The sequence below is a fragment of the Papaver somniferum genome, chromosome 2 (genome assembly GCF_003573695.1).
Source record: "Papaver somniferum cultivar HN1 chromosome 2, ASM357369v1, whole genome shotgun sequence".
Lineage (NCBI taxonomy): Eukaryota > Viridiplantae > Streptophyta > Magnoliopsida > Ranunculales > Papaveraceae > Papaver > Papaver somniferum.
In genome coordinates, this window is record NC_039359.1 from 20,800,326 (window position 1) to 20,872,414 (window position 72,089).

A 72,089-nucleotide genomic window follows, 5' to 3' on the forward strand; every position below is an offset into this window, starting at 1 on the left:
GAAATTTTGTTACGAAGAGAGGGTTTTGGAGTAGAGACGAGAACAGACGGAGAAAGAGAGAAAAGAAAGAAGAGAAAAGGGGAAGTGAGAAGAAATCACCTTTAGGTTTTTGTATAAAATATTTTGGACGGTTGAGATGAATTTTCATACGGATTGTGGAGATATCTAATGGTGGACAACTGGTTCTGGATACTCATACAGATTGAGAAAGTGTGTTCCTTTTCAAGACAAAGTGTGTTTCTTCTCAACCTTCGTCAAGGCAAAAATCTATAGAGTATATATAAATCAGAATAAATTTGGATATTTTTATCGACCTTCGACTATATATAAATCCGAAGAATGTATAAGAATGAATCAAAAGAAAGAAAAATGAAATCAATGACTGCAGTTGCATCAGGGGAAGTGTGTTTTCTTTGTTCTTTCTCTTTGGGCTTCCGGTTGGAATTTAGATGAGTCACATAGGTCATGAAATAATTTCGACTAGTCATACATTTCATGAAGTATCTTTAGTGTATGATACATCATTGAAATCGATAAATATGAAGCTCCGGGAGGGTTCCGACTTCAAACTATGAACCAAGAAACTCCAGGAGGGTTACGAATTCAAACTTAGCATGATACATCATCGAAATCGATAAATATAAAGCTCAATGTCGATTCCAACTTCGAATGTGGTATAACGGCAAACAAACTATGAACCACGAAGCTCCGGGAGGGTTCTGACTTCAAACTTAGTAGGATACATCATCGAAATCAATAAATATGAACCTCAGTGTCGATTCGAACTTCAAATTCGGTATAACGACAAAATTAATAGAGATGCGTATCAACCTTCGTCCTAGACAAAAATCCAAATAACTTATACGAGGATGAATCTGAATTAACGAAATGGATTTGTGAAATAATGTGGATTATCCTGGTAAATAGAAAAAATTGAGTTCCAAAAATTAATTTATACAAATGACTCCGACTTTAGGAATTGAACATCCGTCCAACTATTTTAATTATGACCTATAACTTTGATAATTATCATGGTCAAAAATAAAGATAATGAATTGTTTAAGAACAAGATTTTGAGAAAGGTCGAACACTCATCCATGAATGTATTTTGGATTGTACAAATATCGAAAGGATATTATTGAATTAAGTTATGCGTACAAATATCAAGAAGTAATTTTCGGATCACTGTGGTCAATTATAATTCTAATATGAAGTCCAAATAATGAAAACTCGATTTTGACAGACGTAAATACGTAAAATCGGTAGATTTTGGGTCACTAATCCATTTTTGAGGCGCAAATCTAATTGTGTTGCATACTATGGAATATTATTAGAATGAGATACACTTGTCTAAACCAGTAGGTTTCGGATAACAAGGACAATCTGATTTCTATTCGGGAATCCCTTTTTAAAACGAGATTGAGAAAATAGAAATAAGTGCACAAAATCGGTAATTTCTAGTCACTATATTCTAATTTCTAAACCAAATAGTAGGTGCCGGATGACAAATGTGTTTCTTCGCGTGTTTCTTTGTGTGTTTCTTTGTGTGCTACCACGAACTCGAGTATTCGGTTTTATTACCAACCTCCGCTTGCATACAATTATGAAATTCTTACGAATAATTCAAAGAAATTAGAAAATTTTGAACGAGATTGACAAAATATATATCAATTCACTATACACAATTACGAAATTATTACAGATTAGTTCAAAAACAAAATCTCTTATCCAAATAACCGATTGCCACACTATCCGACGAGAAAGTTGTTTTGAATTACTGAAACACGTCACCATTCCATATGAACCTTCACGCACAATTTCGCACATTTAAATAATCATTGTAAAGCATTACAATGAGTGAACCTGGCGTGAACCGAACACGCATTTTCTGCCTTGATATCAGACGTGCTACCATTGCACCACAGATTCAATAGTATTCAAACAGATATACTTTAAAGAATTATACGATTATCTTCCGAGTTTGTCAACTGCAGACATTTAATCACTCAAAGGATAATTTCTCTATATCTCTCTTTTAATCGATTCGAAACATTCTCAAATAATATCAATGATAAATATCCAGTACGACCTTTGGATAAACATAAAATCCGAACATAAGAATGGATCAAAAATGATAAATGAATTCAATAATTATCATTATACGACTTAGTGGAAGATGTCAATAAGGATATTATGAATAATATACATAGGTTTAGGGTCCCGTTGGCTGCACTGATTGGCACATGCTTCATAGTGACAGATCCATTGGTACATTATGAATAATACATTCAAACAGAGTTCAGTAAATAAATTTTGTGTAAAGGTAACCCCATGTTTGATTTTGGTTAAATAGATAGCCAAGGGTCCAGTTAAAAAAATCAGTGTAGCTCCATTGGCACATGCTTCATAGTGACAGAATACGATGGCGATTTTCATTTATTGTTGAACTTGGTATCAAGATGGACTAAACAAGAAACACCTAGTAGCATGACCAATTGACAATATCCGTACCAAGTACATTTGACTACTAAACATCAGTAATCTTTGGACTTATAGAACTTCAAATTCATTTGTATCCGGTATCCCCACTATATATACTAACCTCAAGAAAGGTTACCATCAAACTAGCCCCACTGTTAAGCTTAACCAAACTAACATGATGTATCATTTGTATCCAGTATCCCCACTTTTAAGTGTGAAGCGGCAGCATTTCAAAAAGAGAGAATGCTATTATAAGTGTGAAGCGGCAGCATTTTTGCAATACGTGAATAGAACTAATTATAGCACTATCTAGAACCATGAGGATCACACATTACATGGCTGACAGGGAATATAATTTAAACAAGTCAAGAGGATTATGCTTACAGTTACAGATCACACTACTCAAAATTATAAGCTGACACTAAAAATTGAGACAGGGGATACCATCTATGGTTTTGCAATAAGTGAATAGCACTAATTAGAGAATGGCAGATACATTAACGAATGTTCATCCAAATGTGAACTACATTCTCTTAAAATTTTCTAAGTTTGGTCAGTGGATGAACTATTAGATGCTCATTGAAAAGAAGCCTCACCTCTTCAGGGGTACAACCAACCTAATCAGTAATCTTTATATGCCTTTGCAGCTTCAAAATTAAACCAGTTACAGATCAATAACCATTGAGAAAATAGAAATCTCTTATACATTCTTTAACAATTCAAATGGTGTGTCTTAGAGGCCTTAGCCATTTTCGACCATTCCCAACTATATACATGTATGTGTGCAGAAAACATAGAAACCTGATAAAAAAAATTACTATAAATTTTTTTAAGAAGCTACGGCATCACAGGTTAACAAAGTGCATTAGAAATATGAATGCATGTGATGAAGAAACGGTATATATACACATTCATAATTTTTACATTACCCTCTCAAGAACTTTGCTGAACACCAATGTCTTAGCAATGGGTGAACAATCAATTCCAGTGACATCTGACAAAAGCTAGCTTTGGGTTCCAGGAGATTTTAAGGGATCAAGAAACAAGATTTGCAAATTGTTGGCATTGTGACAAGTAATACGAGAGGTAAGTTCTAAATTAAAGGATCTCAATTATACCCATTTGGTGGTGCTGTATTGAATTATATGCACATATCTTTCTCGAGAATCCTTAATACAGAACACTGATGATGGTACTCGTATGACCACCTTCTCAAGTGCCTTTAGAAACAAATAAAGATCCATCTTATGGTTCCAAAGATTGACAATACGGTAGCTGACACGCTATAGATACATAAAGATACTAGAGACAAAGCTCAAGCATACAGGTTTAAGCGTGGTTGACCACCACTTAACAACTATGATGAAAGAATAAAGTTTTTGCCCAACTTAAACAAAAATCAAAACTGGGGTCAAAAAAACAAAAAGAAACAACGGAGTGCAGTATGCTAATACTAGTACTGTAGTTGATTAAGCGATAATGAAAATTAAGCTTATATGTAAGGAAATTAAACTCCCACTGGTTCCATCATTTTGATTAAGTTCATATGGATATTTTAGTTCAGTGTCAACTAAAAATTTCCCATAATCAATCTGAACAGCGGTGTTCAATCATTTTGATGTCAAGTAGTGACAAGAGCTCTTCTGTTTTTAAAGGTAGGTCAGGTGTCAACCAGAAAATCAAACAAAAATGTACAGAAAAAGGAAGGAGAAACAACAAAATTCCAGAAAAAGCACTCACTTATGATTCAATCCTCTTTTTACAGAAAAGATTAAAACTTTATTAATTATTTGGGATTCAATGCTCAAACCCGGATCACGAAAACATAACATTATCATTCTCAAGAATGCCAAATTGCATACAAGTTAGGCTAACACTTCATAAGTACGAACAAAAACATGGTATCAAAATTCAGCAAAAATATATTTGAGGTGGAAGTTCAACTTAGGTAACACTAGAACCAGATCAAATTCACCTCGAAATTACTTTACCTCCCAACACCGGCTCGGTTAATATATGAATTTTCAATCAATCGTTTATTGAAAGCAAACACATTTTGGGAAATATCATGCATTTAGGTTAGTCAATGTAAATCTAATTTCTAAACCCAATGTTACAATAATCCAGAGATCACCAGATTCACATAGAAAGAAATCTGAGAGACTCGATATTAGAAACCTAAATTGCTATCACCATCTTAAAGAAACAAAATGAGGAAGAAAACCAACCTGTAATTGATAATTTTCTAGAAAAATTAGGCAAGGCTGCGATCCAATCCTCTAATTCCTTCACCTGATAATGGAGACCAAAATTAAACGCCTTTGAGAATTTGGGAGACCAAAATTAAACGCCTTTGAGGATTTGCAGGTGTGGAAAGGAAGGGGAGAAAGATAATGGAGTTCTGCAGGTGTGGTTTCGGAAGATTCGAGGAAATACCGAAATAGTTTAGGTTGCGGTTCCCATTTCATTTTGGTTCCAGGATGTAAGTTATTCTCAGGTTCTAGAACTTAAATTGGTTCCAAACAAAATATTTATTAAATATTAAAACTCTATTTTGCATTTTCTGAATTCAAAAATAAATTATTGTGTTACCTATGCCTAGATGTATTACTAAGAAAAATGATAAAGAGTTATAAACATGGGGTTCATTTTAGCATACATCAAATTTTTGGTAGAAATAGTTGTAACAGTGATTTAGTATAAAGTATGTTAGAAATAAAAAACTAATAATATAACACCATGAATAGTTATTTAATTTTTATGAATTAATTCCTAATTATGGTAACTATTTTTTAATTTGCTAACTCTTTATAAGGGTTACTAGAATCATAATGGATCATTTGAGTTAGCAAAATAAAACTAGTTAGGAAAGTCATTGTTAGAAAAACCTAGATTTGGTGTAGTGGAAGATGTTTGTTATTATTTTTTATCTTGCCTATCGGAGATAGAAACCTCAAGCCAATTATCACAATTGTACTCGTACGATAGAAACAGCAAGATCAGATCACACGACTACGATAAAGTAGCATCGGTATGGCTTCACTATCCCAATGAAGTCTTTAAGTCGTTAACCCGGTTTGAGAAAAGAAAACCAGAAGTTAAAGAAGAACCGTCTGTAGCTTAGCACAACTAATATCACACTGAATGTGTGGGGATTAGGTTTCCTAGTTGCTAGAGCTCTCCCTTATATAATCTTTCAAATCAGGGTTTGCAATCAATGTTAGCTTAGTAAAAAAGCATTTAATATTCACCGTTAGATGAAAACCTTATTAGATTCAAGCTAATATTTATCAACCGTTAGGTCGAAAACATATCTTGTTATACACAAATGAAATGCACGTTTCTAGGCTTGTGTAACTGTACCCAAACTTGTACATTAGTTGGTTCAACAATAGTTAACCGAATGGTTAGCCATATGATCACTTTCATATCGACCATCTTCTTCTTCACCATAACTAGTTCAAATGACTCAAATGAACTAGTTAGAGAGTTGTTCAATTACTTAGATCTTATGTTACTTCACAAGACACAATCGAAGCAAAAACGATTTATTTAACTCGAATCGGTTCATGAAATTTATAGCTAAGGTTTGCAAAAGAATTCCTTAGTCAATATAAATATGAGTTCAACAACAATCAGTTTTAGATATAACCTACTCAAGTTCGCAGACTGGGTTCGCGGACTTAAGTTCCCGGAAAGAGTTTTCAAACTCCAGCTGATATTCTCGGTTCGAGAACTATCGTCAGTTCGCGGACTGAGTTTGCTGAGTGAGTTCTCAAACTCCAGCAGATATTCTCGGGTCGAGAACTTCCTCCAGTTCGCGGACTGAGTTTGCAAATTGTGCAAACTTCCGGTTCTCTTGATCAACAAAGTTCGTAAACTTTGGTTCAAGGAATATGACTTATATATATATATGTGTGTTTCCACAACAATTCTTATATCCATCAATGGTTATATAATCTAAACTCTCATTTTAATCATTGAAACATTCTCAGAGGATGTTATATAGTTGTTATTCACAAACCGTTTTTCGTCAGAGCAATTTTCAAAGTGATTGAAACATAACATGACTTTCGTCACCAGGTAAATATGAACTTGGCTAAAGCGAAAGATTACCAACATATATTTCGAGAAATAGATAGGCGAGATAAACTCGGCTCGAAATACCAAATGTGTATAATCTAAATCTATATAGCAAAAGGACTTTTGTCTCAAGATAGGAGATAAATAGACTTTTGAGTGATAGATAAGTTCAAGTATCTACATACCTTTTAGTCGATGAAGATCCACCAGTTCCTTGAGTAGTCCTTCGTCTTGTATGATGATTGCCATGTAGTTCTTGAGCTCAATTACACTTTCTATCCTAGTCCGAGACCATAGCTATAGTAGACTAGAAATCAAGACTTATAGTTTTGATCGCTAACATTGACAAATATGCTTGAGATAACAACGCATGCGAGTTCGACCGAGCAATGCTCTAACAATCTCCCCCTTTGTCAATTTCAGTGACAAAACTATCAATACATATGGAATACAAAAAAATATATAAATAAACTTTTGTAGCTCCTATTCCACATGCCTAATCTTCAACATTACTCGAAATCTTCGTCACTTCCAAGTACTCCAATGATCCCAAAGGTTGTAAGTTTAGCACCATCGTTGTTGAAAATCTGTAGCTATAACAACGAGAAAACAAGAGTTCTCAATCATTGTCATACAGTTTCATAGTATCATTACACAACGTCAAAGTTCAATTGTATCACAACTTTAACAACAATACTATGGTGATATCCCTTAGTCAATACTCCATCTCTCATAGAAACCACTCCCCCTTACATAATGATCCGAAAAACATATGTATTTTTAGTGTAAGCTACATATTAATTCTCCCCCTTTTTTTCAATAAAATTGGCAAAGGTACAAGAACGGGATCCTAATGAAATTTCCGAAAGAGACATTGCATGACCAAAAGAAAGCATATATCAACTTGTTCTTTAGATGCAATCATAAAGCCGAAGCTAAATTCATTCATCAAGGAGTTTAAAGATACAAGATAACCCCTATAATATTCCACAGCCGCACTCCCCACAAATATTTGGCAATTAAGCACAAGTTCAATTAAGAACTCTCCCCCATAAAATGTCATTCCCGAAAGAACAACAAGAGCGACCTTAATTTCGAAAGAAAAGAAGGATTTCTTTGGACATAACAAATCACATAAGAATATGAATTTGAAACCAAAAGATACTCAATTAAATTAACCAAAAAAGAACCTATGATTAATTTAACCAGAAATGTTCAACATAAATGAACTTATGGAGACTCAGAAATACTCAATTAGATTAATCACAAGAGAACCCATAATTAATCTAATCGGAAAACACAATCAAATTAACAACAAAAAGTAATCAATTTAATTGTTCATGCTCGACATAAGAAAATCTTTGGAGCAATAACTAAGTTAATCATAAGAAATAATCAACTCAGTCAATAGTGCTCAACATAAGAAAACTTACGGAGCCTCACAGTAATACATAAAAGATTATGGATCAGGGAAGATCAATATTGTGTAAAACACAAGGATTCATTATATTTTCCATTACTATTTGCATAACGACATACAATAGACATAATCCTTGAAAACAAACGATTTTAACCTATCTTCCATCAAAGATTGACATAATAGGCTTAACTTTTGTATTTGTCAAAAGTCAATTCATTCTTTCATCAATACATGCATATCAACTCATGAACGACTTTACTTTTGACAAAGTATGGGACAATCAAGTTCACGGACGTAAACACACATATCCCATAACAATATTCCAATATATAAAACCATAAAGATTAATACTACAAAAATCATCTTCCAAACAATTTTTTAGAATTTAAACAAATAAACCTAAAAACATGAATATGAAAACGTTGGACATAGCTATGTGTAATCACAATCATGGCTATTCCAAACTCTAGTTATTCTTCTAATTAAACAAGAAAAATAGAAGATTTACTAGGCAATAAGACCTTTGAAGAATTCTTTATCGTCCCCGAACTCCTTGTCGTCAACAGCCATTGGAACATAAGGTTCATTAAGGTAGGAGTTTATATCAATAAACCTTCTTGGATGATGTTGCCGAACCAGGGCCTTCTGAATCTCATGAGTCTTATACACAAAAGCCTTTATTTGTTGAATCTTCTTTCGCATCTCCTTCATCTCTTCAAGAACGTCATAAAACTTCTTAGAATTTGAAGGAACGACTCTTGACTTCCTCACATTCCTTCTTTTTATTTTCAAGATAGGAGGCAATGGAGATTTCTCTTTTTCCTTCATGATTGATGGCTTAACAATCATATTAACATCTTTTCCATCAGGAGACATCATGCTTGGAGTATTCATAGACGTATGGTTTTGTGAGAGGAATTCAAAATTTAAACTCAACAAGTAGTCTTGGGATAAAAAAAGGTTTTAAGGAAGGAAAAAGGAATGTAGGGTTTCGAAACCTTTAAACAGGTTCGTACAACGACCAACTTTCAACTCTACAAAGAGCAGAATTGTCGACAATAACCATCCTTTATTGATAGACACAAAACTAAGAAAAGAAGAAAAACAAACTTCTCTTAAAGCCTGGAAGGTACACAATCTTGTCTCTTTTGATCAGGCACATAAGACATGATTTACCAATCAACACAATCAAGTTGTGTTAAGGTGAACAACAATTTGTCCACCATTTTCCTCTTGAGAGGGATCCACATACCTCTGTCTATCAAAACGACTCGACCATACTGTCTTCTTTAATGGTCTTGTTTTATCTTTGGAAACTAACTTCTTAGACGAAGATAAAATCTTACATACCTTAGCAGACTTCTGTGCAAGTTTAAGCTTGTTTGCTAATCGATTTGGTCTTCGCTGAAGTTTGTTGACGTGCCTTCGTTGGTGTTTGTATTTGTAACACCTTGAAAGTTCATGACCCTTTAGAGAACAATAGGAACACGTCAAGCTAGGATAAAAGTCAGGCTTTTGAGATGTGCATGCAGCTAGGCACATAGTGGAACCTGAAACATTACAAACGTAGTTTCCAAAGAAAGGGTCAACTTTATCTTCCAGATTAGTTGGATTATCTTATGAAAGAATAACAATATTGATGTACGTATTGCTATAATTATCAAAATCAATATTTTCACCAAGAAGTGCAACACTTGATTTCTCGTCTTCATTAGAATCATAGTTATCAGACATTTCATCAAGAGTTGCAGCAAGACCTTTGTTCCCGGTGTATTTCTTCTGATTTGGACACTCGTTTGCAAAATGACCAAATACTTTACACTTAAAGCATTGAGGCATATCCTCGTCATCAGTTTCATCAATATCCCTGTTTTTAGGAGGAACACGATTATGAGGTTTGACTGATGCTTTAGGCTTATCTCTGGAAAACCGTTTACTTCTCTTCAGTAGAAGATCCCTAAACTGTCTTGTGATCATCGAGACCGATTTATCAAGATCTTCATCTGATGAATCGGTCTCAGAGTGATCGTCTTCAGACATATATACTTTTTACTTTTATCAAGTAATTTAGTGTTCTTTAGTGCTTTGAACGCAACATCCTTAGATTTGATGAATGCTCATGATCAAAGATCTTAAGCTTCCCAACTAGAGTATTTCTAGAGAGATTATCTAGGTTATTTCCCTCAAGGATGACATGATTCTTTGAATCGTATCTAGATGGTAGCGATCTGAGAATTTTCATCACAATGTTCTTTTCAGGAATAGTCTTACCCAAAACAAAAGATGCATTAACAATTTCAGACACTTTGTGATTAAACTCATCAAATGTTTCTTCATAAGCCATACTAATATTTTCCCAATCGGAATTAAGGTTTTGAAGCCTAGATTCCTTTTCACTGATATTACCTTCAAATACGGTTTCTAAGATATCCCAAGCTTCTTTAGACTTAGTGCAATTTGACACATGGTGCTGAAGATTTGGGGTAATGTCATGTATAATGGCATTCAAACCGTCGGAATTTTGCTTTGCAACATTTATCTCAACAGGGGTGTATTCACCAATATCCTTGGGAACGTTTACATCTCCAACTGCCACGACGGGAGCATTATAGGCATTAACAACATATACCCATGATTGAAAATCACGTGCTTGAAGAAAATCTTGCATAGCAATTTTCCACCATAAGTAATTAGAGTCATCGAAGACTGGTGGTACGTTTATTGAGGTAGCACCTCTATCCATAGAGTCAGATCCTTACAAACACAAACTTGTAAGATCTTAAACGTGTTTGCCTGCTCTGATACCAATTGAAAAAGTGGGGGTATAACAACCACACCCAATATTTCGCTTAACAATATGTATGGACAAACTCCAATATACTTTCTAGAGAATCAACTAGACAATCAGACTCAATCTAGATAAAAAGTATATCAAAGAGTTTAATATCTCAATCTCTCGATTTGATTTACACTCAAGCAAATAGAAATCTGCGATTCTTTATCAAATACTAGAGAGATAACTTGGATGGTACCAAAGAACAATATCCAAGTATCAATCAATTTCAATCAACAAACAAAGGTCGGATTTCCAATTGATTGATTCTAACACACAACCTGTGATATTTTAATTATAAAGATAAACAATATAATGTGGAAATAGAAATAACACAGACACCAGAATTTTGTTAACGAGGAAACCGCAAATGCGGAAAAACCCCGGGACCTAGTCCATATTGAACACACACTGTATTAAGCCGCTACAGACACTAGCCTACTCCAAACTAACTTCGGTCTGGACTGTAGTTGAACCCCAATCAATCTCACACTGATCCAAGGTACAGTTATGCTCCTACGTCTCTGATCCCAGCAGGATACTACATACTTGATTCCCTTAGCTGATCTCACCCACAACTTAGAGTTGCTACGACCCAAAGTCGAAGACTTTAATAAACAAATCTGTATCACACAGAAAACTCTATGATAATAGATAAATCCGTCTCCCACGAATATACTTGCGAGTTTTGTTCTGTCTTTTGATAAATCAAGGTGAACAGGAACCAATTGATAATCCAGACTTATATTCCCGAAGAACAGCCTAGTATTATCAATCACCTCACAATAGTCTTAATCGATGCAGTGAAAAAAGATGTTGTGGAATCACAAACGATGAGACGAAGATGTTTGTGATTACTTTTTATCTTGCCTATCAGAGAGATAAATATCAAGCCAATTATTACAATTGTACTCGTACGATAGAAACATCAAAATCAGATCACACAACTACGATAAAGTAGTATCGGTCTGGCTTCACAATTCCAATGAAGTCTTTAAGTCGTTAACCCGGTTTGAGAAAAGAAAACCAGAGGTTAAAGGAGAATCGACTCTAGCTTAGCACAACTAGTATCACACAGAATGTGTGGGGATTAGGTTTCCCAGTTTCTAGAGTTCTCCCTTATATAGTCTTTCAAATCAGGGTTTGCAATCAATATTAGCTTAGTAAAAAAGCATTCAATATTCACCATTATATGAAAACCTGATTAGATTCAAGCTAATATTTATTCGTTAGATCGAAAACATAGATTGTTATACACAAATGAAATGCACGTTTCTAGGCTTGTGTAACCGTACCCAAACTTGTACATTAGTTGGTTCAACAATAGTTAACCAAATGGTTAGCCATATGATCACTTTCATATCAAACATCTTCTTCTTCACCATAACTAGTTCAAATGACTCAAATGAACTGGTTAGAGAGTTGTTCAATTGCTTAGATCATATGTAACTTCACAAGATACAATCGAAGCAAAAACGATTTGATTCACTCGAATCGGTTCATGAATTTTATAGCCATGGTCTGCAAAAGCATTCCTTAGTCAATATAAAGATGAGTTAAAGAACAATCGTTTTTAGATATAACCTACTCAAGTTCACGGACTTAAGTTCCTGTAAAGAGTTTTCAAACTCCAACAGATATTCTCGGGTCGAGAACTATCGTCAGTTCGCGGACTGAGTTTGCTGAGTGAATTCTCAAACTCCAGCAGATATTCTCGGGTCGAGAACTTCCGCCGGTTCGCGGACTGAGTTTGAAAACTGTGCAAACTTCCGGTTCTCTTGACCAACAAAGTTCGCAAATTTTGGTTTAGGGAATAGGACTTATACATATATTTGTTTCCACAACAATTCTTATATACATCAATAGTTATATAATCTAAACTCTCATTTCAATCATTGAAACATTCTCAGAGGACGTTATATAGTTGTTATTCACAAACCATTTTTCGTCAGAGCAATTTTCAAAGTGATTGAAACATAACATGACTCTCGTCACTAGGTAAGGATGAACTTGGCTAAAGCGAAAGCTTACCAACACATATTTCGAGAAATAGATAGACGAGATAAACTCGGCTCGAAATACCAAATGTGTATAATCTAAGTCTATATAGCAAAACGACTTTTGTCTCAAGATAGGAGATAAATAGACTTTTGAGTGATAGATAAGTTCAAGTCTCCACATACCTTTTAGTCGATGAAGATCCACCAGTTCCTTGAGTAGTCATTCATCTTGTATGATGATTGCCATGGAGTTCTTGAGCTTAACTACACTTTCTATCCTAGTCTGAGACCTTAGCTATAGTAGACTAGAAACCAAGACTTATAGTCTTGATCACTAACATTGACAAACATGCTTGAGATAGCAACGCATGCGAGTTCGGCCGAGAAATGCTCTAACACAAACATCACAAGAGAGAAATATTGAACTTTCTGATATTTCTCCTCGAGTAGGTTGGCGAACTAGTTCGCAAACCATAGATATTTGAGTTTCATAAATATAGGAGGGTTGGAAAATCAGTCTATAGACGACCACATTCGGTAGAGGACTCATAGATTAATAAATAAAAGATTGTGGTGTATTTGGGTACCCTCGTCTTTTCACAAGTTTTACGGAAAAATTCTTTGAATGATAATGTCTGTTTGATTCGACATGTGGACCGTTTTTTTCTTTTGGATTGTTTGGAGCATTGTTTCAATAAATGTCCTTTTTATCGCATCTAACAAGTTTTTTGAGTTCTTATGGGACCCTATTGAGTTGCGTACTAATAGATTTGGAGGATATTGAATCAATCCCTTTCTCAAGCAATTCAGAATTCAAAGAAATGACACTTTATACCAAGATCTTGGAAGAGCATGAGTTAGACCCTTTTACGATATCACAACGTGATTTAAGTAGAGGCATTTGTTTCTCCATTTCTTCAATCCTCGAGAGAGCCTGAATGAGATCTTCTCTTGAGTCGTTAAATTTCATTCTCAAGATCTTCTCAACTTCATTACTTTCTTCAAGTCGTTAAGTTGTATTAGCTAATTCTAATTTGGTTGAGTAGAAAAACTCTTTGATGTATTTTTTTTTTTTGAATTCTGATGTTTATTTGTCCAGTCAGTCATGTAAAAAGATTACGATCATGTCTCGACTGATAATTTTCTCCATAATTTCTCCCTGTTTAACCGTCTTTCCCAAATAATTGTCCAGAACTTCTCGTCTTCAATTTTCTTCATCTCCAAACCTATATTTGCTCGGATATAATTTGAGATATCAGATTTTCCGAGTAGATTTGGGTTTGTATAAATAGTTTTTAATGCTTTCAATAAAAAATCACGATTTTTGTGATTTTAGGTTTTAGGTTTTTATCTTTCTGATCGGTCTGGTGGCATATCTATGCTATCAAGATTTGTTATATGCCTTAATGGTGTTTCTGGTGGTGGTGATGCATTATAATCAAGTAGGTTTTGAAAGAAGACGATCTAATTCGGCAAATAAGACCGTTTTTGATCGCTTTGATATCAATTTGGGCATACTACTTCTGTTTTATGGACGCAACTGATACATATGATATCAATGATCAAGATTTAAAAGATAAAGAAATAAAATGATTTGAAACCATTATCAGAATGTCAGTTTCTTCAGCAGATTGTAAAATCATATTACAATTTCCGTTTTTAGGTTCTTTCAATTTCGAAATGTGTAAATCTAGTATCAATTGTTATTTATTTCGTATATTCTGATGTAATCAAGTTTTTTTAAAGAGGTATGATCTTTTCCTTCAAAAAAAAAAATTAACGAAAAATTAATAATTTAAAAAAGAAAGAAAAAAACATAACAAGCTCATAATTTAAAAGAAAAAAGAACAACAAACTCAACAAGCGAAAACCGCCAACTCACCCGTTTTTCTCCGCGAGTTATAACCCCATAGGTGTCACTATCTATGTACAAAAACTCCAACAAAACAAATTATTCACAAAAACCCCATTTAACATAAACTGTCAATATTACCCTTCTACTTTAAATCACCCAAAAAAAAATAAAAATCAACCTCACCTTTAATTTTTATTATATTCTCACAACAACACACAACAGCAGCACCACCACCGTGCCACTACCACCGCAACCACCACCACCGCCGCCACCACCGACCACCACACATCGCCGCCGCAACCGACCACCACACATCGCCGCCACCGACCAAAACCACCACCACCGCCAACACATGCCGCACCGCCACCAGCACCACGACCCCCACGTCACTACCACCGTCGCCGCCACACCCCACCGCCGCAGCCACCACCACCTCCCGCCACCATCCACCATCCACCACCGCCGCCGCTGACCACCGTCGGCGACGACTATCATCGTGCCACCACCGCCCACACCACCGCCGACCACCACCGCGTCGCCACCACCACCACCGCCACTGCGCCATTGCACCACCACTATCAGCCACCGCCGACCACCGCCCAAAACCAGCACCACCGCCACCAGCACCACGACCGCCCACCACCACCGACCAAAAATTAGATGGAACCAAATTTGGTTTCATCATAAATACGATGAAACCAGTTTTGGTTTCATCATAAACCAGTTTTGGTTTCATCATAAATAAGATGAAACCGGTTTTAGTTTCATCATAAATAAGATGAAACCATAATTGGTGCGAATCGAGTGTCAGCCTGCAAAAAAGTGAACTAATGTCAGCAACCAGTGATACAACTTAAATACTCAAGAATGAACAAAAAGTAAATTCTCAATAGACAATCCAAAATCAAGTTGATCACCAATCGAAAATCAAGTTGATCACCTGAAAAAAGTTTCCTTGTCTACTAACTTATATGTCCAAGAAAGTTTATTATTTAATTGTACAATATGAATAACAAAAGATACCCATATGAACATCTAGAAAGCTTGACGTGATTGGTGAATAGTTAAGCAAACATGACCACTATATATCAAGAGATTTGACATTGCAGGTGCAAAGTTTATTGCTAAAAACAAGTATCCTATTTTAGTCGTCAAGAACCTCAACAAACTATTATCTATTAGCAACAGCAGGCAACAGAAGATACATGCTAGGCTGTCGAATAATAATATAAATGTTGTAACTGTAGCATGCACTTACGAAGTTGCTAAATTAAACTTTTGTGGTCTATGTCTCTAATAGAATTAAAAATCTCTTCACAAGACAACCAGACAACACTAAGCATATAATTCTAGCATGATTTTATAAACCCCATCTAGGAGCTGGACAAAAGTTTCAAAATAAGGCACCAAAATGGGATACGATATACAGAGTAATATGTATGATTTCTACCTCCATTAAGGTTCCGATGGCAACCACCATAGGAATCTATTGGAATATTTGACTTTTCAAGCATCTCAAGGGCCTGCAAAAGGAAGTTTCGGGCACCACAGTCGGAAATGAAGGAAGCCGCAAGGGCCTTTTCTGTCTGTGGTTGTAAGGGTGCCATAATGTCATACCCAACCCACGAAAAATAACCAACAGGAACATCTGATGAGAGACTAGTTGTCATTACAACTTTAAACCCTTTCCTAATATAAAAGAAATTATAGAAAATGTTAGTCTTTAGCAACTCTTGATAGTTCTGGAGTGGTAACAACAATAAGACATAGCTGATGTCAAAGATGGTTACTCGCCAGTAGTTTCATTCTGATGTGCTAAGGTTAACTTTTGTAGCCTAAAATTCAGACTTGTAGGGATGCCTGTGAACGTTAAATAGATATTTTCAATTAGCAGTGTTCATTTAATGCTTACTAGAACGGTTATCAAGTCACAAAGGGGATTACTTCTAATTCAGCGCCTCACACATATCCACAATCTTGCAAATTCATCGTCTAAAGTCTGAACTATCAAACTAACAAGACTAGCTAGTGCATCAATCTTATTTCTAAAAAGACATTTTGGATTGTGCTTACCCACTCTCGTGCCGGAGCAACGTTATTCTCTGAATAATAATGCGATGACTCCATTATCCGAAGAATCCCAGGCACTCCATTACTAGGTTGACCAAACGAAGCATCCGGCGTCTTATCATCTCCACTTTTATGTCCAAAATGACATCCAACAGAGCAAGTATCCCACTCCTGAGCCTATATGCACATACAAAAACTAACCAGTTTCGGGCCTTTTCTTCAATTTCATGTAACAAATCCTAGCATACATCTAATCCATTATCAAGCACAACAACAATTCAAACTCATAAACAAAATTCAATTTAAGTAAGGATAAGATTAGATGGAACCAATTATGGTTTCATCATAAATACGATGGAACCAATTTTCGGTTTCATCATAAATAAGATGAAACCGTAATTGGTTTCGTCAGAATTCAACTGCAAGAAAAATTGCAAACCATGATTCATTCTGTTTGACCACACCAATACCAATAACCTGTGTTGGTTTATAAAAAAAATAACTTGAAACTCGCACAAATATTGTAATTCATGGACACACACAGAGGTCTCAACTATTGAAACAAACAAATCATTTCACAAGTATCTATTAATGAATCACTCAACTTGGTAAACACATAACTAACAAGCAGACACACGTTGAGGACTGCAACTAAGCATATGTTACACCAAAAACAAACACTAATCAGGAAGAAAAAAACTGCGCAAAAACCAACTTTGGATTTCCACGATGAGAATAAAAAGTTTTTACACATTTGAACCTGCTAGAAAACACTCATAGTTACTAGGCTCCAGCCCGTCCCACATCCTATTCACCATTTTACAATACCATCCACCTCAAAAATAACACGTATCCAGTGGATTAGTGCATCCATGTTCTCCCTACCTATGGTTACTAGTTGCTAGCAACATTAGGTGGAAGTCTGTTCCACATTCTATATACCGTTGTATAAGTTTGGAGCAAATATAAACAAAACAGAATTTAACTACATCATAAATCTAAACAGCAGAAGAGTTAGATACAGAAATCCCATTCAGAACAGTCAAATAGGCAAAATACATCTCCATATGACTATAAAGTCTACCCCTACATGACTAAATCTTCACTTCGCTTGTAAACCTCATCAGACCACACTAGTGATGCAGTTGTTGTTTCATATGATCTCAACACATATCCAACCACATTTACAACAAAACATTTCTTCTCGTATAAATAGATAAAATTCATTTTTATTTACCTTAATTGTTGTAAAAACCCAACTCAAAATTCATTCAATTTTTAACCTAAAAAATCAAAAGAAAACTGATTACCTTCCATACAAAAGACTGAATTCCAGCACCATCAGGTATTCATACCGATGTTAATCTTTTGAAAGCTGATATTCATAAAATTAAAACCAAATTCTTTAGAAATCAGATTCTGATTGGAAATTAGATACAAAAAAACCCTAAAATGAAATACGCACCTCTTGTAATAGTTGAGGTTGAGGTGAAATTTCTTCAAATCAAACAATAGATGATGACGATAATGATATATCATCATTGTGATTCAACTTTTTGTTTAGTGATTCTCAGAGATGGTCAGAAATTGAAGGTTGGATCGGAAGAGGAGGAGTAGGAGGTTCGGTAAAATTATATGATTTGGAGTACCACCACCGTCATCATCATTGATACAAATCGATTTAACTCAAAAAATTAATACCCAATCTTCGTTGAATCGAGATATGTATTTCGAATTTGCTTGTAGATAAGGACATGGAAATGGGTTTGATTGAGGTGTAATGGTAGGAAGAGGAGTTGTGGAGGTGATTTTGGTGGAGGATCAGGATATTGCAGTGGGTTTAGTGGTGGTGCAAGAATAGGAGGTTGAGGTGTTGGTGCTGGTGAAGGAGGCGGCGATGGTGTTAATGAAAGATATAGACGCGATACTGGTTTCAGTGGTGGTTTGAGAGTTTAAGAGAGATTGGCGAATTAATATCTCGTACAAAGAAAAGCATAAAAAAAGGTAAGCCTGATATTTCTGAAATAGGAAAAGATCTAATTTAGATTACTATTTTGGATTTGGAGTTTTTGTATCATTTTTGGGGAAAATGGAGTTCTTATAACTCTCAACCTATGGCTGGCTGGAGTTTTTGCATCACTAATTTGGTCACTTTGGTGTTTTATGACTAGTTTTGTATATAAAAATATTACTCCCTCCGTTCTTTTTTAATAGGCCAGTTTCTATAAATAAAAGTTTCAAAAAAATAGGCCAGTTTCCTAATTGGGAAAGTCAAATGTTATTTTAATTTTTTGGGACCACTTTTCTCTTAACTTCTTTTGATGACAAGTGTCATGTGGACCACTTCACTTTACTTCTTTTGCTAACAAGTGTCATGGGGACCATTTCACTTCACTTCTTTTATTGAAAAGTGTCATGAGGACCACTTTCAATGATTAGTTCTCTTAATTTCCTTAAATTTCGCTAAAAACAAAACTGGTCTATTAAAAAAGAACTGAGGGAGTAAAAGATATGGAAATTCCTTAATTATACAGCGAGAATCGGAGCCGCCAGCCAAACTCTTCCATTTTTGCTCCCTTCAATAAATTATAACTTTATGAACTAAATTATCCTTTCTTCTTCTTCTTCTTCATTCTTCCGTAACGCTGGATCTGTTCAATCCAGGTTCTAGGGTTTTTAATTTCTCTCCAGAATACGCCTCTTCTCGTAAATTTCAGTTTCATACCCACAATTTCCTTACCAATCAGTGATAGATAAAGCCTGATATCATTCTCTGTTCTATGTCTAGGGTTTTGACATCTTTCTAGTCTCCTTTGAGGGGATTTTGCAACAAGAAAGAGGGCAAATTAGGGCTTTGGAGTTTGGACCTTGAAGGTCTGTTTTTGTGTTAGGGTTTTCTTCAATGGGTAGTGGTGGTTGATCACATAATTGGAAGAACTAGATTGTTAGTAGAATTCATTCTTGGTTTAAGGGGTAATACTCTCTCTCTCTCTCTCTCTCTTTCTCCATATTTATGCGACTGATTTAGTTTGAATTTTGATTTTTCTTATTATCAGTAATTGTGTTATTTTATTGCAGGAAGAGAAAATGGCGCCATTTCTTTTCATTCTGCTAGCGTTCCCTTGTATGGTTGGAGCCATTGCTCTGGCAATGTTTCACATATATAGACATCTCTTGAATTACACCGAACCTACTTATCAGCGTTACATAGTTCGCATCATCTTTATGGTTCCTGTAAGTTTATGCCTAACTTTATCTATTTCCTTTATGTATAGTGTGTTTTACAAGGTCATACACTATTTTCTAAGACTAGAACTAGGTACAACAGCTATTGATTTTTGAGTATGTTTTGTTATCAGTTTCACTGTGCTTATCTTTTTCGTAGAGAGTATCTAGTTGATATGACACTACTCTTTGACAATTGATAGGATATGGCAATATCCCATTAAAAACCAACAGTTCCTCTAGAGCTAGCTTAGGGATTCGATGCAGCAAGCAAACTGTACTCCCTTTGCTTTAGTTAAACCTTTCTATTTCAAATACCCTAATTCAGTGGATGTCAATAAGTAACCGAGTAAAGTTATAGGTAGTTGCGTGCAAGTATGAAACACAATACCAAAATTTATTGATCAATGTTGATCTACCTAGTAAGGAACTTTTTTCTGCCATGGTACAACGTGTTTTTGGTGGAAGGTGCAAGGAATGTGATATTTGGAATTAAACCAGATGAATGATGCATGGTGGGAATTTCGGAGATGGTATTTTTGAAATGAAATGCTCAAAAGGCTTATGTGACGCCTCATTACTGGCAAAAGATTAGAGGTATGCTAAGTAACATGCCAACATGGTAAGAAAACCATCACAGAATTCCATGTGGCCATATTGAAGGTTTAGAAAAATAAACCTGAGTGCAATTAGAAGCAATCAAATTCTTGTAAATATAGCTGAATTTTTTTTATCATAATGTTGGGAGATAAGTTCAGGGTGTTATTTTTACGCACAAATACAGGACTTTAATACGGTTACTTGCTTCAACTGAGTAATATATTCTTATACTGTAACATTATGGGTAATATACTGTAACAATTGTTAACAGTATTATTTGTGTTCGAGGTTTAGTTTGCAAGTGGCACAAAGGTTTTGGCTTCTAACTCCACCGGCTTGCCTTGGGATAAGTCCTCTCAGAATGCTGTATATATTTTTCAGAGTGATACATAGTAATGACATTTATTCTGTTAGAAGCACATGTGGTTCCTGAGGATTGACAAGTCAAGCATGATTATAAAATTTGTTACTCTAGTTTTTTGGCCCCACATTCCTGGTGTTTGATTTTATGTTGATCCCTTCTCTAGCAGTAAAAGTTCAAAACTTGTTGCTACTTTGCATTGAAATTCAAAGTTTTAGTTTACTATTGATAACTTAATGTTTAAATGATAAACAGTGGAGGTATCATCTTTTTCACCGCAAAATCTGTATATGTACGTTTTAGCTTTTGAGATTAGTGAACCCTTTAGCCTTTTCAGTTTATCTGTTAATTGGAGTGGTTTAGTTCTACAGCAGTTTAAAAACAATTTTCCCCTATACAGAGATCAGAAGAAGCTTTGTTTAGAAAGAACGGGAGAGAAGAAGAAAAAACAGGTTTCGCAGGTTTTACTATCCAATCTCAGCCGTCGTATGACAATGATGGTTGAGATTAAGTAGGGAACACTCTCTTTACCAATTAGTCCCACTGTGTCTATTTTCTCTTTTTATGAAGATCCAATCAATATTCTCTCTTTCTTTCTTACTAAACTGGTTAAACTTGGTACATGAGTAGTCAAAGTACTTCTAATTAAACTGAGAACGCTCACATCGCGCGATTCTAACTATTGAGAGATTTTTCGATTCTCGATTCCGTTTATCGACCTCGCTTCCACTTCTGGCTACTAATTCCTAAATAGTTCACAATAAAGTGAAAGCCTTAAAATGACATGTGGGTCCTGCTTGAGGATATTAGTTTATGATGAGGATGATGCTCTTGTCATGTAACATCCTCATGAAAAACAATCCAAATCTCATGACTCCACCATCTAACAATGGAAACGACAGAGTGTGTTCAAATCGCTCATTTTATTATTAGTTGCAATAAATAGGTTGGATGGTTGGAGTTCTAGAAATGGCAGAGCCCCTTGCAGTGTAGCCTAACTGTCATGGGAACTACTTGTATGGATGAACTGACTGCCTCAAGTCTTAACAGTGCTGATATCAAATTGGCAATAAACTTTGTCACATTGAGATCCTTTGTTGATTAGAATTGGTTATTATAATGTCTTTGCCAGATAGGGTGTTATATCATATGAAATGGTAAAAGCAACCACAAGTATGTTTTCTTAACTTGTTTCTTATGTTTCTTTATTTTCCTCTTTGCAGGTACATGCTCTAATGTCCTTTCTTTCTCTAGTGTTAAATGGGAGCTCAATCTATTTCAATTCTATTAGAGAAGTGTACGTAAATTATTTTGTAATGTTGACATCCTTTTGCTACTTTGCACATGATAAAACTACTCATATTCAAATGATTCCTTTCCTATTGTTGTTGTTGTTCATTTCCTCTCTGTATGTCTCCCTTAGAAAATCTAAAACTATACCTTAAGTTAAACAATTTCTGCTTCACAGAGAACCTAGAAACATGTATATTTTTTTCTACCTAGTGGTTAGAGTGTCCACAAGTGTGTTTGTTCAGTATTACCTGTCTATTATCATGATAGGCCTCTTGTGATACCACTGCTTATCTGTTAATAAATGTAAGCTCACAGTTTTCGTGTTAAATGTATTTATCCCCTTCCATTGACATTTGTTATCCTTAGAAAATTATTACGTCATATGTATTGTGAGCTTCATGAGATTTGCAGTTTTTCTGGGAATACACTGTAACTGATGTCGTGTCTTTTCCAGGTATGAGGCATGGGTCATCTATAATTTCTTGTCATTGTGCTTGGCTTGGGTTGGTGGCCCTGGTGCTGTTGTGTTGAGTTTAAGTGGTCGCGTTCTGAAACCTTCATTTTGTCTGATGACATGTTGCTTTCCTCCTATACCTTTGGATGGGTGAGTATGATCCTGCTTATACAGGTAAGATTTGGTAGGTATGTTTCTTTACCATGTCATTGATTTTTTGAGTCTTTGAAACTTATGCAGTCGTTTCATTCGGAGGTGCAAGCAAGGCTGTTTGCAGTTTGTTATCCTAAAACCAATCTTAGTTGCAGTTACATTCATACTCTACGCCAAAGGAAAATATGAAGATGGAAATTTTAGTGCCAAACAAGCATATCTGTACGTCACCATCATCTACACTATATCATATTCAACGGCGCTCTTTGCTTTGCTCTTGTTCTATGTAGCATGTAGAGATCTGCTTCGACCGTTCAATCCTGTCCCCAAGTTCGTTATGATTAAATCAGTTGTTTTTCTTACATATTGGCAGGTATAAACTCTAAATCATATTCTTGTCTTAAATTGTTTGAATGAGCTTTCCTTTTAAATCTTTTAAAGATACATTATATTCCCATTTAATGTCTGTAATTGTATAGGCGAGTGCACCAATAAGAGAATTTTTAAGCCATGCTGGTGATTATTCTTGTTTTCCAAAGGAGAAGCAATGGTAGCACTCTGTCTGAAGAGTACAATGTTTTCTTTTGTGGTTTTCAGGGTGTTTTGGTGTTTCTTGCTGCAAAGTCTGGACTAATAAAGAATGCAGAGATGGCTGCTGAATTCCAAAATTTAATAATATGTGTTGAGATGCTTATTGCAGCTGTAGGCCATTTCTATGCATTTCCATATAAAGAGTATGCAGGGGCAAATGTCAGTGGTGCCAGTAAAGGTTTCACCGGAAGCCTTGCGCATGCCTTGAAATTCAACGACTTATATCACGACACAGTTCACCAGGTTTTGGTTAATCCCATCCTAAGAGACGAAATTATATTTCCATTTGCCTTTATAATTCGGTGATGATGATTATGCATATGTTGCAGTTCGCCCCTACTTATCACGACTATGTACTATACAACCACAGCGAGGGTGATGAGGGTGCAACGAAATATCGATCACGGACCTTTGTGCCCACTGGCCAGGAGATGGATGCTGTCAGAAGAAACAAACACATGTTCGGGAACAAGATTGATGACATACAGCTATCCTCCAGCATGTCCTCGTCTGAAACCAGCAGTCCCCAGAATCCCATTGGTACTACGGGTCAGGATTCATCTACAGGTCACGAGGCAATGAAATCATCCCTCTTAATGGATACCACAATTTCTTCTGCCCAGGCTTATGATATGTCACTTATCGACATGGACTTATCTGATTACCCAACCAAGGTTGCTGCAGCAAACAGCAGTGATGCTGCTAGATGATTAATAAGAGGAACAAACTGAGTACCCTTACGGGTTCAGGGCCACTTGGTTCACTATTTTTGCGTGCTGATGTTAAGTCTCGCTTTGCCTTTGCAGTCGCATGTTAATCGTTGTAAGATGGAGTTATTAAAGAAATGGAAAATAGAACAGTTCAGTCACTGAATGGAAGTGTAGTTGGCTTCAGGCTTGTACATGTAGGCATTGTGTGTCGTATTCTCTCTGGGTTCCTTTATTGGCACAGGATTCTGGGATTTACATTGTTCTACAGGACTAGAGTATATGCAATTGCACATGTTAATCATATCTAGGGTGATTCATTAATACGATTTAGCTTTTGTTCAATGGGAATTCTTATGGTTTGCTATGCCTACTTGAGAAATATGGTAATTTAGAATTCCTTGCTCTCCTTCCTCTAAGCAAATTGTTGAATTTATATGTCTAGGCAGTTACTTTTAGGTTATAAGGAGTGTGGCCTTTGCGATGCCCGCAAGGTTCAGTTTCACGCTCTTTCTTCTCTTTTTTTCTGAGCTGTTAAGTTCGTTTTCATTGAAAATCGAAATTAAAGGATTTTTGAGATTTCTTCCAGTTAGCTTCTGAAACTGAGTTCTGCACTTTCCATATCTCTTGAGATTTTATTTTATGTATTATGAACGCATTTAAACATACTAATCTTCATAGATATATATATAGCGCACAAAGTCGTGGACCAGAATATACAACAGCACCGGCGGGAAATACAAGACAATGGGTAATACATGCATAAATAGAAGTCGATTAGTACCCAAATCTGTGCCGAAGTTAAAGCATGATGCTGAGTGTGGAATATGACTAATTATATACAGATCAGATGGAAGCATCATTTGGAACGTAAGAATCATCATCATCAGCAGCATATTTCCGGATTAAAATGTTCTTGGTAGAAGGCATACCAGCAAACACACCCCTTTCAATTCCACATTCATTTGTACCTCTCCTGATTTTGAAGTAACCGTCCTGTCAAAAAATATCCAGGTTAGAGAAACACTAACTGAAACAAGAGATAGAGTTAGGTTGAGTTCAGATTTCATGTAAAAGATTATTAGAAAAGAACATACATCTCCCCAGCTTCTATTCCACTGGTTGGCCAAAAGCTGCAGAAAAGGATACATACAATACACATAAATTGATGTACTCCAAAATAGGTTCTAGAAAATAAGAAAGAATTTGCTACAAGTCAGTAGCAGACCCAATAATCCTCTCCGTCTTCAGTAGTTCCCCAGCCAATCAACTTTACAGCATGACCTCCCATTACATCCCCTGTGATGTGCTTGTAAACACCCGATTTGTAATGAGCAAAATCCTGTCAAATGGTTGAAGAAACAGTGAAGTTGGAGGAAAGATTAAACTGGTAACAGCATAATGAGATGAAAACTCAACAGCAAACTGAAGTCAATATGAGAAATAAATGAAACATGTACTTACAAATTGGCTTAAAGGGAATGTAAAAGAGCGAAAAATAAATGTTTATAATGAAGAACAGGAGGATCCTATAGAGCTCATCAGAGAGAGAGAGAGAGAGAGAGAGAGAGATTTTCTTATGTTACCTCATAAACAGTGAAAGCCACCTCGACAGGACCATTTTTGTAGACCTCTGCCATGATATCAGTGGGGTTGGATTTGACATGATATGCATTGACACCGAAGTGCTTTGACTGCTTCCAGATCTGGTTTTTATCTTTGCAATGTTTCACGCACTTAGGAGTGGGAAATCCAGGTTCACAACCAGGGTGAGAACATCCAATGGCATCGAAGTAAGGATCACACTGTCAGATGAACACATCCTAATAAAGTGAGGCATTTTATATCCACAAAATCTGACTTGATGTAACATCAATACGAATACGAACCACTAGAGATTTTAGGGAGAAGAGAAAAATTGTGTCACATGGAACTATAGAACAGAAAGCAAAGTTACAAAGCTAAGTGTTTAAATAAAAAGTGAAAAGTCTGTACCTCTTCAGTAACAATGCCATGGTGTACAAAATATCGCCATGCAAAAATAGGAACACCACCTCCACAACCATTTCCGCACATAAAGCCACAACATGCCAAGAGGTCATTAGCAGATAAGGTAATGTTCTGCCACATAAGTTGCATGACGGGGAGATATGTCAACAAAGAAAGACTCAAAGGAGAACCCAACCATACTCTCTATTGAGATGTAAACTTTACCATGCCAAGATTGACGCAGAAACGATCAGACAGTGCTTCTGCAGCAGCAACAGCCCAACAAGAACCACAATGCCCCTGCACCAAAAAAAGCTTAATTCATTGAGCTAACTCTTAAAATATGTAGTAATCAAGAGATAAACTATTTAGGAGTAAAAAAAACAGGTTACCTGATCTTTTATTTGAAAATTGAAGGCGGAATCACAGAGAGCAGAGGTTCACACAAAAGTGATAACCGGTCAGCCATTAATCTAAAATAACAAATCAGAAAATTTCACATTGGCAGTTGTAACCGACCAAGAATTTTGCCGATGGTGTTACACTGGGGCCAAGCTGTTCTGGCATCAAATTCCTTAGGCAACTTCAAGTTTTTGGGATGACTAACAATAGGAATATCCAGAAAATCATTGTGGGAGGCTGCTGTTATTGGTTTCACACCCAATAGGTACTTGAATTGTGAAACCTACATGTCAAAGGTGCATTGTGTTATACCTATCCCAGGATGAAGAAGATAGTAATAACAAGCCACACATATAGGTCATGTGAAGGAGGAGACTCACTGTGTAATTGGAAAAGCGGGAATTCAAGCCAGCTTCCCATCCAGCATTAGGATTTGAATTGATCTGTTGGACAATTGTGTCCTGCAAAGGAAAATATAGTATGCGCAATTAAACCGATACCAATTTTGATGTGAAAAAGACAACTATCAAGTACCATCCATTGCTTGCCATGGTAATCACAAAATATAAAGGAAGTACCTGGAGAATCCCCAGGCCAGATTTTATTGCATCCACCTGAAATTATACAAGTCATCTTCAAATCAAATGACTTCCATTTGTTTTCAACAAATTCATGTACCTCTAACCTCCCTATAAGTTCAAGTTACTACTTGCTGAGTCTCATACGTGAATAGTTGTAGATACTAGCAATACGGAATCTATCAAAATCACATGAATCTCATGTAACTGATGCTAAACAGCTAAAAACCAACTAACAAATAACCCCAGTAGTTGAACTCATTGATATATAAGTCAACTCAAGACTGGAATGATGATAGATAGATCAGATCTTAAAAAGAAAACAATCCACCAAACCACTATAACAATATATATAAGTATTACCTGGAAATTAGGAGCCAAGAAAATGGCTCCCAAGATTAGGATTACCAGAGGCACCATATTCATAATCAAGAAAAAGAAGGGAGATATACAGAAAGAGAACAATAATGGAATGAGATAGAGAAGAATGAGGACTCTTTTTTAGCTTTTATAAGATTTTTTAATGATTTAAATAAGTAATAAAAAAGGATTCTAACTGTGGACTCTATCGTTTACCTTATGTTCAATGAGAATTCTTGTGGTTTGTTTTGCTTAATATTGAATTTATTTTATTTTATTTTATTTTTCTCTCAGGACGCATATTACCCACTTCTAACTGTTGAAAATCGAGATTGAGGGATTTTTGAGATTTCGTCCGAGGGTTATTAATTATTATGAACGCATTTTCCATCAAGAAGCCAAATTTTAAAATTTAAATTACTAATCTTCATAGATATAGGCCACGAAATCATGGACCAGAATATACAACAGCACGAGCAGGAGTGCAAGACAATGGTTTCCAATGAACTCGTGCTCCAGCATAAATTACTATTTTTTTTTAGTACAATTAATACATACATAAATAGAAGTTCATTACAATCAGACGGAGGCATCAGTTGGAACGTCAGAAAAATCATCAGCAGTGGCAGCGTACTTCTGGATTAAAATGTTCTTGGTAGAAGGCATACCAGCAACCACATCCTCTTCAATTCCACATTCATTTGTACCTCTCCTGATTTTGAAGTAACCGTCCTGTCAAAAGATATCCAGGTTAGAGAAGCACAATAACTGAACCATAACATAAAGAGTTGGTCTGAGTTCAGATTTCATGTAAATGATTTATCAGTAGAAGAAAACATACATCTCCCCAGCTTCTATTCCACTGGTTGGCCAAAAGCTGCAAAAAAGATGCATACAATACACATAAATCAATCAATGTACTCGAAAAATAGGTTTTAGAAAATAAGAGAGAATTTGGTAAAAGTCGAGCAACAAACCCAATAATCCTCTCCATCTTCAGTAGTTCCCCAACCAATCAACTTTACAGCGTGTCCTCCCATCACATCCCCTGTGATGTGTTTGTAAACGCCCGATTTGTAATGAGCAAAATCCTGTCAAATGGTTGAAGAAACAGTAAAAATCAGAGGGAAGATTAAAATGATAACAGCATAGTGGAGATGATACCTCAACAGTATCCTCAGCAGACCAAAGTCAATATGAAACTTGTAGATATCTAATAAAGAAGAGAGAAACATCGCAGAGATGCTTGTACATATCCCATATATCCCAGTATTAATAAATCATTTACAAACGGGAACAACTTATACATGGTAGGAGGTTAGTTCACACAGTGAATTTGACAATCTTGAGTCCTTGATGTCTGTTTTACAGTTATCTCCATCTCGACATCTCAAATTTATTTGGTTACTTTCAGCACAAAAATAAAGTCTTGGCAAAAGTCTATTGGTTTTAGGATTTCCACTTTATTTAGGCGAAGTAGAAAGAGCAAGAATTAGATATTCATAATGAAGAACCAGGATCCTATACAGCTCATCAGAGATTTTCTTTTATTACCTCATAAACAGTGAAAGCCACCTCGACAGGACCATTCTTGTAGACCTCTGCCATGATATCTATGGGGTCGGAACCGACCTGGTATGCATTGACACTGAAGTGCTTTGACTGCTTCCAGATCTGGTTTTTATCTTTGCATTGTTTCACACACTTAGGAGTGGGAAATCCAGGTTCACAACCAGGGTGAGAACATCCAATGGCATCAAAGTAAGGATCACACTGCCATATGAAAACATGCTAATAAAGTGAGGCATCATCACCTATTATATCCTTAGAATCTGACTTGATATAACATCAATAAGAATCACTAGAGATTTTAGGGAACAGTGAAAATTATATCACGTGGAACTGCAGAAAAGAATACAAAGTTACAGAAAAGCTAGGTGCTTAAAAAAGAAGTGAAAAGTTTGTACCGCTTCAGTAACAATGCCATTTTGTACAAAATATCGCCACGCAGAAATAGGATAACCACCGTCACAACCATCTCCGCACATAAAGCCACAACATGCCAAGAGGTCATTAGCAGACAAGGCAATGTTCTGCAACATAATGGGGAGGTATGTCAATAAAGAAGGACTATAAGGAGAACCCAACCATACCATCTATTAAGATGTAAAAGTTACCATGCCAAGATTGACGCAGAAACGATCAGACAGTGCTTCCGCTGCAGCAACAGCCCAACAAGAACCACAATGCCCCTGCAATATAAGCTTAATCCATTGAGCTACCTCTTAAAATATGTGGTAATTAATTGATATTCTAATGAGGAGTAAGAAAATAGTTACCTGATCTTTTATTTGAAAATGGAAGGCGGGATGACAGAAGGCAGAGATTCACACATGAAAGTGATAAAAGGTCAGCCATTAATCTAATGGAATAAATAAATAAAAAATCACATTATAGCAAGGGCTATTGTAGCTGACCAAGAATTTTGCCGATGGTGGTACATTGAGGCCAAGCTGTTCTGGCATCAAATTCCTTAGGCAACTCCAAGTTTTTGGGGTGACTGACAATAGGAACGTCCAGCAAATCATTGCGGGATGATGCTGTTCTCGGTTTTACACCCAATAGGTACTTGAATTGGGAAACCTACATGTCAAGGGTGCAATGTGTTATATCCATCCTGGAAAGAAGAAAATAGTAATAACAAGCCACACATACACAGATTAATGACGGGTCATGTGAAGCAGGATACTCACTGTGTAATTTGAAAAGCGGGAATTCAAGCCAGCTTCCCATCCAGCATTAGGGTTTGCATTTATCTGTTGGACAATGGTGTCCTGCAAAGGCAAATAAAGTATGTATATGTGAATACAGTATTAAACCGGTTCCAATTTTGATGTCAAAAACATGACTACCAGTACTAACAACTGCTGGCCATTGTAGTTGCAAAATATAAAAGTACCTGAAGAATCTCCGGGCCTGATTTTATTGCATCCGCCTACAATCATACAAATCATCTTCAAATCAAATGACTCTCATTTAAAAAAAAATTGAAAAATTAAAATATAGTACTCAAGCTGTAAGAGACACAAAAACAAGTTCACCATTTATGTGTAAGATGATTTATGAACCCATTTTCAATAATCAGTACTCAAATTACACTCTAAATCAGAGATAGACGAGCTGGGAAACAAAATTTGGGGTTGCTTGTAGTCATTACATCATGCTAGCCAAGAGAGGCACAGTCATGAACTTTTCCAGAATAGCCAAATCAATCCGAAAATCAAAATAATCAACGTATTTCCTCATTCACCAACCGAAACAAATTCATGTACTACCCCATAAGTTCAAGTTAGTGCGTGCCTGAGTCTCATATGTGAATAGTTTTAGATATTTAGCCACACGAATCTATCAAAATCACATGATCTCATGTAACCAGTAGGACTACCAGTCTACCACAGCTCAAAAATAAACCAACTAACAAATAACCCCAGTCAGTAGTTAAACTCATGGATATAACGCAAGACTGGAACGAAAATTTATCACATATACATCGATTAGATCTTTAGAAAGCAATCCAAGACCAAACCATTATTACAATCACGTACCTGTGGGTTAGGAGCCAAGAAAATGGTTCCCAGGATTAGGATTACCAGAGGCACCATATTCATGATCAAGAAAAACGTGAGAAATCAGGGCGAAATACAGAAAAAGAGCAGTGGTGGGATGAGGTAGAGAAGAATGAGGATTGAGGATTCTTTTTTTTTTCTTTTTATAAGATTTTTTTTAATGGTTAAATAAATAACGAAAAGGATTCGAATTGATTCTCCTTGTCAGGGTGGGGGATGGAGATGGGCGATTGGGATAAAATTCCGAAAGTCTATCTTTAACTACTTCTGAAGATGAATGATTGAGCGAATAGTTTAACTAATCTTGTCCCTCGATTCGTCTTTCTTGCCGTTAAGATAAGATATTTTAGCATCCGTCACCAGTGACGACGACGTATTGTTGGAAATAAATAACAAGCTATTCTGGTTGGAGCTCTTATTCGGCTTGACTTTTAATACCCAATCCAGAGTGACATCTGATCCTGACGTGTTCCTACTTTTTTCGGGGAGATGAATTAGTTGGACCGAATCGGACTTGAACGATCGGTGGAAAACAAATCCTGCTGTTCTCTTTTGGAAGTTGGAAGAGCTCCATGATATGTGGGGGATTAAGGCGTTTCCTATGACAAGAGTGCTAGTAAGCAGCTCTTGGAAAGAGTTGCATGACTTTTTAATCATCTTCCTAGCTACATGATAGCGCAGCTAAACAGATTCTTTGACACATTTATAATTTAATCTGCAACTATTTGGTTTCAAAAATAATAAAGTTTGTATGTTCACAGGAAAATAAATACACTTCTCACAAGTGAAGGTTACACAATGTTCAATCTCAATCTCAATCTCAATCCCAAATCCAGACCTAAAAAAACAAATAAAAAAAAACATACAGAAATGGCAGTGAATAATTCCATTTTCTTGAAATAAATGAACTTTGTACAGGATAGAGCTTGGTTCACTTCAGCCTCTACTTTCAACCAATCTATCAACTGCAGTCTCCTCCCCTTCGTCTATCCTGTCTGAACTCTCTACAAGGCGCTCCACAGGGAGTTTGACAACATCACGGCGCACCCCAATATCAGAAAGAAATCTACTAACACAGTACATTCCACCAGCTACGAATGATAGACCTGTAAAACTGGTGGTAAGGTACCGAAGCGGTGAAGAGACGATTGCACTAGCAGCAGCCAAGAATGATGTGGCCTGGCCGCTTCGCCCCACACTTAGGGTAGTCAACACCAGCAATCCCGTCTTACAGTAAATTGCAAAGTCTTCACAATTGTTCTTGAAAATGTTGTAGCCACCGAACCCTTTTTCAAGGAGGTAAGATGCGCGGTATAAAACATCACTAGGTGGATCAGAAGAGGCAAGGGTGCAAGTACCTCCTCGGGCTTTGGCAAGAAAAAAAACAGGTGATACACTGTATTCGAATAAGTAGAGATCTCCACCAGAAAGGAAGCAATCAAGACAGGAAGATATCACACCATCCAGAGTTGATTGATCACCACATCTCTGGCAATGTGTACCATCAGCACCAGTTGAAGAAGAAGAAGAGCTGAAGATGAAACGGTCCAAGGCCGTACCAGTACCAATCTCATGGCCTGCTCCTCGAGTGAAGTGGATCACCTCGCCTTCGCCTGCATATATACCTGATAAGGATTTGACCAATAACTGCGTTAGCAATGAACCAAAGTAACAAGTGTTATGATTGTATGATACAAAACAAAAAAATCTGTTACTTTGGCAAAGTACACGAGGAGGCACAAGAAGAAAGTATAAAATGCCTAGCAAACAGACAAAGAAAAGCTAAAAAAAAAAATAGCAGAGTAGGAAAGCCAAAAACAAGCAACCAGAGCTACAGCCTAAAGTGATAAATTTAGAACCAAGCAACTAGATATTCAAAGACAAATCCTTCGTTTTACGTCAACGATCAGTTCTGCAATGTCAGCATTCTTATTAAAAATTGTCTTCATTTCTCTTCAACCAAGCGGATCAGAAAATCTCATGAGCCGAACTCCTCCAACTTACCCATTCTCCTTTTCAAAAATCTTGACACAACTGGCAATATCTTAAGGCAAAGCTCCATTGTAGGTGAAAAAAACCAAGAAGTATGTTCAAACTGATATAACAAAGACATACAAGCAATAAATAAGTAAGTCGTATGCAAGCAACCGAAGGAAAAATGACGGAGTGCTAGCCATTTAACCGCCTCTTGCTCGCTAATGGGGATGCGGTGAGCCATTAACCCTTGGATCATGGAATTCACCCCAAGGGGTTCACCATCTCGAGAAATTAGGGTATCAGAATGGTCACCACGCACGGATGCGAGCAAGTAGCTTGCACCATAGCAGGATTCCAACCAGAACTATACATGATGAATTTCAAACCCCATCCCGACAACTAGATACTAAATAAAAGGCCTAGAAGCACAAATATTAACCTAATTCCCAACGAAAAAGCAAGAGCTTTATGCTAAGTATCATCACTACAACCTCATCATTTTTAGTTATTTCAAACTGCCTCCATTCCTCTCAAAACCAGGTGGCTCATCACATAATTCAATATGAACTCTACCTTCAACTCATTCATTTCCATTTCTTTAAGACTTGATACAAGTCAGAATATCTAGAAGCAAAAGCTACACTATAATTGAAGAAACTCAAGACCTATGTCCAGACTAATTGAACAAAAAGGGCATACTATTAACTACAAATATTTTCGATAAGCCTCGACTTCAGTATGTTAAAGGGAGTTCAAATTTTTTTCGAATTGCAATGTTCAATTGAACTCACATGCATTAATTCAGCATTTAAGAATGCTTCGCGTAATGAAAATTATAAATGTATGATGATCACAACCTAGATTCATGATAATTTATAATGAAAGAAAGAATTTAAGCAATGTGATTTATTCATATTTGACCTAAACAAAAAATTGTAACATTTCAATAAGTTGCAGGTACCGTGGTGCGAATAGATGTAAGCGTTTCTCCAAGAATAGATGTGATCTCCTGGTTTTAAAACATCCTTTTCAATCTTATTTGAGATCACTCCCATCTTCTTTGACTCTGATTGACAAATCTCTGAAACCAATTATATCTGAAATCCTCGAACCGCAAAATGCTTTCCAGGAAAATAAAACCCCCAATTCGTAAAACTTACGCAATTAGTAGATTAACGCAATAAGGTATCTTTTCATTAGTACTTTTTTTGATTCGCTAAATCCTTCGATGCGAAGGAAGGATGACATTGCCATAAAGGGCGACCAGCGATTTCAATGCATTGGTGGCCTCAACTGAAAGTCAAGTCCCCTTGCTAACTTGACTTAACCCACATTTTAGCGAAGTGGCAAGACATAGAAGTAGTTCAGTTTTCTGAAACCTTGATTAAATAAAAATAATTACCAATGAATTTCTTTTTAATTATCGATGGTCCTTAAAAAAAAATTCTCAATTAATTTCTCTCTTTTTAGGGTGTTATGAGATCTCCGATACCAGGGTTAAGGTAAGGTCTAAAACATAATTTATTTATTTTCTTTTAAAAATTAAATTAAATTAATGTTAATGTTAGTGAAAGACGAGGAAGGTTGATCATTAACGTTTAGCAAACGCCTATTTTCATAATTCTTGCTATTTAAGAATTCAACAAAGAAATTTGAAGATCAATTACAAAAGTAATCTTTCTATTTTCTGATTTTAGGTCTGTATTTTTTTTCACTTTGTAAATCTTGTCTTGTTTGTGAAAAGAAATGGATTTCATCTGGTTCAGTATAAGATGGCAATTATCTTACCAATTTAACATTGAACTACATATCCTTCGTGGGAGAGCAAATGATTCGATGATCCTAAAAGCGGTATAACAATCCGAACCGTCCTCGACGAACCTGAAAGCGGTGCAACAATCTTAAATCGGGTTCGACGAACCTAAAAATTATTATAGAAGGTCGATTCTTCACCAACCAAAAACCCCAATGAAAAAGCAGGGCCCAACAACCATACCCAATATTTCGTTTAGAAAATCTGTATGGACTAACTCCAATATACTTTCAAGAGAATCAACTAGACAGTCAGACTCAATCAAGGAAAATATATCCAAGAGTTATATCTTTGTTTCTCAATGTAATCAGCAAATCAAACAGATAGAAATCCGCGAGCCTGATTATTATGAGAAACAACTTGCACGGTACCAAAGACCAGTGATCAAGTGTCGATCAATTTCAATCAACAACCAAAGGTTGGATTTATCAATTGACCGAACTACGCAGAACCTATGATATTTCAATTATATAAACAAATATAATGCGGAAAAGAAATAACACATACACCGGAAGTTTTGTTAACTAGGAAACCACAAATGCAGAAAAGTCCCGTGACCTAGTCCATATTTGAACACCATACTGTATTAAGCCGCTACAGACTCTAGCCTACTACAAGTTAACTTCAGACTGGAATGTAGTTGAGCCCTAATCTCACACTGATTAAGGTAAAGTCGCGTTCCTTACGCCTCTGAATCCCAGCAGGACTCTACGCACTTGATTCCCTTAGCTGATCTCACCAACAACTAAGAGTTGCTATGACTCAAAGTCGAATACTTGATAAACAAATTTGTCTCACACATAAAAGTCTATTTAATAGATAAATTTGTCCCTCACATAAATACCTACGAAGTTTTTGTTTCGTCGTTTGATAAATCAAGGTGAACAGGAATCAATTGATGCACCAGTCTTATATTCCCGAAGAACATCCTAGTAATATCAATCACCTCACAATAACTTAACTATATGGTAGTAGAACAAGTTATTGTGGAATCACAAAGAATGAGGCCAAGAGCTTTGTGATTACTTTATATATCTTACCTATCGGAGATAAATCTCGAGTAAATTTTAGAGAAGATAGTACTTAATACGATATAACAAAGTAAGATCAGAACACGCAACTATGTAGAAAATAGTTGGGTCTGGCTTCAGAATCCCAATGAAGTCTTTAAGTCGTTAATCTATAATGGTTTTAGGAAAAAACTAGGTTAAAGGAGAATCGAGTCTAGTCACAACTAGTATCACACAAGAGGTGTAGGGATTAGGTTCCCCAGTTGCTAGAGTTGTCCCTTTTATAGTTTTCAAATCAGGGTTTGCAATCAATGTTATCTTGGTAACAAAGCATTCAATATTCACCGTTGGATGAAACCTGATTAGATTCAAGCTAATATCTTCCAACCGTTAGATTGTCTTAGCTTGTTACACACAAATGAAATGTGCCTTCATTTAGATATAGGTAACCGTACCCAAACATGTAAACTTAGTTGGCTCAACAATAGTTAACCGAAGTTATCCATATGAACACTTTCATATCAATTTTTTCATCTTATAGTTATGTCTCGGATTAGGATAGAAGTGTGTAGTAGTCTACTTATAGATTTATATCTGTTTGATTTGCTGATTACATTGAGAAACAAAGATATAACTTTTGGATGTATTTTCCTTGATTGAGTCTAGTTGATTCTCTTGGAAATATATTGGAGTTAGTCCATACAGATTGCCTAAACGAAATATTGGGTGTTGTTGTTAGAACCCCGCTTTTTCACTTGGTATCAGAGCAGGCAAACACGTTTCAGACCTCATAAGTCTGTGCTTGTAGCAATCTAATTCTATGGACAATAATGATATCTCAATAAATGCACCACCATATCCAGGGATTCCAGAATTCTCTTCCATGACTGATGTAATAAAATTTATAAAAGAAATTATGTCTAAACCTCCACCAGGTCTAAAATCCCTTTAAGTGTTTTCAGGGCTTGAAAAGAAACTTGAAAGTTTATCTCTTGATGCTGTGTTATACCTCCACAAAGAGCAGGAATCTCTTGATAAGCTAAATCAAGTTATGATGAATAATCTTCATGTTGAGGTTGATATTGATCTTCTTATCAGTATGGATATTTCTTCTCTTTCCTGTATCCCAAAAGACAAACTGGATATAATACAAGAAGTATTTAAACCTTATCTATCAGTCAGTTTCATCTCTGAACTTGACTCACTTCATCGGTCAAATCTTAATACACCTTCTCAATATAATTGTATTTCCCTCTTTTGTGAGAAAGTCAAGATGTCTCTTTTTATCAAAAGAGTTTCCATGTGCAGTACTGAATATTATCTGTAGATACTGTTTGTTATAAGTTGTAAACAAAGAAATCAGAAACATAAAGTACCATATGCTCTTTTTAAGTTCTTTGAAAAACTTGTAAAAACAGTCCCTTGGGTTTCTCTCAATACTGTAAGATGTAAGAGTAGTTAGAAAGAAACTCTCTCTTGGTGTCATGGTGTGCAACGCTGGTTTTTCTTGTGTTCACAATGAGTTGCTCGTTAAAGGGTGAACATTGTTGTTTTTCCTTCTTCTTCGCTCCTCCTGGCTCTGGATAGACCCCAAACTCTTCATCCCCTTTCTATGACGTAAACACACTCTTATATAGCCCTCAAATCCCCCAAAAATCTCTACTAACAGCGACCATTCTTTTTATTCTTCTACGCATGCAGTTGAGAGAAAATCTCTCCTGTGACTCTCTACGCGTGTTGTTAGCTATGAAATAGCAACCAAACTATTCTTAGGACTTGAACAGGACCAAATACATGTATATCCAGCGTGAAAGTCTCCCAAAAATTTCTCACAAAATATTTGAACGTGAACAGCAACATACGTGTCCTGTTTGGACTTTGATTTCTTCTCTCGGTCATTCCAGCCACTTATGGCCCTTAAGATCACCCCTGTTAGCTTCCTATAAGTCCATAGAGTAAGCCCAAACATTTCCAGCCCTTTAATCGCACTATAGCTCCTTCAAAAATTCCGATCAAAAACTGCCAGTTAACAAACTCACTTTCCCGCCAAAACTTCATTTGAAATGTGAAGAAGAGATGCCCCCTATCCAGCTCCGGTGTCCCTTTAGCAGCTGCCTGGAAATGGGTCACCCCTTAGTAATTAGGTTACCCCTTATTCAAAATCGAGGGTCCGTATAGTGAGTTTTCTTGGACATTTTCCGCACTTTTTCGGGGTTCCTCCGGGGTGTTTCTGAGGTGCTTCCGGTACCTATCAACGGAGGTCCAAACGCCGCATTTTCAGCCAATTTCGCCGCAACACCTTATTCTTCTAAAAACACCTACAAATAAATAAAATAACCAAATAAGTATAGAATCGAGCACTAACACTATATACAATTGAGATATATTAGACACATAAATGCGTCTATCAAAGGGTTGTTGAACTTTCCTCCATTTTTACTTTTCATAGTTTGTTTAATAAAAATATGACGCTTCATAAAACAAACGAGCCCTTGCCCGCACACGTACAGTTCACGTACCCTCTACTCGTAATCATTATGTGTTTGAAACGCGTTCCAGAACATGTTTAGCAGGTTCATGTACCACCGTTTGACACATAAAATAGGAAGAGCTCACGTTCTTGTCACCTCTTCTTCCCTGTAGTTCGAGTACGAAAAAGAAAACCTAAGAGTCCGTAAACTCTCAATCACCCTAACCTCAATTCTCAATCTTTTTGGGTGTTCTTGGTACCTTTGTGTTTGCAACATGAAATCATTCGACGAGCTTGTCTTTATTTCTTCATATTCTCTAGTTCTGGAGCTTCACCAGACAGTTCACGTTCCCGGTAAGTTCTTCATCGTTTTTGGATTCTCTTTGGTTTCAATGGCTCTTAGGAAAAGATTGAATCATACTGAGAGTTTGGGTGTGAATGCTAGTTCAAGCAGGAGGGTGGTTGATACTGATGATGAATATGATGATGATGATAATGATATTGGTGTAGACGTTAAACAACCATATTTTGATGCTAGTCACCGAATTAATTTTATCAACATTTCTGACAGAGACAAATGTAATAAACTTTATAGTGGCCATTTTGTCATGGAAAGGGCATGTTATCCGTCGGTTCAGGAACCATATTTTCACATGTTCATGAACCCGTTTGAGTGGGGTGATATTCATAAGGTTTTGGGGGAATTATATCCTGAAATGACATGTGGATTTTATGCTAACTTACATGCACCCAACAAGACCAACTGTTGTTTTAAGACTATGGTCAAAGGAACAATGTTTGAGGTTAAACGTAGTGTTATAGCTGAGTTATTAAACTTGCCTATCCATCATTCATTTGTGGTTCCTCAACCAGAAGGTCGAAGATCAAATAAGAATCAATTGTCTGATTGCTTTTAGGAGAGAATGTTCCATGGACAGAACCAAACTGCCTGTGGACAATATAAGATTTCATTTGAATATTATGGTAAGATGGCTGTGGAAAACTTAATTCCCAGTATGCACGACAAAAATCTCTGGAGAATAACTCTGGCTGAGTTGGTTTACCATCTTGTTTTTGGTGAAGAGGTTGATTTCTGTAGATTAATCGTTCGTTAAATGATACATATGGTCTCATAGAAGAAAAACCCTGGATTTCCATGCCTTATCATCCTAATTTGTAGTCAATTTAATATTGCTCAGTTTGGAACTTGTGTTGGTACTCCATCTCCCTTGAGACAGACAGACATTAACAAGATGAAGAAACCTGCCAATCTTGAAGTTGCTCTTCTTCTACAAAGGAATGATTGCTTAGAGAGACAGTTGACTTATGTTGTGACGGTTCATCCAGACTTAGCTGGACCAATATCTAAGATTCCTGAGGATTATTATCATAACCTGGATTAGTGTCCTTTTCTTCATATTGTTATGTCAATTTCAGACTTTTTCTTGTGTCATTTCTGTTAAACTTCTTATGTTGAACTTATTAAAAGTGTTATTTTTTTAATGGTTGTAATAACTTTAATGGTATTTTAGCCTTGAATGATTTTATCTTTTAATTAAACTGTTAATTTTGTTAAATCCATAAGAAGTTTAGTTGAATATATGTCAAAAGTTAAGTCTATTATGTCATTATGTAAATATTGATGGAAAATAAAATGAACTTTTGATGTCAAAGATTAATTCTATGGAAAATATTGATGAAAAATAGAATGAATCTTTGAATATTATGCAGTATTGATCTATTCCCTGATCCACTTCTATGTGAAAGTACTGTACGGCTCCGTAAGTTTTCTTATGTTGAGCATTTCTGATTAAATTAATCATTGAGGTTATCTTGTGGTTAATTAAATCGAGTTTTCTGGATACAAATTCATGTTTCATGTAATTTGTTAATGTCCAAAGAAATCCTTCTTTTCTTGTAAAAGTAAGGCCGCTCTTGTTGTTTTTTCGGGAATGACATTTTATGAGGGAGGGTTCTTATTTGAACTTGTGTTTAATTTCCAAATATTTGTGGGGAGTGCGGTTGTGGAATATTGTAGAAGTTATCTCGTATCTTTATAAACTCCTTCATCAATACACTAAGTTTCGACTATGTGAATCATCAAAACAAAGTTGATATGTTCTCTTTTAGTCATGAAGTATCTCTATGAGACTTTCATTATGATCCGGCTAGTTTGCGTAGCTTTGCCAATTTATATTGACAAAAAGGAGGGAAATTATTGTGTAGTTCACACTACAAACACATATGGTTTACGAATCATTATGTAAGGGGGAGTGGTTTTCATTGTGAGATGAAGTATTGACTAAGGGGTGTGATACATATCACCATAGTATTATTGTCAAAGTTGTGATACAATTGAACTTCGATGTTGTGCAATAATATTATGACACCCAATAACAATGATTGAGAACATTTGTTTTTTTTATTTTTATATTTACGAATCTTCAAAAACAATAACGCTGAGTTGGACACATTCAGAATCGATGGATAACTTGAAATAACGAAGAATTCAAGAAAGTTGAAGAGCCAAGGAAATCAAGCATGATGGATCAGAAGCTACAAAGTTTATTTATTTTGTAATCCATATGTATTGATAGTTTTGTCACTAAAATTGACAAGGGGGGAGATTGTTAGAGAACTGCTCGGTCGAACTCGCAAGCATTTCTATCTCAATCTTGTTTGTCAAGTTTAGTTGATCAAACCTATATCTTGATTTCTAGTCTACTTATATCTATGTCTCGAATTAGGATAGAAGTGTGTAGTAGATCTTTAGACTTCACGGCGTTCACCAATTGAAGAAGAAGATTTACTGAAGAGCTTGGAGGAACTTCAACAACAAAAGGTATGTGGAGACTAAACCTCATCTATCACTCAGAAGTCTATTCAATTCTATCTAGTAATGAGACTAAGTCGTATAACTATATAGATTTTGTGTTGTACACATTTTAAATTTCGAGTCGAGTTTATCTCGTTAATATTTTTCTCAAATACAAGTTTAAAGCTTAGAATGCTTCATTATCTACTTGACGACTTTAGTAGCAAACAATTCATTTGTTGGAAACTAAATATTAACTCAAGATGATCATGTGAAAATTACCTTGAACACCTTACATGATTGGTATGAGATAGTCATTTGATGTTAATTTGGGATATTTCGCATTGATCATTTGGAAACTACTTGAAGCTAGTAGTATGTTTAAGATTACCATTTTTGTCTTCTAAGGATGTTTCAAATCAATTAATGAGAGTTTAAGAATACTACCAATGTCTGGATACAATACAATATGCATACTTAATATGGGAACTGTGAAAATCTAGTTTGGTCTGAAACTCTTGTTTGCGAACGAGTTTTTCTGTTTGGGTCCAGAACTTGTATTTGCGAATAAGGTTACCTGTAATGGGTCTAGAACTAATGTTTACGAACTGTGTTTGCAAACGACATGACTAGGTAAGGTCCGGAACTGCCGTAAGAGGAGCGACGATAGTTTTATCTTGTCCTCCCTACTTGTTATACTAATTCTCAAACTCACTTGTCATATTGTGTTGATATAAAAGAAAATTAATATACATTTTTCTGATTCTCAAAAGAAAACATTTGTTTAACCAAAAAAAAAAAAGAAAAAGAAAAATAGTTTAGAGGTAAGCATTTTTGCTGATTAAGAAGATTATTTGTGAAATACTTTGGACATTACAAAACTTAAAATCTAGAATGGTAAAGATGAAAATGAAAATTCCCACTCATGACTAGAAATTAGTATTGGCAGCATGCACAAAGCACAGTTTAGTAAAGTCCCATTAGATTCACCAACTCAGTACAAAACATGTATAATCATGTTTGCAAAAAAAAATTATACATCCATTCATTCATTTTTTCACGAAATATATTCCAGAATTTGGAGGGACTGGTTTTTAAAGGCCATTGTGGGTGGATGGTTTTTTTTTTTTTTGATGAACAATCAGACCACATTTAGTTCAATCCAAAAAGATGATTACATGATTGTTTACAAGAAAAAGAACATGAAAATACAAGAAGATTAAAACTCAAATACAAATAAAGATACCAATTACATGTAATTCGCGAAGAAAAAGAGCAAAATACCGCAAAAGTACCGAATTTTTGTATGAAAAGTAGAGATGGTATAATCCGGAATCAATTCCGACCATTTTGAATATTTGTCTTCTATAACAAGGGATGCTCCAAAAAGAAAGGAGTGCTTAACCCTTAATCTTGTATATATGAACGAAAAAACTGGATGCCCTGAATCCCTTTTGTTGAGGATGAACTCAACGCGATGCCGTGTTGAATCGTCGATGTTCTCGAATCTAGAGTAACATGTCATGAACCAACCAACAAAGATTGAACAAATCACCATCAAAGTGAAGAAATAATCGCTCTCAAAGCGAAAAAAGAATCGCCTAAAAAGCGAAGATAAAATCACCAAAACGGTGAAGAAATGTGTCAAAAGACACCACAAATTAAAAAACAACATCTTATTCAGTCAGAAAATCTACTAAAATCTGAGCAAGAAAGATGAAAAGACTTTTGGATTTTTTAGAAGGGAAGAGAAAGTGGGGCTTAGGTAATTAAAACATCCAAGGATTTTTGTTGGAGTACTCGGGTGGATGGTTCTTGACTTATTCGAAAACGGGGAGCATAGAATTTTTGTTCAACTAAATTGAAAATCGAAAAGGCGTATACATACTTTAATGATATTCCTTTAATGAATATATGCAATTCACATAACCTACAAGAAAACAAATATTTCGTTTTTCCGCGCTGCAAAATTTCATCTCTGAGTTAGTGGATCAGATGGAAAGAATTTTCGCTAATTGTTTGCATGAATTTTCAGTTGTCGGTAAAAAAAAAAAATCTTACTGAATAGTTTTAGTTTTGACTAGCCATGCGTAATCACGGCTGAGTAACACAAGGGAGAACATCTTGGAATACAGTATCCCCAGATTTGTCACAATTACGAGACAAAATTGTGGAGCAAAGTTCCACCCCTATTTCTCTCAACTAAGTAGTTAAGCTTCCCACGTATCCAAAATGCTAACATATACTAGAGATTTGAGGGGCAAGGAATATTTGAATTGAGAAGCTAATCACTATAAAATCTCACACTGTTGAATACTACTCAGTGCCTGCACGGCACAATAAAACCAAAAATAAAATTTTGTGCGTGATTGGATTCCTCGGCCGATTAATTTGTATGTGTTACTCTTGAAAATAATTGATGAGAGATAATAAAACAAATCTAGTGTTAAAAATCAAAGGAAAGTATTTGAGTGTTTTTTTTTTGTTTCTATTCTGGTGAAAAAGATTAGCTTGTTAATTTATTCATGCTTCAAAAAAAATTATTAATTTATTAGTCATTATCTTTTTCCTATTTATTTAAAACACTGATGATGCAAATTAGTGGATCATGATCAATGGTTTTTATTCTTACAAAATTTTTTTTGTAGATTAAAAGAGTTTACTGACAAAAGGTTATAAGGTTATCACCCTCCCACACTTGATGAGTTTGAGATCTTACACCGACAAGGCATAGTCTTTGCAGATCAGATGAGTTACCATGCTTAATAGATTTACATATAATATGTTCAAAAGAGTTTAGACTCAAAATTAAATTATCTAGTCTTTCATTAGTCCTCCAGCTTGTATTTCTGGTTCCGCCTTGCATACCTTTGATGATGTTATTGTTACTTCCCAATAAGTTGAAGACTCAGAAATTGAGTTGAGAAACCCAATCCAGAGCAGCTAATCATTCTCCCTCTTCTCTTCCATGAGCCCTGGTCCCTCTGGTTTTCCTTCCAATGATTTCTCCTGCTCGACCTAATATACATACACCAATCTTGTTAGCCCCGTAGTAGCATTTAAACAACTTTAAAGTAAAAGAGATATTTGGATTTGAGGTTTGATCCTCATCTTCAGTACTCCTGGAATCAGGTCTGTTATTAGTTGTCAGCAGGTGCATGGTGGACATGTTCATGTGACTAAGAATCTGACTTCATGTGAATCTTGCGCAAGGCTTTATATTCCTGAAAACAGAGTCGCGCCTGGCTTTCCAAACAAACCAGAAAATGGTAGCACACATGCTTGCCCAAGACCCCCATTGAGTTGGAGGAATTCTTCTAGAGAACAAACTATTGCACCACTCAGATAAATTGTTAAAACCATTACAAGTAGTTTCAAGGTTGATGGAGCAACGAGCCCAAACAGCTTTGGAAAAGCTGCAATTCATAAGGGAGTGCTCACCAGTTTCAGTGTGGCTATTACACAATGTGCAAATAGGATTAACATGATAACTATACCTAGAAAGGTGACCACTAAAAGATAACAGTTTGTTTTTCATTTTCCAAATAAAAAATTTGACTCTAGGAATAACCTAAAGATCACCAATTTTCTTAGCTAAAAGATCATTTGGTTGAGTCGATTTCTTATGAAGGAGATTGTATAAAAACTTGCTAGTAAAGTTGCTTTGCGGATTGTCAATCCAACGTAACACATCCTCACAATCTTTCTAAGGTATAATAGCTGTGATTTTGGTGATAACATCCCACTCAAACAGATAAATAACAATCTCAAAATTCCAATAATTTTCATTCACTAAGTCTTTAACAAGAGTGAAGTCACTGTGAGCACCTAATCCAGCTAAGTTAATGGGTTTGCCTTCATCATCAGACACCCAATTATCTTTTCAGATATTGACCTGACAACCATTACCTATTTTCCAAAAGATATACTCCTTAATAAGCATAAGACCTTTATAAACATCTTTACAGGCCCAAAAAGAGCCATCATTGCATATAGCATGGAAATGATTGGTAGTAGGGAAGTATCTCCCTTTCATAGTTTTAGAAAAAACAGAGTTTGGTTGATGGAAGAACCTCCAACCATTTTTAGCAATTAAAGATAAATTCATAAGATCAAGTTTTTTAAGACCATTTCCCCCATTTTCTTTTGTTTTACATAACCCCCCCCCCCCCCCCCCCCCCCCCCCCCCCCCCCCCCCCAAGTCAGTCATATAAAAACCTTTTTTTGGACCAAGTTTACCCCACCAAAAATCCCTTATAGTGTTAGTAACTCTCTTAATAGTGGTCTTGGGTAAAATAAAAGTAAACATGGAATAAATAGGGACAGACTCAAGCACAACTTTGGCCATAATACCTCTACCAAGGGGAGACATGGATTCACTCTTCCAACCTTTTAGCCTACCCTCTATTTTATTAAAGAGATTTTCAAAGCAAGCAACTTTAGATTTATTGGTGAAAAGAGGGCCACCTAAATATTTATCATTCAATCTGATTTTCTTAACCTGAAGAATATTTATTATGTCTCCGTCCTTCTTGTTAGGTATGTGGGGGTAAAAAGGATGCCAGACTTAAAAATTAATCATCTGCCCAGAGGAACTACCATAGTCCTTAAGGATTTTCAGGAGATTTTGGCTTTGAGTAGTGTTAGCTTTGGCAAAAATTAAACAATCATCTGCAAAGAGCAGCTGACTAATAGCAGGACAATGTTTATTAATTTTGAAACCAGAGAAAAGACCTTTATGTTATGCATTGGAAAGAGTCCTAGATAAGGACTCCATGCAGAGAATAAAGAAATAAGGGCACAAAGAGGGTCCCCTTGTCTCAGACCACGAAAAGTTTTGAAAGGCATGCATGGAACTCCATTTACCAGGATTGCAGATTGACTGGTGCTAATGCACTGGTAAATAAGGTTACACCAAGATTCACAAAAACCCATCACGCGAGGAATGGGAATCAGAAAATTCCACTCCACACGGTCAAAAGCATTAGACATATCGATTTTTAATCCCATGAAATCAGTTTTACATTTCCTTTTATTTCTCATAGCATGTATTATCTCATAAGCAACAAGAATGTTGTCTGAGATAAAATGTTGCTTAACAAAAGTGGATTAGTAAGGGGAGATAAGTCTGTCAAAGAAAGGTTTTATTCTATTGGCTATGGCCTTTGAAATAATTTTGTACACAATGTTACACAGACTTATAGGTTCGTAGTTACTAGGGCCAGTAGGGTAAAGGACCTTGGGAATGGGTGAGATATAGGTCAAATTCAGCTTAATTAACATATGGCCACTATTGAAAAAAGCAAGAACAGTCTCAATGACATCTTTTTTTAACTAAGTTCCAATTTTTTTTGAAAAAAACAAGTCGGGAAGCCGTCAGGGCCAGGGCTGGAGTTTGGAGGCATTCCAAACAAAGCATCATGGATCTCAACTTCAGAAGGAGGTTCCATAAGTTTCTCATTTTCAATATCAGTAATAGATGTAGGGACAAGATTAACTATATCAGCATTAATGACCGGTCTAGAGGTGGTTAAGAGAGTTTCAAAATGGACATTCAAGCAGTTGGCTATGTTATCCCTACCCTCTATCAAAATATTACTATTATCATATAAGCCCTGAATATTGTTTCTTATTTGTCTTATAATGGCGTTTTAATGAAAGTAATGTGTATTCCTATCACCTAGCTTTATAGTGTTATCTCTACCTTTTATTTTCCAGAATTCCACTTCATAGTCATTAAGCTTTTGAATTTCAGCCTTAATAGTAATAAGGTTTTGATCATTTAGTTTAACATTAGGAATCTCCATAATAGAATCAAGTTTTGTATTCATGAGAGCTAAGTTGTGTTTTATTTTACCAAACTCAAATTTATTCCACAAACTAACTTCCCTTTTAACAATGGCCAGTCTATTAACCAGGACAAAAGCTTTAGAACCACTGAAGATTTTTTCCCCTGAAGTTTTTATAATGTCTCTACATTTCTGTTCTTCTTGGTATAAACCAAAGAATTTGAATGGTTTGGAGCCATTCTGATAGGGAATAGAAGAGTCTAGCAGAACGACAAAATGGTTAGACCCTGAGTGATTTAAGTGTCTAAGACTAGCATTTGGAAATTGAGTAATCCATTGCCCACTTATCATCCCCATATCAAGTCTTCTATGTGACAATCACCCTCTTGGTGATTAGACCAAGTAAAGGGGAAACCAATAAAGCCTACATATTTTAGACCCAGATTATTGAACATGGCAGAGAATTTCCTAATATCAGCACCATTAGCAGGGTTACCCCCTCTTTTTTCTTCTTTATTAAGAATAACATTAAGTTCACCTAACACTAGTCAGTGTATGTTCATAGATTCTCCCATTTGGTTAACTAATTTCCAGGAATCATCTTTTCTACTATCCTTATAGGGACTACCATACATACAAGTGAGGATCCATTCAGTTTTAGAGTTTTCTTCCCAAACACCACAATTAATTTGATTATTATCAATATGTAGGACTCTAAGTTTAGTATACTTGTCCCAAGCAACAACTAGACCTCCATCACTTCCAACAGAGTATTGGCAAGCCAAGTTATAATACAAAGATTTTTTTATAGTTTTCTTAAGAAAAGGCTTTAAATTTTTTGTTTAAGAAAGACATAAAATATCATGATTTTGAGAGAAAAAAAGTTTTCCTAATTGCTGTCTAGTTTTCTTAGGTCCTAAACCTTGACAGTTCCAGGCTAAAATCTTAACAAATTGCCAAAAATAAGAGACTGCAGGATAAGAAAAACACAAGAAATTTAGGGTGTAACAGCTAGCAGAGCCTAAGGGATCATGGAAATTTTGTTTGAAACTCAAGTAAATCATTTCATAATTAAAATTAAATGGTTCAATGCAGCTAACCTGATCATTCTTGGTCTCCAAATGATTTGAAGGCGAAGATTTCCCCCTGTTTGCTACCTTATCTCTTTGCCCTCTTACTGGAACCTTCACCTTACTAGCTTTGATCGCCTTTTGGGATTTGATGGGGTTTATGCTATTGCCAGCGAAAGGTTTTTTTTTTTGATGAACCTAAGAGAAGTTGGAGATTGGAGGGGTCGTTATTGTTAATCTCTTTCGGAAACCAAATGTTAGGGTTTTGAGATTGTATGGATTTTTGAGCTGGATTTATGACTTTTTTAGATACTCACTGAGAAGAATAAGGACCTTGATTACCTTTTCTTTTCTTAATACCTAATTGATTTTCAGAGAACACGGCATGAGAGGGTTGAGGAGAGATATCAGTTTTCTTAGTTCTGCTTCGAGTCCATTTTCTGGGATTAGACGAGGCGTAGGGTTTGTGGTGAGGGATATGAGTAGTAAAATTTGGGAATGGACTAAAAACCGGTGGGTACGATTGAGTAGGGATAATGGGAACTTTAGAGAGAATATTATTAATGGGCCGGTCTTTGAAAGGACTGTAAGTAAAATCTTCAAAGTTCTGCGGCTGTAACTGAATAGTTTTGTTATTGGCAGTGACCAAAAACTGGTTTGATGTTGGTGCCAGAGAAATCATCTTGTAACTCTGGTTTCCTTCGACCTCAAGACCTTCAGCTGTTTGAGGAATAACCATCGTATTCTTCTCTCGAGATTGATCAGCATAGCCAGAAGTATGTTGAGGGGTCTTTGATGTACAGGCAATAGCAGCAAAGGAGTTATGAGCTGAGCCATTGAAATATTCTTGTAACTCAGATTTCCTTCGACCTCGAGATCTTCAGCTGTTTGAGGAATAACCATCAAATTCTTCTCCTGAGATTGAGCATTGTAGCCTGAAGTATGTTGAGGGCTCTTACAAGAAGAGGCAAGGGCAGCAAAGGAGTTATGAGATGCTTCAATAAAGGGGGAAGAGAGCGTTGCAGAGTTGGATTCAGATTAAGAAGCTTCACTCGTTATTTGGGTTTGATGGTTGAAAGCCGGGTTCACCAGTTTCTTAGTGCTTAAAGCTATTCTTGCAGCAAGAAGCTCTCTTCTTTTGGGAGTGCAGTTGTTTCTTGAACGATCAAGGGTTCTGCAGGATTGACATAACTTGAAAAGATGAATAAAATAAGAGAACTCTATCCACATCTTGACTCCATCAACAATGCACTGAGTACCATAAGGAAGGATGTGATCAATTTTGATTTCTGCCATAACTTCCACATTCTTTTCATAGAAATCTCTACCATACAGATCTTTAAACAACAACATCTTTCCCGCAGGTCGTGTTATACCTTCCAGAGCACTATAAGTGATATAGTTATTAGGAACTCTTTTCATAGTGATGTAAATAAAACTCTCTCAAGCTCATCGTCTTGAATTTTCTGAACACCTTCAAAAGGAATTTGAATTATTGACAACATAGAGTCATTGATCAACCAAGGTTTTGGGTAGTTGACAGAGAGAATATCAGCTGGGTAGTGAAAACGGAAGTGGAGATGATTCTTTTTTTTTTTCAGGTAGGGTGTGATAATGATGTCCTTTTTTAGGTTCCACCATTTTCTAGCGTAAGATTGAGCTTCTTGATGATTTACATGAAGATTACTATGTAGTTTACCAACAACACAAAACTTATCATCTTGAACAGGTTCAGGTTTCAACGAATCTCTGCTAAGAAACACTACAGGCCTTAAGGGATCATGGAGAATTTGGCTTGCTTGCATAGCTTCAGTGATCTCATCCACTGATGATTCTTTAGAGAAGTGATCCATTAAAACAAAACTCCATGAAGAGAAGAAATTATAAATCAAGAGAGTATGGTCTTTGTTAGAGGAAATAAGAAAGTCTACAAAGGTAGCTGGAGAGTGTTGTATAGATTTAAGAAATCTCCACAGAGAGAACTGTTTTTTTAGTATTGTGAAGGAGGATGGAGATGTGATAAGGAGTTGTATGAGCTCCAGGCATGTGATCATTGCAGGTGCAAGTACAAATAATCTCTCCTATCTTCATGCATGTTGAGAAATTTCTGCTACTTATTTGTCTTATCAGAAAAGAGGAGACAGAGATGGAAAGCAAAGGGATGGAAACTCTTTCCAAAGGCCACAGGTTGGTATTAATGTTGTTTGTAGTTTTTCTTTGAGGTTGTTGGGTCAAACACAGGGAGACTATCAAAATGGTAGCATCTTGGGTTCCAAGTAATATAGAGTTTGGATTTTTTCTAGGATATGTTAAGATGATGTAGGTTAAGATAGTTTTTGAATCAGACCTGAAAGTGACCGTAGCTTACCCATATTGCAAGGTCCAAATGCAAAATGTTCCGGTGATGTAGGGTGCATGAAGCACTGAGTAAAGTAGCATCCGGCAAAGAATCAACGCCTGAAATCAAAGGAAACTCAAAAACCAGATTAGAATTCGAAAAACCCATCATTGGATGAAAAAATTTAGAGAATTCAGTGACTTTAATGGATTGCAGATCCAAAGCCATTTGAGAGATATTAAAACCATTCAGAAAAGCAGAAGCGATTGAAATTCTTCCTAATTGAAAATCTATATATATGCTATGTTTCTTAAGAGAAATCATAGAAAGAGAAAGAGGAGGAGAGAATTTAAAATAACAAAGAATGCAAAGATATAAATTCAGAGATGAACCCCAGTATACAATACCCACCTTCAAAACTTGGGTGCCTGCAGAGGAAATTGAGTTTATTGTTCAACCTGGTGGTGATGCAATCCCAATTCCTTGTCCTACATATATAAATTCAACAGTACGGAGACAAGAAGTAATACATTTGGACACAGAGGGGGGACCAAAAGGGAGAATCAAATCTTTAGACAAAGGAGCCAGAGAGGAACAAACCAAGCAACATTCCAGTCTCCAAAGAAACGAAAAAATGGAAAGCATAAAAGGGAAGAGGGCTTAAAAGAAAGAATAAATGAGAGAGAGGGTATTTGTATTTGACTTTGATCTTCTTTGAGATTAGAGTCTGAGTGAGGGTATCTTGTTCTTGTTTTATAATTTTGAGTTTGAGGTTGCACAGGTTGTTGTTTAGGTTTTTTATTTTCGAAAGGATGTAAGAGATTTGGATGTTGTTTTTTATCTGGATTGATTTTAATCTATTGCTTATTGATATTGGAGAATCATCAAGACTATTACTGATTGAATGAGGATTGAATGAAGTTTGGTTATTCTTTAAGTATATGATGTTATTTGTGATTGAGTATTAATGTCTATTGATGTACGACTGCTTCTCTCTCATCTTGTGTTTAAGGTTATAGTTGTTGAAAGAACCTTTTATTATTACAGATGTTTATCTTATATTAGTCCTTTTGTTTTTCACTCCCAAGAAAAAAATTTGATTGATTACTATAATGCACAGTGTACGTTTTAAAAATTTGGTAAAGTTAAAATTTGGGCATAAAATTTGAGCATTAAAGAATTTAGGATAGAAAGAAATGAATAATCATGTGCAATACATGTGTTGTCTTTTTGTTATCGAAAATGAATTACTCACCGAAGAATTTGCACCGCATTCTCACCGTGTAAGAGGGTGGGTGGGGCCTACTTCTGCCACATCCCTATCTCAATGCACCGAATGTTACCCTGAGTCCGTGCGATCTCCCTCGATACATTCACGGTGCAAATTCTTCTGTGGGTCTAGCAAGACTGTTTTGTTATTAGAATGAGTTTTGATACTGGGACCATGATTTTTACTCTCAAAGACAAGGGCATTCCAAAAGGAGAGAATGATTTTTACTCCCATTATCTTTGCCACGTCTTTAGCCACATATTGTCACATGTTTGGACTATATGTAAGGACCCTCAAGCACGTCAACACTATTAGACTGTTCAAGAGACGTTTTAGACGCTAATAACTCAATTTGTTAATATAGATTCTAATTAATAGAAATTAATTTAACGTTAATTTAGATTCAAAAAAAGTATCATTGAATAGGTCTCGAATTTTTTTGCGAAATGGACTACAAGAACGCATAAAACGGATACCGAACGAAGAAGATAGGGACTCGAAAGATGAAGTAGAAATTAGTCAATCTGCAGTTGACCGTCGCCGTTGACCGTCGCATTTTCTTGACCTAACTTAACTGAATCTATCATTAAAGGGACCTCTATAAGTACCCTTGAGTTCATCAACGCTATTTGACTGGTTTAGAGATGATCAAGAGACGAGTTGACCGTTACTGACTCGATTAGTTTAACACGAACGCTAATTAATAGGAATTAATCTAACAACGACGTAGATGCAAAACTAGTACGTTGTATAGATCTTTAAAAGTTACGCAAAATGGACTACTCGAACGTGCCATTCGGATACCGGACGAAGCAGATATCAACAGGTTACTATAAAGGGTAAAATCGTCATTTTACGGAAAACGTTATTCATGCAACACAGGCATGTTGTGGCTTCTCGTGTCGAAGTGAGTGGGTGTAGCAGTGAAATCCTTTGGCCTTATCAACACCAAAGTCGCAGAGAGAGTTTCATTAATTTTATCTCCTTTCTTCTCTTTCTTCTTTTCTTTCTTCTTTCTTCTCTGCTTTTCTTCTGTTCTTCTCCCGTTCGAGTATTAATTGATGAAATGGGGTTTTGAGATCAAGGGAAGACGATTTAGATCAAGTAATGATTGTTAATGGTGGTGTTAATTAGAATAGATAATTTGGGGTCGATGTGAAGGTGAAACAAAGAGAATCAGTTTAGGGTTTTGGATTTGAATTTGGGTATGTGTGGAAGTAATAATAATTTCGAGTTATTGATGGATGAAGAACACAGGGGTCGTGGATAAATTGTTGTATTGAAGTTGTTTTGATGATTAATGGCATTAGGGCTTGAGATCGATGTTTATTTTAGTGGAAAATTGTAATGATAATCGGGTTGTTATCAGTTGTAGAACAAAGGGTTGCTGCTGAATTGAAGTTTTATTATTTTTTTGAAGAAGAACTAAGGAATTAGTGATTCTGTGAAGGGTTAGGGTTTCACTGGAATTGCATAGAGGATTCAAAAGATGAAATTGATACTTTAGAAGATTAATTGGAGGTGGGTTTGTTGTGAATTAAGAGTTAAAGTTGAAGAATAACTTGAATTAATAGTTAGGGTTGTGATTTTGTTTGAGTGAATATTTTGGGAATTGGTTGTGGTGAACTGTGGATTAGGGGTTAGATGGTGATGAGCTGAGTCGAATCAATCTAAAGAAGGGGTTGATTTCAATTGGTGGGGAGAGTCTTTTGAGGTAAATTACTTCTTAGTATCTCAGTAAAGCCTTGTTATTTCATGTAAATGAATTATGAACTATGGATGCTGATGAAGATATATTGAAACTGAGATTGGGATAATTATAGAATGAATTGTTGTTGTTGAAGTTTGGGATGAATGGGTGGACCTGAAACGGAACTGTTGTTAAGTGGATAAGTTGTATATGAATTTATAGTTAGGAGAAGCTGTGTATTTGAACTGAGTTATAACAGATGTTTGAACTAGGGAGATGTTGATTTAGCAAATTTGAGATTGGGTGGTGATGGTGTAATGTTGATGGTTGGGTTGTTGAAAGAATGAAGGTGGAGGTGAAGTAGAATGCCAGGGTTTGGTTGGCAGGTATATGCAATTACAGGGTAGTTGGGGGTCCTGGTGGTTTGCTGTTGAAATTGAGATGGAGATGAGTTTGGAATTTGAGAGTTGGAGTTGAATTGTTACTTCAAGATGGAGTTAACCTCATAGTGTAGTGCATCTGAAGTTGCAGGTGATGTTATTGCTACATATTGATGATGAAGTATGAAGTTGGAGTTAATAGGTGTTGTTGTTTTTTTGCAATGAATTGGGATTTAGATGAATGTTAGGCTATTGCGAGAAAGAATGTCTGGGGATGTATAATTGAGAGCGGTAACGATGCTGTTGAGGGTGTTGTAATTGAACTGCAGGAGATTCAATTTGTGTTGAACAAGAGATACGGGTATGACTTCTGAAGTTGTAATTGAGTTTTAGCTGCAGTATTGTAAGGAGTTAGTAGTGGTGCCTGTGAAGCTGTATTAATCTAGGAATTAGTGTTGTTGTTAGTGTTTGCTGTAAAATCTTGGAACTGCAGGTAGGATATGATTGTATTTGTAATTTGATTATGAAGTTTGTTATGCAGTGCATAGATTGAGTTGATCTGGGGTTAGAGTTGCAATTGTGTGAGACTCTTTAGCCTGTCATACTGAACTTAATCAGTCTGACTCGGATTTGTTCTTGTCTGACTCAGTTATCTGACTGATTCGAGTTGACCCTGTTAAACTGAGTTGAATCGGTTAGACTCAGTAACCCTTTGACCTGACCTTGACTTTGACTGGACTTATACGTTGACTGTTAGTCGACCCATGACTGCCAGTTTGACCGTTAGTTATGTTAGTTGACTCAGATGGACCAGGCCTTTGGTTAATGGGCCTGTTTAGAGAACTTGGGCTAAGGAATAGTTATCTTATATAGATGAATTGGACCTCTTGTGGTCTGAATTAGACTTTGAATCCTTCTACAAGGTTGTAGATATTCATTAGATTTAGCTTTTGGGCTACAGAACCAATCTAATTGAATTAGTAAACCTTAGCTATGCTAAAGATGGAGAATGAAAAGGTGTAAAGTCATAAATGGGCTTAGAACCGTTAGATAGACTTGTATGATTCTTGTGTGAGCCATTTTGGCTAGTTTCTTAGACTTCTTGTGTGATTAACAATTAATCTTTATTAACAACGATAGATTCAAAGGATGAACCAGTGGATCGTGGATCTCGAGGTAGGCGTGGCTTGTCATCAAAAGAGGTGGGAATTTATATTTAACTCTTTTGTGATTATTGTTGTTTTCTTTTACCAAAGCTTATGTTAACAAATTCATGCATTGTCTGATTGTGTATTCCTTGCATTATTTAGTTTTAAATTCCAAGTTCTGTTATCTCTTTTAATCTTTCCATTGTTTGGAAAGGAATTGTAATGCTTTGTTTTTCTTTATGAATTGTTTGGGAAATAAGAATTTCCATTTGTATGTTTGGAAATGAGAATTTCCATCTGTGGTATATAGGATTCTGCTCATTCTTTTATATCTACATGAATTCGGCTTTTATGCACATGGCTAGGGCGATACACCGCAATATTATTACTGAGTGTGGTTAGCACAAATATTATACATTGTTTGATGAAGGAGTTAGTTCCATATACATGATTGTTTATTTCTGTAAATTGATTGTCTCTTGATGTTTAGGAAAAACATGTATTGTTTTCTAGATCATTCCAATGATTACTTGAAAGTTAAATGTTATTCTTACTGGGAACCCCTTTTAGGGATGATGTGCTCACCCATTCCCACTTTCAGTTTCAGAGACAGATCAGAGATGCGCAGCGGAAGCTTCGAGGAGTTGAGTCTGTTAGTTGGTTAATTTCGGCTATGTTTATTATGTCGTTTATTCTATTTTTAAACCAAATGACTATTGTATATGTAACATCTGAGAGGAGTTCTTGTATATATATATATAATTCAGAAAGGGGCAAGATTTTGGGTTAAGTTTTGTACTAGATTTCTTAATTGAATGCTTAAGTTTTTGATTTAGATTCTTAGTGCCTCTTTATTTAGTTAATCTCTTGGATTAGTCAGCTGTTAGTTTTGGAGGCGCTACAACCTCCGCATAGTAAAACGGTTATCCATTAGCATTATATTAGAGTTGGTAATAGTAAAACTTGATTTAACCTAATTAGATTAATTAAAAAATAATAGTTAATTTAGCTAATTAATTGTAGTTATGAAACAAATATTTATGTTGCAAACTTATCTCGATCAGTAGCTTAAGTAGGAGTTGTAGTTGTTATAGGAAAAGAGAAGGAGAAGTTGCCAGAGAGAAAGAGAGAGTAGGAGGGTTTTACAAAGGGTATGAGTATTGTTTGAGAAGTGTAGAGAGTTTGTGAATAAACCAAAAGGGAAGTAGTAAAAAGTAGTTGACGATGATATTAGGAATATCAAGGTTTAGAAAGAGTAGAAATCAGAGAAGGGGAGGAAGTGAAAGTAATTGGTTGTGGTCTTGATAGATAAAAAAGTGGTTCTTGATGATTAATATAGAACTAAAATATGATGATGTTGATAATTAATGGTGATCATGATTAATGATTTGGGTGGGTGTTGCAAATTTAGTAAACAAATCAAGGTAATGTTTCTAATCAATTCCAATACGTTTTTAATGATATGGGTGTTTTTTTAGATATATAAAATAACTTAAATCAATCAAGGTTATAGTTTTGAAAATTATGATTTCATGTATGATATTTTGTTAACTGGCCTTTTATGTAGAGACTTTATTAGGTGTCTTCGAGTGAGATTTAGATATAGCTCTATAAATGATATTTGTAGTACGTCGAGTGGTGAATATGAAGATTTGAAGATTGTCCAAAATGGTTGAGTATAGAATTAGTTATCAACGTTAGAAAATTAGTCGATGTAGCTAATACCACATAGAAACAGTGATGTAGGAAATCCTTTAATTTAAGACAGTATCAACTATGACAAGTTGATTCCATTACTATTGAAGCAATCTTGACAAGTTGGTTCCATTTGATTGAAGCAATTCCATTTTGTAATCAACTTGTTTAGTTTACTTGTTGTTCAAGACACTTTACTTTCCTAGTTTAGATTAAATTCCTTTTCTTTTTAGTCGGTTCATGTAAACTATTTATAAGCTACGTCTTATTGTTTTGAAGATCATCTTATTACTATTATCAATTCTTTCAATTCTCTTATTCTTAATCTTTCGATTTCATCTTATTCGTATCCCTTTCGTCTCTTTGTATCTCCTGCAATCTCCATATTGCCTTCTTCTTAACAAGCTCTACATTAAACAGTCACGATGATCAATAAGTATGATCAGTTCTTGATAGGTTGGAGTGAGAAATGGAAAATAATCAGTAAGCAAAACTTATAGAGAAGGATTCCAAGATTTTATAGAGCCTAAGGTTGTTTAATCTGGATTTATATACTGTAGTTTAGAGACCTTGAAAGTTGACCCCAGAAGCTGTTTTTAGTGTTCATTACTTGGAATTATTCAGAGAAAGAGCGAAGAAGAAGAAGAAGTGAGTTGGACTGAGTCAACTCAGTCAGTCAACCTAGTTAGACCAATTAAGCGAGTCAGATCCAATTTGACCAAGTTAGTTAGGGTTAGGGTTAGCGGACTGTTCAACGGGAAGACTAGAGTTGGTTTGCGGGTTAGCGGTCCGGGTTGGGCCAAACCGCGGGCTAGGTTTATGGCCGGATTTAGTATTTTGATGTTTTGGACCCTTTATGATCCGAAATAGATTTCGGTTCCTTTTACAAAGCTGTATCATTTTTCGAGAGCTTTCCGATGATACCCAATTTGAGCCCATTTGGTTGAGTATATATTAGTTTATTCCTAGAATACTAAATTCAAGGTTATAAAATCATTAATAAAAATAGAACCATTAGTTATTTGACTTAGCCTATAATTGAAGATTTGTATGATATTATGTTATGAATCCTGTGTGATACTTTTGGCTAATTTCTTAGAGTATTTGTGTGATTAACATTTACTCTTTATTAACAACGATCGATTTAAAAGATGAACCAGTGGATCGTGGATCTCGAGGTAATGCATGGTTTGTTATCAAAACCGGTGGGAACTCTTTAACCCTTTTGTAATCATTAAGATACTACTTTCGAGCATGATGAGTCATTACTCTTTTTGAGCATATTTTTTTGTATTGATGTTATGTGACATACGTTGTAAGATTTCCCTGCAAGAAGTGTCCGTGATTTCCCCACAGCTTCTTGCTAAGTTGATATAGGACGGCGTGGGAGTCGTTAGCAATATTATTTACTTCTGTTGATAATAGGACGGCGTACGATTCGTTGGCAATATTATTTATTTTTTGTTTATTAATATAGTAAGGCGGTGCGGGAATCGTCGACAATATTACGATAATAGGACGGTATGGGAATCGTTGGCAATATTATATATACTATTTTATTTGGGGAAATCACTCGTGTGCATATTATACTTGATTGTTCTCTAGATTGTGAAGCATGTTAGTGATTACATGAAAGTTTATTTGTGTCCACTGAGCACCCATTTGGGATGATGTGCTCACTCGTTCCCACTTCAGTTTTCAGATACCGGAAGGAATGGTACGCGCGAAGATAATCGTTTCCGTAGCTTAAAGATTTATAGAATCTAGAAATGTTGAATAAATTTTATATGTATTTCTTTGTTGATCTGAAAAACAACACGTTATTGTATTCATATCACTCGAGAGATTTTCATTTAAACAATATCAGAGTGTTTGGGTTTGTTATGGGATTAGTTTATGTAATTGAGATTCTCAAGATCTTTAATCTAATTTTGATGCTTCAATTTGTTTATAATCCTATTAGCTAAGCAGGTGATTAGGTTGGGGCGTCACACTATATTAATGAGAAAGTATTCATAAATGGAAAGATTCCTGGGCGTGACCAAAATTCTTAATGAAGGAAAGAGTTGTTTCTTTTTTCCCTAGTTTAATTGGGCCCCCAAAAACTAATTAGGGGCCTCACACTAGAGGACAAAAAGGATCACCCAGATCTAATTTCAATAACCCTTTATCCAAATATTTTATGTAATGGCTAATCTACCCTTATATAATTAGTGATGATTTTACTTAATTAGTGTTAATTTTACTTAATTAGTTCTATTTTTTTTTCTTTTTCAATCTTTTTTAAAAAGAAGAATAGTATTAAAAGAAAAATAAAAGTTCTACAAGAAACTTGTTGGTAGCCGTGCAACAAGTTGCGCTCCTAATTTTTGTTTTTAATTTTTATTTTATTTTCTTGATGTTTTTCCCAAATTTGCATGAAAAGTCGTGATGGTATTTAAGTGTCGTCATTGTAGAGTCGTTAAACCACAAACTTGTTATCTAACAATACTAAAGGATCGTTATTCTATCAATGACGACTGTAAGGTGTCGTTATTCTATCAATGACGACTCTAAAGTGTCTTATTGGAGAATCGTTATTGGAACAATAATGACTCTACAGAGACGTCTTGAGAAAATAACGAGTTTTTAATGTCGTTAATGTTTTTGAAGGGTCGTTAATTTAGAGTCGTTATTTTAAAAAGAATTAAAAAATAAAAAATAAAACTAAAAGTAAAAAAATAAAAGAGGTGTAGGATAGGTGCAGCTATCCAAAAAGGAGTTGGGGCGCAACTTGTTGCTAGGCTCCCAACCAACTCTCTATATTATCAAGAAATAAATTGTTAGATAAAAAAAAAGTAAAAAATAAAAATAAAAAAAAATTGAAAAAGTAAATATTAGTAGGGTGACATGTGTCACAATCTTAAGAGTTAGGGTAATCTAGTCTTTTCATTGAATTTAGACACCCCTTATCCACTTCCCATGGGTGGGGATAAAAATCTAGGGCCCTAATTATTTTTGGGCCCCAACTAAACGAGTCTTTCTTTTCCATGTGTCACAGGAAATTAATTAGTGGACCACCACCGGGACCCAATAAATTCAGAGGGAATAGGGTGTAGCAGTAGGCTATGGGGCTATAGTACTGGATACAAGACGATATTGATTATGACTCGGAGAGTACTATTAGTTATTAGTTGTCAGTTGTCGCCTTATTTCCATTCTTGAGAATCTTAATTTGTGCGTACGGGGTATCATTAATAGAAGATATTCATTTCATTTTTTAACGCCAAATAAAAATAAATACTATTCCCTCCGTTTTAAAATAATAGGCAAGTTTTTGTGTAAATTTACACAAAAACTTGCCTATTATTTTAAAACTTACCTATTATTTTAAAACGGATGTAGTACAATAAACAGAGCAAGAGAATTACATTTACCATCATCATCCATATTGATAAAATGTACATATGATACAAGGTGTTGTACAAACAACTCAAGTCCACTCCAAAAATGTTGAACCATCGACTACTCGTATAATTCATGGAGTATATCTTTCGAAAGAACGTGTAATTGGAGATACTAAAACTAACTGGGGATAGAGGATAAAGACAAAAACCGGATTTAAATATCAAATCAAGGTCATTCCTTATTTAAGTATTTTATGTAATTTCTAATCTACTCTTCAGTAATCAGGTTTAGTGGTTAATTATAATTAGGAAAATCATAAGATTATTTGATAATTAGTTAGTGTGCATTTTAATTTGTATTTGGGTAGGTAAGGTGAGAGTAGAAGGAGGGAAAAATTTTGAGAGATATTTTTTTTTGGGTGAAAATGGAGGATGATTGTGACGAGAGAATTGCTGCTGAATCTTTAGCTCAACTACAACAAGGAGCATATCTTCAATCTTCTGCTAATGACAACAATTCACAATTGCAATTCTTTGTTGAACCAATACCCTTGAATGATTATTTTTGCGAGCATGGAGAGTTTTTTGAAAAACCCACACAAGAAAGTAAACTAGCACAACATACAAGCATCCCCAATACTCAGGTAAAGCTGCTAAGAGGTTGAAAATTTGATTTTTTTCTTTGAATCCACCATTTTTGCAGCTGAAAAAGCTCGGTGCAGCATAGACGTGGTATGGATACAATGCCGGCAGCAGCCACACCGGCATGGTATTCATACTACGTCCATTTCAGCCACTCGATATCCCCCATTTTGAAATTCAAGCCGGCATAGTATTCGACCAAAACACTATGTCGGTACAAAGGTTGTTTTTTACCTACAACGGAATATTCTACGGAATATGATACCAGCACGGTTCAATTCTAATGTTACCATGCTGGTACCTCCAAGAAAACATACAGGAGTCAGTGTCTTCCAGAGCTATATACCGACATGGTTTGTTAAATATCGGCTACGCCGACACACTGTACCGGCGTGAAAACGTAGATAACGAGTATGCCGGCACCTATGTTTCCGTCGTTGATGTCCAATACAATGTATATGCCGAAAGCATTTCAATTTTGGAGCCGCAGTTTCATTTCAGATCAACCATGCCAGAACATTGGTCGAGCATGCCGGAACTGTGGCCCGACATAGTATTTTAATTTTTTTTGGTGCTAATTTAATTTTCTTTTCATTCGTTCCTCAGATTGTGACATATACTGATCCAAAAAATGCAAGACCGCTTGGTCGAGATACTATAAAATGCCACCGGTATGTTACCAAAGAATACTTTTGACTTAGTATCTTGAACTTTACAAATGGATTGCTTACAATGAACCTTATAATGTCTTTATGTAGGGAATAAAATCTAAAGATGAAGCAATTAGTTGGGCTAAAGAGACGGCTCTTACGCACATGTGCGTGTTGGTGAGGAATTGTGGGAAACAATAAATAAAATTCACACAAAATAAATCTCAAACAGTTGAGTCGCGGACTAGGTCGCTATCTTTAAGGTATTTTGCGACTCTGCCTCTTGATTGTGCTGGCAGTCAAAAACTTGTCGAACACCTATGGGATAAAACAGTTGATTCTCTCTGTTCGATTTCTATGCACCTTGAGAAATCAAACCAACTCTTACTCTATCTTACACTTGCTCAGAATACAAATAGATGAAAAAACACAGTAATTCATCTTCTCCCAAAACTGTCTCTTATAACTCAAAGGAAATCAATTCGGTTTAATGAGAATTAAATCAATAATAAATGCATACTTAAAATCCTCCATAACAGTAATAAAACGGCTAGAATATAAAACCGAAATTAATGAATTTAATTGAGAATAATTAAGTTGACAAAAAATCGTTATGGAAATCAGAAGTTAAATCTGCAAAAAATTAACTTTTAAATCAGTAGACCTCCCAAGACCCCCAAGGCCCCGCTCTCCCGGAATTTTTAAATAATATATATATATATATATATATATATATATATATATATATATATATATATATATATATATATGTATGTATATATAAAATATACGTAGCCAAATGCATGGGGTGAGACTTGAACCCAAGTCTATAGTGTGGGAACCCAAAATAATACCACCACACTAATTCTATAAGTTTGATATAATATTACAAAAGTATGTTTTTTTAAATATATATATCTCCCAACAATCCTCACTTATATTTTAAAAACATTGAGCAAGTGTTGTATAGTTGTGTATCTGCAAAGGTGCCTTTCGACTTGAACCTCTGCATAGTGTTAAACTTTCTAAGTACCAGGTGACTAGAGTGACTTGCGTCTTGAACTCTAACTAATATTAGATTGTTTAACACACAAAACTATATCTAGAGTAAATTTCTTAAGTTCGCACATTAAGGCCATGTGCTTATCCCCTTTTTTTAACAAATGATATAGAGAAATGCCCAATTTCTCTTAGAAGGCGGCCACACCTTCACATTCGTATAGACGAGTATATCAAGAATACTCATGTGTATCCCACTCTAACTTAAGAGCTATAGACATCATTAAGAGTTAAAAACTCATCATGTTTCCCACTTCAGGATATCATGCTATGGGAATGCATGACTCTATCATATAGTTTATAACTTCGTCTAGTCCCTTTGAACCTATTTCTAGGTTGAGTATCCATTACAAATGACTCAACTTCTAACGGGAAAAAGTCCCATGCTTTTATAGGTATTCCATACCTTTTCTCTTGTTAATCCTTTCGTCAAAGGATCAACTAAGTTTCCTTCAGATCTCACATGATCTACTCTAACAACGCCAGTTGTGAGAAATTATCTAACTGTGTCATGCTTTCGACGTATCTGTCGATTCTTATTGTTATTATAACAATTCTCTACTACTCTGATAGCTGCAGTACTATCGCAGTGGATCAAAGTGGCTGGTATGGGTTTTCCCATACTGGAATGTCTGACAACAGACTCTTCTTCCATCCTGCCTCTTTACTAGCTGCTGCTAGTGCCATCAATTCAGCCTCCATCGTAGATTGGGTTATAATTGTCTGTTTCTTTGATCTCTAAGATATAGCGCCCCCATCAATAGTAAAAACATATCCACTGGTGGCCTTGGAATCATCTGAAAGAGTGTTCCAATTAGCATCGCTAAATTATTCAAGGACTGTGGGATACCTCTTATAGTGTAATCCTAGGTTTGTGGTTATTTTCAGATACCGCATAACCCTCTCAATAGCATCCCAGTGTTCCAAACTAGGATTACCGGTAAACCCGCACAGAACTCCCACTGCATATGCAATGTCTGGTCTAGTACAATCAATTGCATAACACATACTTCCAATTATACTAGCATATTCAGATTGACTAACACTTTCTCCAGTATTCTTAAACAATTTCAAATTAGGATCAAACGGAGTACAAACAAGTTTACAATCAAAATATTCATACTTCCTCAGAATTTTTTCAATGTAGTGAGATTGATCTAAAGATATACCACTATCAGTTTTAGTTATTTTGATTCCCAAGATTACACTAGCTTCACCCAAATCTTTCATGTCAAAATTTGAACTAAACATGCTTTTAGTTTCATTGAAAACAGATAAATTGGAACCAAATATCAGCAAATCATCCACATACAAGCAAACAATCACACACACATCATTCTCATATTTATAATAGATGCATTTGTCACCCTCATTTATTATGAAATTATTTGAAATCATTAAATTATCAAATTTCTCATGCCATTGTTTAGGAGTTTGTTTCAAACCATAAAGAGATTTTTCTAGCTTACATACTTTTTGTTCTTGTCCAGGAATTACAAAACCTTCAGGTTGTTCAATGTAAATTTACTCTTCTAATTCACCATTCAAAAAAGCAGTTTTCACATCCATTTGGTGAATAACAAGATTATGAACAGCAGCAACAACAATCAAAACACGTATTGATGTTAATCTAGTAACAGGAGAATAAGTATAAAAAAAGTCTACGTTTTCTCGTTGCCTAAATCCTTTAGCAACCAGTCTAGCCTTGTGCTTATCTACTGTTCCTTCAGGTTTGAGTTTCCTTTTCAAAACCCATTTACAACCTATAGGCTTACAACCAGGAGGTAAATCTACTATACTCCAAGTTCCATTAGACATGTGAGAATCCCATTCATTATCTACAGCTTCTTGCCAGAAACTAGACTCTGCAGAACTAAACGTCTCTTGTAAATAAGAAGGTTCTTCCTCTATAACGTAAAATTCAAAATCGGGATCTTTATCTTTTGTCTCAGTCCTAGCTTTTTTACTACGTCTAGGTTCAGCTTCAGTAATCCTAGTTTCTTCACTTCTAGGTTCTTCTAATCTAGGTTCAGAATCAGAACTAGGTAAAGTACTAGGTAAAGAACCCCCACTATTTCTAGATTTAAAAGGAAATCTCTCTTCAAAGAAATCAACATCAATAGATTCAATAATAACCTTATTATTAATATCAAAGAACCTATAAGCTTTACTGTTTTGAGAATAACCGATAAAAACACATTCATAAGCTCTACTTTCTAACTTATGTCTTTTAGGATCAGGTTTTCTAACGAAAGCTAAACAACTCCAAACTCTAAACTAAGAGACATTAGGTTTTCTATCTCTCCAGATTTCATAAGGAGATATCTTGGTTTTATTATTGGAATGCGATTCAAAACATTGCAAACAGTCAACAAACATTCACCCCACCAATGGGAAGCAACACCAGAACTAAGCAAACAAGCAACAATAAGTTCAGTCAGTGTATGATTCTTTCTTTCAGCTTTTCCATTCATTTTAGGATTATATGGAGCAGTTCTTTCATGTATTATGCCATTAGTTTGATAAATTTCAGTAAAAGGAGCAGAATCATATTCAGTGCCTCTATCACTACGAAACCTCTTAATTTTTCTACCAAATTGATTTTCAATTTCAGCAATAAAGATCTTAAATTTTTCAATAGCTTCATTCTTATGGCTCAACAAATAAACATAAGTATAATTAGAACAATCATCAATGAACGTCATGATATACCTCTTTCCATTTCTAGTTAGGATACCTTCATATTCATACAAATCAGAGTGTATTAAGTCTAGTGGTTTGGATTCTCTTACAACAGATTTATGTGAAGTTTTGGTTATTCTGGCTTGACTGCAGTATTCACATTTTTCAAATTCATTTTCAGAAAATTCAAGGAGGACACCTAACTTGATCATGTTATTTACTAACTTTTTACCCACATGACAAATCCTACCATGCCAAACATTAAAATTGCAAACCATATAAGCAGAAGATTCAATTTTATTCATAGCATCAACATTAAGCTTAAACATTCCATCAGTAGTATAACCCTTTCCTATAAAACTCATATTCTTAGTTATAGTGTAAATATCAGACTCAATAGTTTGAAACAGCCCAGCCTTGTTGAGAAGATAGCCGAAAACAAGGTTCTTTCTCATTTCTGGAGTGTGAAGGAAATCTTTCAGCATGAGTGTCTTCCCAGAAGTAAACTTCAAATCTATCGTACCAGAACCTTCACCATAGTGCTGTGAGAGTCTCCCAACAACACTTTCTTATCCTTGGTTTCAGCATAAGTCTTAAACATGGACCTATCAAAACAACAATGACGCGAAGCACCACTGTCTATCCACCACCCATCGGATCCACCAACCATGTAGAACTCTGGATCAGATGCCATGGCAATTATAACGTCACTCACAACATTATCTTGTGCTTTATTCTTTTCCTTGTTAAATCTGCAATTCCTAGCCATGTGGTTTGGTTTACCACAGGTATACCAAAGAAACTCAGAATTGAAATTCTGTCCATTTTTCGATGGGTGTTGGTTCTTGTTTTGATTAGGCCTTCCTCCTCCTTTCTTCTAGTTCGGGTTAGGTTTCATATCCTTTTTCTTAGGTTTCAATCTGGGATGAGTCTTATTGTTAGAAACAATGAGAATATCTTCCTTCTTATCTTGTTTCCGAGCTTCTTCCTCAACCATGAGCTTAACAATCAAACTTTCAAGAGAAAATTCTTTAGTCTTGTGACGCAAAGTATTACGAAAATCTTTCCAGATAGTTGGTAACTTTTCAATCATTACAGAAACTTGAAACTGCTCATCAGTTTTCATACCTTCGGCCACAATTTCGTAGTAAATTTTTTGAAGTTCATGAGCATGTGCAACAACTAATCTATCATCCACCATTTGGTATCTCACATACCGGCTCACAACATATTTCTTTGAACCAGCTTCCTCGGTGTCATATTTTTTCAATAATGCATCCCATACATCTTCAGCAGTTTCAAAAGTTGAATAATACTCATATAAATCATCAGATAATGCGTTAAGAATGTAGTTTTTGCAATCGAAGTCATTATCGACCCATTTGTCAATGGCCTTTTGTTTCTCCTCAGGAGTTTGAGGAACAACTTCTTTGGCACCACCGGTAGGAGGTGGATCGGTAGCAGCACCACCAGCATCAGCAGCAGCAGCAGTCTTATCAGCAGCAGGTTCCAGGGTTCCAGGATGAACACTCGACACAATCATATGCAGCTTCATCAGTTTGAGATAAAAGAACATCTTCAGCTTCCATCTTCTGAAATGCAACCCTTCAAATTTGAAAGGCTTGTTGGTATCATCAACACGCTTCTTTTCAACCTCCATAGCAAAATCGAATACCTTAAAATTGTTGGAAACAATAAAGAAAATTCACACAAAATAAATCTCAAACAGCTGAGTCGCGGACTAGGTCGCTATCTGGTGTACTTGGGAACGACACACAAAAGACTTGCAAGTATACAAGGCCAAGTTTTAGTATAGAGAGTAAGCAAGGGATCAGTCCACAGGGAGTGGGAGCATACGAGAAATTTTCCTAAGCTAGCAATGGAGACAAGGCACTATGGCAGTGAGCAAGGAAAAGTAATATGGCAATTGCAAAGAACCAAAACAGTTAACAAAGCAAAGCAAATGACATGTAATAAAAACAGCAAGGAACCAAGGCTGTTAGCCAAGGGCAGGGGGGAGTTTGTGCACTGATTTCAGTGCACAACAGCTACAAATTGCAAGAAATTAAACAAGCAAAACAGGTAAGGAGATAAACTGAACAGGAAGCAAAACAGAACTGAATTTAAGTGACTGTAAAAGGGATTGTGGCTAAGCTAAGGGCTTAGAATCCACCTTTGTGTCCTAGCCAAGCAATGTGATCCTAGGTTGAGTTGAAAATCCTATGCATACATCTAGAATGGGAGGAAAACTAATTTGCTCACTAGTTTGCCCCTAGCATTGACTGTCTTTTGACAGAACAATCAATCACAGGCACTATGAGCATCAATCTCTTCCCATTGCTCAATCAAAACAGACATCAGGATAACTATCCTAGCAATTCACCATTTGACAATGCACTAGGCTTCATCTGAGCCTCAGCCTAATGAAGTTTAGCTCATGCTAAACATGTAACTAGCAATAACATTCATTGAGTATGATAATTCAAGCAACATTCAACATTCGAGATAATTGAAAACAACATGCACACATTCACTGTTAACTGCATAAGAAGAACTGAAATTGGAATTGCATCAAAATAAATTTGTTTCAATTCTCTACTGGATAGTCCAGAGATGCCCAATTTTACAACCCCTAACACCCTTTTATAGTTACAGCCAAAAAAAAAAAAAAACTAAAATCCCCAAATCAGTGAAATTAGGGTTTTACAAAAAAGCCTTACCTAATCTCTGAAAACGATTGATAGCTCTCACCCATGCTTCCTTGTCGTCTGCTGATACTACCCATGCCTTCGATTTATTCTCTAACCTCACCTATTTCATCAACTCCTAACCTAGGGTTCCTGTGAGATGAAACGATTAGGAGGTGATGTAATAAGTGGCTAGAAAAGTAGGTCTAAGTGATGATGGCTCGAGAGTAGGGGGATGTATAGGGGGGAGAAGATGGTGGTGATGGAGACAGCGTCGCTGTTTCAGAAGAGGGGAAGAAGGAGATGGCTCGATGGGTTTTGGCTAGGGTGTGTTTGGTGCGGTTAATAGGGTTAGGTTGCTTAGGTGTTAAACGGGATCATCAAATTTGATGTTTTGTGAAGGGAATCCGTGGGATGATAACTTCTGAAACGGATCTAACGGCGAGATGAAGACAGATTATGAGCAACCGTTGGATGCAAAAATACAACGAAACTAACGGCTCAAGATGGAGTTAGGTGCTGTAGTGTTGGTAAGGTGCATCGAAATCTGATGCATGATGACGCAGCGACCGTTGGATGATGGAATGGATCCAATCTTACGGTTAAGAAGGAAAACGGGTTTGGGTATTGAATTTTGGGTTTAGGATATGGATTCGGGTTTAAGAATTGGATTTGGGCTTAAGAATTGGATTTGGGCTTAGGTAATCTTGAGCCCACTTCTTCTTTAAGAACAATTTCTTCCTTTTTAAGCCCATTTTTATCCTTGAGTCTTCCATAACACATTCTTCACTTTTTTCCGCTAGAGATTCCACCGGCTTTCTCCCGTGTCTTTGCTCTTTTGGCTCCGCAACTCATCTAGTCTTTATTTGGTACCTAAAAATACAAAATTAATTAATAAAAATATTTATTCTTGAAAACAATGAAAATACAGAATATGGGATAAAATGTAGAATTAATGCACAAAAGATGAGTTAAATGCCAAGAAAAATATATAGAAATATGCACTTTTTAGCACTCATCAAATACCACCAAACCTGAATTTTACTTGTCCTCAAGTAAAACAAAACTAAGGAAATCCTACCTATACCACTGTCGCTGGTCTCTCGAATGCATTTAGCGTATGCACTAAGCCTTTTAAACCACTAAGTGTCCCTAGTGGACGAGTGAAGTCTCGTGAAGGTTTGCTTAGAACGTACCTACAAAGTTCTAGGACAGAATATAAGCTCAGATTCCATCAAATGTGACATGTGCAAGTCAGTTTAAGCTCACAGCAAAATGGAGATGTCAATCTAGCTATCAAGGCACAATCCTAGCACTGATAACAAAAAAACATGTGATAAGAGTGTAAAGTGTATCTACACATGTGTAAAGAAAGATCTGAAGTTATGACTACTAATCACCAAGAGATAGTTTCTCAGGCTAAGAACCAAGGTCGAAATCTAGCTAGCTGTCCGGACTTTACGAGAATTGTGAATGAGTTGGAGGTATTTCACAATTACTCGCGTTGTACATCAATGGCATACACCCTCCTTGCTTATTACAATGAAACAACAAAATGACTCTTTACATGACTCTTATTTACATTGACTACTCTCTTTTATTTTTGGAACAAGAGAGATGGAATTGATAAATACTTGATTTTTTTTTTTTTCTGATATTTTTCTGAATATTACATCGTTTTTTTTTTTTTTTTTTTTTTTTTTTTTTTTTTTTTTTTTTAAAAGGAAACACTTTTGATACATACAAAAGGAAACAAAATTACATGACACTTTGCAAGAGGTAGCCCTTTTTGATGCACCCAGTTAAATTCGATGGTTGTCTTTCTTAATGTAACCTCCACCTTCTATCCCAACCAACCAAAGAACAAGCTAGTCAAGTTTCGTTCAGTATTCTAAAGTGATTGGCAATCGTAACTTCCTATCAAACACCTTGAAGATCGAGGCCATACATGTATTGGTAGATCGTGCGCGTGCAAATTTCTTATCACTATGTGAATTGTGCTAGAATCAGGGTGCCTAAATATCTAGACTAAGACTCCTAATAATTACATATTTGCACAAGAGTCAACATTTCAAGGTAAATGAGCTCCATTTTTATGATTTTTTTTTTTAATTTTTAATTTTTTTTTGATTTTTTTTTTCAATTTTTTCAAAAAGAAGGAGTTTTGTTTTCAATTATGGCATATTATCGGTATCTACTCTATACCCCCAAACCTAAACTAAACATTGTCCTCAATGTTTCAAAATATGGAAAGAATAAAACAATATGAAGAGGAACATGCTGAGTAGAGTAAAAGGAGAGAGAATACCCGATTGTACGGCGAAAGCAGATTAAAACTCCGTTATTCAAGGCAAAAATCCAATATTAGGAGTCACAATGGATGAGCACAAAATATACAAAAGGAAATTTAACTAACACATTATCTACAAGAAAATTTGGTTTTTAATGGGATTGGACTTTTTGGAAAAATTTGGTTTTGTTGGGAGAAATTTGGTTTTTGGGAAAAATTTTGGTTTTTAGGGAAAAGGTATTATGTAAAGGGGACCAGTTTAGTCCACATAGACTGGGTCCTCCAGGTTGGTTGTTTCAATGTCGGGTGGAAATGGCTCAAGGAATGGCTTTAATCTCTGCCCGTTGACTTTGAAAACGTTCTTGTTGGAGACATCCTCCAGCTCTACAGCTCCATGAGGAAAAACTGTGCGTACTAGGTACGGACCCTTCCATCTGGAACGCAGTTTTCCTGGAAAAAGATGTAATCGGGAGTCATACAGCAAGACTTTCTGACCAGGAGTGAAGGATTTGCGTAGAATACGCTTGTCATGAAACATCTTCATCTTCTGCTTGTACAGCTTGGCACTGTCATAAGCCTCATTTCTCAATTCTTCCAACTCGTTGAGTTGAAGTTTCCGTTGAATTCCAGCTTCGTCCAGAGAAAAGTTCAGCTTTTTGATTGCCCAGTAGCACGATGTTCTAATTCCACAGGTAAGGTGACGGCTTTCCATACACTAGACGATAGGGGGACATGCCAATTGGTGTCTTATAAGCTGTTCTATAGGCCCACAAAGCATCATTCAATCTCAATGACCAATCTTTCCTGGACGGGTTGACCGTCTTCTCCAGAATGTGCTTAATTTCCCTATTAGACACTTCCACTTGTCCACTAGTCTGAGGGTGGTACGGAGTAGCAACCTTGTGAGTTATGCCATACTTGCGTACTAAAGACTCAAGTACTTTGCGAAAATGTGAACCGCCGTCACTGATGATAGCTCTAGGGGTACCAAAACGTGAAAAATGTTTTCCTTTAGAAATGAAAGTACCACCTTGTGGTCATTTGTTCTGGTTGCTATGGCTTCTACCCACTTAGAAACGTAATCAACTGCGACTAGGATGTACAACTTGCTGTCAGACATGGGAAATGGACCCATGAAGTCTCCCCCAAACATCAAAAATCTCCACAATCAAAATGGGGTTCAATGGCATCATGTTTCTCCTCGAAATGCTTCCTAGCTTTTGACAGCGTTCACAAGCAAACAATAATCAGGCTCTTGAACAGATGGCCAATAGAATCCACACTGCAAGATCTTTGCAGCGGTTTTCTTGGCACTGAAATGGCCTCCACATGCTTGGTCATGACAGAAAGATATCACATCTTTCTGTTCAGTGTTGGGGACACATCTCCTAATGATTTGGTCTGGGCAGTACTTAAACAAATATGGGTCATCCCAAAGGAAATGTTTACTTCAGCCAGGAATTTAGAGCGGTCTTGTCTCGACCAACGTGAGGGCATCCTACCTGTAGCGAGGTAGTTAACAATATCAGCAAACCAAGGAAGGTCTGAGATAGACATCAGCTGTTCATCTGGGAATGATTCTCTAATCAGCTCAATTCATCAATAGACTCTAAAGTTAATCTAGACAAATGATCAGCAACCACATTCTCACAACCTTTCTTATCACGGATTTCGAGATCGAATTCCTGTAATAATAGTATCCATCGAATAAGGCGAGCTTTAGCATCCTTCTTGGAAAGAAGATACTTCAAAGCCGCATGGTCTGTGTATATGATGATCTTAGACCCTATCAGATAAGATCTAAACTTGTCTAATGCGAAAACGACGGCAAGCAATTCCTTCTCGGTAGTTGAATAATTGAGTTGGGCATCATTAAGGGTTTTGCTAGCATAGTATATCACATATGGTAGTCTATCAACTCGCTGTCCTAAAACAGCACCAACAGCATAATCAGAGGCATCACACATAAGTTCGAACGGAAGCTTCCAATCGGGTGGTCGGACTATAGGAGCGGTGGTGAGAAGGGTTTTTAATTCCTCCCATGCCTTCACACAAGCAGCATCGAAATTGAAGGCAACATCTTTGGAGAGAAGACTGCACAGAGGTCTGGAGATTTTGCTGAAATCTTTGATGAATCGCCGGTAAAA

General features: G+C 35.9%; 4 protein-coding genes across 4 annotated transcripts; 1 reads left to right on the plus strand and 3 right to left on the minus strand.

Moving 5' to 3' along the window:
• Nucleotides 1-19,282: 19,282 nt before the first annotated feature.
• Nucleotides 19,283-24,510, plus strand: LOC113347103 (transmembrane protein 184A-like). The gene is made up of 7 exons (XM_026590694.1): nt 19,283-19,715; nt 19,821-19,976; nt 22,152-22,225; nt 22,676-22,825; nt 22,916-23,201; nt 23,426-23,662; nt 23,749-24,510. The coding sequence occupies exons 2-7, from the start codon at nt 19,830-19,832 to the stop codon at nt 24,127-24,129; spliced, it is 1,275 nt and encodes a 424-aa protein (XP_026446479.1). The 5' UTR covers nt 19,283-19,715; nt 19,821-19,829; the 3' UTR covers nt 24,130-24,510.
• A 272-nt stretch (nt 24,511-24,782) lies between these two features.
• On the minus strand, nt 24,783-27,620 carry LOC113347105 (cathepsin B-like protease 2). The gene is made up of 11 exons (XM_026590696.1): nt 27,459-27,620; nt 27,096-27,131; nt 26,898-26,978; nt 26,635-26,800; nt 26,508-26,512; nt 26,341-26,415; nt 26,122-26,247; nt 25,713-25,931; nt 25,355-25,468; nt 25,224-25,259; nt 24,783-25,122 (listed from the first exon to the last, which is right to left on the minus strand). The coding sequence occupies exons 1-11, from the start codon at nt 27,519-27,521 to the stop codon at nt 24,973-24,975; spliced, it is 1,071 nt and encodes a 356-aa protein (XP_026446481.1). The 5' UTR covers nt 27,522-27,620; the 3' UTR covers nt 24,783-24,972.
• Nucleotides 27,621-27,845: 225 nt separating this feature from the next.
• On the minus strand, nt 27,846-31,325 carry LOC113347104 (cathepsin B-like protease 2). Its single transcript, XM_026590695.1, has 11 exons — nt 31,061-31,325; nt 30,415-30,450; nt 30,209-30,289; nt 29,933-30,098; nt 29,795-29,799; nt 29,633-29,707; nt 29,423-29,548; nt 29,010-29,228; nt 28,433-28,546; nt 28,297-28,332; nt 27,846-28,187 (listed from the first exon to the last, which is right to left on the minus strand). Exons 1-11 carry the CDS (start codon nt 31,121-31,123, stop codon nt 28,035-28,037), a joined length of 1,074 nt encoding a protein of 357 aa, XP_026446480.1. The 5' UTR covers nt 31,124-31,325; the 3' UTR covers nt 27,846-28,034.
• A 462-nt stretch (nt 31,326-31,787) lies between these two features.
• Nucleotides 31,788-34,359, minus strand: LOC113347106. Its single transcript, XM_026590697.1, has 2 exons — nt 34,020-34,359; nt 31,788-32,706 (listed from the first exon to the last, which is right to left on the minus strand). Exons 1-2 carry the CDS (start codon nt 34,111-34,113, stop codon nt 32,018-32,020), a joined length of 783 nt encoding a protein of 260 aa, XP_026446482.1. The 5' UTR covers nt 34,114-34,359; the 3' UTR covers nt 31,788-32,017.
• Between the last annotated feature and the right edge of the window lie 37,730 nt (nt 34,360-72,089).

Bases quoted from the DNA above. Each gene is read 5' to 3' on its own strand.
- LOC113347103 (XM_026590694.1), top strand. From the start codon at position 19,830: ATGGCGCCATTTCTTTTCATTCTGCTAGCGTTCCCTTGTATGGTTGGA. The intron at 22,226-22,675 runs GTACGTAAATTA...TGTCTTTTCCAG, and splicing joins TTCAATTCTATTAGAGAAGT to GTATGAGGCATGGGTCATCT. The intron at 22,826-22,915 runs GTGAGTATGATC...AAACTTATGCAG, and splicing joins CCTCCTATACCTTTGGATGG to TCGTTTCATTCGGAGGTGCA.
- LOC113347105 (XM_026590696.1), bottom strand. From the start codon at position 27,521: ATGAATATGGTGCCTCTGGTAATCCTAATCTTGGGAGCCATTTTCTTG. The intron at 25,932-26,121 runs GTACAGACTTTT...TTCATCTGACAG, and splicing joins ATGGCATTGTTACTGAAGAG to TGTGATCCTTACTTCGATGC. The intron at 25,260-25,354 runs GTCTGCTACTGA...CCTTTTCTGCAG, and splicing joins AAGACGGAGAGGATTATTGG to CTTTTGGCCAACCAGTGGAA.
- LOC113347104 (XM_026590695.1), bottom strand. From the start codon at position 31,123: ATGAATATGGTGCCTCTGGTAATCCTAATCCTGGGAACCATTTTCTTG. The intron at 30,290-30,414 runs GTACTTTTATAT...TTGCCTTTGCAG, and splicing joins CAGGCCCGGAGATTCTTCAG to GACACCATTGTCCAACAGAT. The intron at 29,229-29,422 runs GTACAAACTTTT...TTCATATGGCAG, and splicing joins ATGGCATTGTTACTGAAGCG to TGTGATCCTTACTTTGATGC.
- LOC113347106 (XM_026590697.1), bottom strand. From the start codon at position 34,113: ATGGGAGTGATCTCAAATAAGATTGAAAAGGATGTTTTAAAACCAGGA. The intron at 32,707-34,019 runs GTACCTGCAACT...AATCCTTATCAG, and splicing joins TTACATCTATTCGCACCACG to GTATATATGCAGGCGAAGGC.